Source organism: Eschscholzia californica, unplaced genomic scaffold, assembly GCF_041429995.1.
Source record: "Eschscholzia californica isolate CP2 unplaced genomic scaffold, dmEscCali1.0.p SCAF_2, whole genome shotgun sequence".
NCBI lineage: Eukaryota > Viridiplantae > Streptophyta > Magnoliopsida > Ranunculales > Papaveraceae > Eschscholzia > Eschscholzia californica.
The window spans coordinates 26097411-26169499 of record NW_028238309.1 but is presented as its reverse complement, the minus strand read 5'-3'; the positions used below and the strand labels follow the sequence as shown (position 1 = coordinate 26169499).

At 37.2% G+C, this 72089-nt stretch overlaps 5 protein-coding genes and 1 long non-coding RNA gene across 8 annotated transcripts; 4 read left to right on the top strand and 2 right to left on the bottom strand.

The window, feature by feature from the left end:
• Positions 1 to 11577: 11577 nt before the first annotated feature.
• LOC147557152 (uncharacterized) lies at positions 11578 to 13007 on the bottom strand. Its single transcript, XR_015235217.1, has 3 exons — positions 12847 to 13007; positions 12134 to 12201; positions 11578 to 11904 (listed from the first exon to the last, which is right to left on the bottom strand). It is a non-coding gene; the product is annotated as an uncharacterized LOC147557152 (long non-coding RNA).
• A 5063-nt stretch (positions 13008 to 18070) lies between these two features.
• Positions 18071 to 26470, top strand: LOC147557151 (mediator of RNA polymerase II transcription subunit 15a-like). Its single transcript, XM_086658144.1, has 13 exons — positions 18071 to 18425; positions 19240 to 19351; positions 19740 to 19863; positions 20220 to 21058; positions 21640 to 22021; positions 22515 to 22585; positions 23091 to 23165; positions 23256 to 24024; positions 24391 to 24878; positions 24976 to 25260; positions 25350 to 25517; positions 25606 to 25694; positions 25934 to 26470. The coding sequence occupies exons 1-13, from the start codon at positions 18316 to 18318 to the stop codon at positions 26139 to 26141; spliced, it is 3720 nt and encodes a 1239-aa protein (XP_086514270.1). The 5' UTR covers positions 18071 to 18315; the 3' UTR covers positions 26142 to 26470.
• A 9698-nt stretch (positions 26471 to 36168) lies between these two features.
• On the top strand, positions 36169 to 42747 carry LOC147557150 (protein DJ-1 homolog B-like). Of its 3 annotated transcripts, none has more exons than XM_086658141.1 (8): positions 36169 to 36494; positions 36592 to 36792; positions 40430 to 40579; positions 40667 to 40849; positions 41634 to 41714; positions 41813 to 42013; positions 42115 to 42255; positions 42356 to 42747. In XM_086658141.1, the coding sequence occupies exons 1-8, from the start codon at positions 36357 to 36359 to the stop codon at positions 42560 to 42562; spliced, it is 1302 nt and encodes a 433-aa protein (XP_086514267.1). In that variant the 5' UTR covers positions 36169 to 36356; the 3' UTR covers positions 42563 to 42747. The 3 variants fall into 3 exon arrangements, with proteins under 3 accessions (XP_086514267.1, XP_086514269.1, XP_086514268.1); XM_086658142.1 differs by lacking the exons at positions 36169 to 36494; positions 36592 to 36792 and adding exons at positions 38991 to 39778; positions 39876 to 40076; XM_086658143.1 differs by lacking the exon at positions 36169 to 36494.
• A 7491-nt stretch (positions 42748 to 50238) lies between these two features.
• On the top strand, positions 50239 to 54568 carry LOC147557149 (uncharacterized). Its single transcript, XM_086658763.1, has 4 exons — positions 50239 to 51220; positions 51346 to 51648; positions 52623 to 53429; positions 53634 to 54568. Exons 1-4 carry the CDS (start codon positions 50239 to 50241, stop codon positions 54566 to 54568), a joined length of 3027 nt encoding a protein of 1008 aa, XP_086514889.1.
• A 6949-nt stretch (positions 54569 to 61517) lies between these two features.
• Positions 61518 to 64983, top strand: LOC147557148 (transcription factor bHLH30-like). Its single transcript, XM_086658140.1, has 2 exons — positions 61518 to 62400; positions 64285 to 64983. The coding sequence occupies exons 1-2, from the start codon at positions 62086 to 62088 to the stop codon at positions 64750 to 64752; spliced, it is 783 nt and encodes a 260-aa protein (XP_086514266.1). The 5' UTR covers positions 61518 to 62085; the 3' UTR covers positions 64753 to 64983.
• A 37-nt stretch (positions 64984 to 65020) lies between these two features.
• LOC147557147 (ABC transporter G family member 10-like) lies at positions 65021 to 67142 on the bottom strand. The gene has a single exon (XM_086658139.1). The coding sequence runs from the start codon at positions 67028 to 67030 to the stop codon at positions 65165 to 65167; it is 1866 nt and encodes a 621-aa protein (XP_086514265.1). The 5' UTR covers positions 67031 to 67142; the 3' UTR covers positions 65021 to 65164.
• Between the last annotated feature and the right edge of the window lie 4947 nt (positions 67143 to 72089).

The following is a 72089-nucleotide window of genomic DNA, read 5'->3' as shown; positions in this document are numbered from 1 at the left end:
CATTCTTTTACTGCAAAGAACACCTTGAATGTCTTGAGCGTTGGAGCGGTTTTCGAACCCTTTGCAGGTCCCCCCCCCCCCTTGGGAACCGACGAACAAGATCTTCGACATCAGGAGCTTGGAGACTAGGAGCAGGGAGCAGGAGCAAGGAGACGAAGCACCAGAGCTGGAAGCAGGAACAGGCGCAGGAATCTTGCCTCAAATAACAGAATATACCATCTCAAACTCCCTTTTTCATGCTGATATGATTGAAGGTCATTTTTTGACATCAGCATTTGGCGCTAGAAGGAGGGGGAACCCCAACAAAATCATCAATTCGGTAACCCGAATTCTCTTTAGTACCTTTTCAAAACTAATTGTTTCGTAAAGCTCTTCAGGCAGACATGTCCTCAGAGGAACACACGCCCCGGGGATCCCAAAACTTGATTCCTAATGTGGCCAAACTGGCTGAAATAGAACAGCTCAAGGCTGACCGCGTACAAAGAAAAAGGGAGGTGAAATAACTACAAGAAAGCCTCAGCAAAGCCGAAACAGTTAGAAAAAATGCAGCGTCGGAGGAGAGAAAAGAAGTAATCAGGATGCACGCCTGCAAACTCTTGTCACCAAGTAACATGTTTGCATCTAGAACTCTGGAATTACAACTGGGCGATCAGATGCACCTAGAAAACATCCTAGATGAATATGGGGCACTGGATGCGAACCGACCATACGTCCCTAAAGCCAAAGGAATCGGTGAAGGGTGCACGGACGATCCAACGGTATGCGAGGTGCTTATACATCAAGTAGGGGAGCTGACTCGAGAGAGAGGGAAAGGGATAAACTATGGGGAAAAGGAGTGATCCATCAGCCCCCTCTCAGTCGAGAGATATTGGAGTCAGAAAAATCCAAGAATTTCAAGTGTCCAGCACTTGACCACTACTACGGCTTGGAAGATCCAGTAGTGTTCATCAACAATTACACTGCAGTAATGAACCTCTACACCACCAACCAGAACGTATGGTGTGTGGTCTTCGCCACCCTACTAAAAGGACCGACCCAAGCCTGGTATCAAGCGTTGGCACCGGGCTTAATTAAGTCTTTCGAGCAGCTTGCCCAGGTCTTTTGCGACGCTTTCTGAGGCAGCACAACAATCAAAAGAAAGACCGACGAATTATTCAATGTGGTTCAAAGGAAGAAAGAGTCCCTCTCCATCTACTGGCAGAGGTTCCAAAACCTCGTGGTACAGATTCCCGACCTAGAGCCGAAGGTAGCGTTCGCTGCTCTGAAATGATGCCTCAGACAGGACGACATCATAAGGGATATCCCCAGCAAAGAGCCCGATACACTCGCGGAGCTGATAGAAAGGGTCCAATAATTCATAAGAAAGGAGGAGAACTATCGAAGGATGGAAGAGGTGGCCAACATCCCATACGAAGGAGAACCGGCAAGGAAGAAAGAGCGAAAGGAGACAAGACTTCTAAGGGAACGAGACCGAAGCAGGAGTTCAAGACCTGATTTCACCGCATACACCCCGTTGACAAAAGGCAGGGAGGAGATTTTGCAGATACTCAGATCAAAAGGAAGCTTAAAGCTGCCCAGGCCCGATGACGACAGAGAGGAGTTCGGCCCAAAAGACGTGACGACTTGGTGCCCTTTCCACCGAGGATACGGTCACGGGACCGACAACTTCCAACACCATAAGAACCTAATAGAAGAAATGGTAAGGAAGGGTAAGCTGGATAAATACATTCGGAAAGAACATCAACTCCCTGAGTATAAAAACAAGAGATGGGCAAACAGAGAAGGAATCAGATCAGGGATGGACACTAACGTGCACTCCACAACCGCCAGGAAGACAGCTAAAGGACCAGAAGAGCCTACCGGAGTAATGGGCAACATCCACACCATTGTTGGAGGACCAACTCTTAGCGGGAATACCAAGGGAGAACAACGCAGATACGTCAACGAGGAAAAAACCTCGCCAGCCTTGTTTGTTAAGCCTAGCGTGAAAACACCACCAATCATCTTCACTGACGATGACCTAGTGGGGATAATCACCCCACACACATACCCATTGGTAATAACAGCGGTGGTAGCCAACTGGAACGTCGGATGCATCTTAGTCGACATAGGGAGCTCAACCTAAGTCATGAGTCGCACGTGCTTCCAAAAGCTCAGGGTAAGTCCTCAATATGTCAAATCATACAAATCTTATTTGAGATGATTCAACGACAATCAGGTAGAGACCGATGGGATGGTGTCATTACCCATGCTGAAAGGAGACGGAGAAGCAAAAAAGGCTGTAATGCTAAACTTTGTCCTAATCGACAAGATACATGTTTACAACATCATATTAGGAAGGAACTTCCTAAGGGAGTCAGGAGCCATAATCTTTATGAACCACCTAATGATGAAATTCCTAGTCCCAAGAACGAACCTCATAGGGACAATCAGAGGAAATCAGAAGATAGCTCGGAAATGCTACCTAATTTCGCCCCTGGGTTGTTAAGAGGAAACAACCAACCCGGTCACCGTCTGAGAAAACAAGGTCCTCTACGGGGATCCCACATAGGACATGCAAGAAAAAGATAGGAGCCGCGCAGGTATGATAAACAACTCCAACAATATTTTGCTTCTTTCAAAGTCATTTTCTCTTAAATAAAGCCGTTAGGCAGAAGAGTAGCGCTACAAGCTACGGATTTTTATCAATAAAAATGACACGACGAAAGGAGGGGTCCCAGTTAAACTCATTCGGTTTTTGGATAGCCATGGAAGCAAACGCAACGATCGGGGTGAAGGGATTTATAACCTTATATTAGTGTTTATAGCGGATAACGACATCTAATTTCTAACACTATTATCCCCAAGATCATCATGCAAAACTAGTAATTAACTAATAAAAAGATAGTAGATTACCTTAATCGTTATTTCCTTCGAGCTAGTTGAATAGATTAAAGAAGACCAAGAGCTTCAAACGTAGCTCCTCTACTTGATACACCGAATAGTGTATTTAATCTCCCTCCTTGAAAGCCCGCTAGCACTCCGATGGTGGTTTGATAATAAGAAGACCTTCTTCTTGCTTGACTAGAAGATAGCTTGGGAATTAGCTCACTTTCTCCTCTCTACTTGATGCGGTAGAGTAAGAAAGCTTAGAGAGAAATTCCACACCTTATTCTCTACCCTAAGAGTGTTTATATAGAATCCTAATAAGAATTCACCTCCTTTTAGGTTTCCTAAAACACCCTTTAGAATAAGATTTAGGGAAATTGTCGATAATAGCATTGATATTTTCTCAATTCCCTAAGGAGGAGGTGTCCAAACACCACGAAAATTGGCAGATATAATGCTTATTATATCAGAAACTAACCCTCTAAAATTCAGCCCAATCTGAGCCCTAGAAGTACTTGATGCGGTAGGGTAAGAAAGCTTAGAGAGAAATTCCACACCTTATTCTCTACCCTAAGAGTGTTTATATAGAACCCTAATAAGAATCCATCTCCTTTTAGGTTTCCTAAAACACCCATTAGAATAAGATTTAGAGAAATTGTCGAAAATAACAACTATTGATATTTTCTCAATTCCCTAAGGAGGAGGTGTCCGAACACCACGAGAATTAGCATATATAATTCTTATTATATCAAAAACTAACCCCCCAAAATTCAGCCTAATCCGAGTCCTAGAAGTACCCGAATCGGTCTAGGCCCAAAACCCTTATTTCGGGTCTTTTTGCTATCTTTTGCCCAAATTCTATTTAGGCCTGTGAGATATGTTTATCGGACATTCCCAATGTTATATCACACTCTCACTAGTCATATCATCCGATTAAATATCCATTCTTATGTATAACCCGATGTAGGATCCGATCGAAGTTAGCAACGAATTACTTCGTAATTCGACGATCGTAGTTGGTTTCTAGCTAAATACTACGACCCCTAAATCAATCGGACTTGATGATCTTCTTCATCAATTGTCCTAGCCGAAATATTGCTCGCATTGCCATCTTGGTCGAAGGACATCTCCTTCAACTCCTTCACGGGGGTCCCAAGGAGCAGTCCTAGTTAACCTACAACCGCGGTAGCGAGAGCGATGACCAGGGGCCTAAGGAGAAATCCAAGCTAAACTAGTTGCGCTTAAGCCAACAAAAACATCCTTGGTAGCTAAGACAACGACTAGGGGTTCTAAAGATAGCCTTGGTAGCTAAGGCAACGACCAGGGGTTCTAAAGATAGCCCTGGTAGCCAAGGCAGTGACTAAGGGTTCTAAAGATAACTCTGATAGCAAACGCAACCAGGGGCGGCCTAGGCCCAAAGCGGCTTCTTTGGGCCCCAACCGGCCTGAGGGCCTCGACTCTAGAGATTTATAGGCACTATCTTGAATAAATAGCTCTACAACTAAAATTTAAACAAGGCTCCTATTATAGCTCAGTGGGCAGGCGCTTAGTTTGTAACGTGACGGTCAAAGGTTCAAACTCCATCTAAAGCAACATTAATTAGTTTCATTTTTTACATATACAAAAAGGGGCCCCATCTTTTACTTGGCTTTGGGCCTCACAAATGGTGGGGCCGACCCTGAATGCAGTTTTCCCAGCGAGAACCAAGGTATTCTCCACAAATATTTACTCATCAAAAAAGAATAATCAACTAAATAACATAAAATCCTTATTAGAACCAACTTCAAACTTAATAAAGAAAATTGAAATCCAAAGGCATCTCTATGAAGTACAAAAATTGTAACAACATTAATTAGTTTCATTTTTTACATATACAAAAAGGGCCCCCATCTTTTACTTGGCTTTGGGCCTCACAAATGGTTGGGCCGACCCTGAACGCAACGACCAGAGGCCCTAAAAAAAAAGCCCAGGTAGCCAAGGAAACGACCGGGGGTCCTAAGGAAAAGTCCTAGCTAAACTAGTTTCGCTCAAGCCAACGAAAACAACCCCGGTAGCTAAGGCAACGACCAAGGGTTCTACAGATAGCCCTGATAGCTAAGGCGGCGACCTGGGGCCCAATGAGAAGTCGTGACTAAACTAGTTGCGCTCAAGCCAACGAAAACACCCTTGGTAGTTAAGGCAACGACCAGGGGCTCCAAAGATAGCCTTGGTAGCGAAAGCCACGACCAGGGGCATAACCCAGACTCTGGAATTTTTCCAAAGCATTTATACAGGGCTAATTTGGGCTTTATTTTGCAGAGGGAATTAGTAAGACTAGGTCATGATAGAATAGGTCTAAATTGTTATTGTTCTTTCAGGGGTGATCATTCGGAGCATGCGTAGTAAGTAAAGAGAATAGCATTAGTAAGCATAGGGCTAACCATAACATATGTCTGTTTCGTAAGTTTTATATGTGCAGAAGAAAGCGGAAAAGAAGAACAAAAACAAAAAAAAATATTCTAACTACACTTCAGAAGAAGAAGGAGCAGCTGGAGGGTCATAGATGTCTACTGAAGCCTTGACGATCACAGCAAAAAGACAACCACCTTCATGATGACGAAGAAGAAAACCGACGGCTGAAAAGAGAGCAGGTTGAGAAGTGCTTGTAGTGCCGGTCAGCAAGTAAACCAGGGGGTGAAGTGGTCTACCCACGAGCAACGTAGAAAGGTTGTCTTCGTCAAGCAAGTTTCAGGGATGAAGGACATCGACAAAACCCTCGCCAACCACTTCCATGCATAGGTGCTTAATAGAAGAATCATCATCATGGAGAGACATGTAGAAAGCTACCCTTACATCACCACCGGATGTTGGGAATTGCATCTATCTAATACATATCTAACTAGTGTTGGTAGCGGAATCTCAAACATCTAATGTTTAACACTAAGTTATCCAGAATCTGTACATGAACTAACTATGAACTAGAAGGAAGAAGAATACCTTTAATCTCTTTCCCACGAACTAAATTCCGACCAATATTCAGAAGATAAAGAGCTTCAAGTGTAGCTCCTCTACTTGAGACACCGAATTGTATAACTCAAACTCCCTTCTTTCAGTCAGGTAGGACCTTCTTGAAGGTTGAGATGAAGAACTGCTTCTTCTAGAATTGATAGATAGAACGACAACTTTTTCTCTAAAATCCTCTCTCTCCAATAGTTGTCTGAAGAGAGTGATTTTCTTCTGAGAAATTTCCACACCTTCCCTGAACTCATAACTGATCCTTATATAGGCATTACCTTAGTAGAGTTCTACTAAAATAAGGAATCCTAAAAGTCCCTTCAGAAAATATAAGCATAAATTAGAGTTTAAAGCTAACTAGGATTCCCTAATTAGGACTAAATCCTAATTAGGGTTCCCTTAATGTGGCCGGCCACAACAGCCCTTAATGGGCTTGTTTTGGCCGGCCCACACCCCACACATGGCCGGCTAGGGCTCTCCCTTTAAGGGAGTCCCTTGTTGGCCCAAAAAGTGGGTTTTTGCCTTTTTCGGACTTCACTTTCGAGCCCGATTCTTTCTATCTCTTAGACTGGATCATATCCATCTATATACTAGTTCCCGTCAATTCTCACTGTTCAAGTTACCATTCTTATGTGTAACCTGTTGTAGGATCCAGTCTATGTTAGCCGCGGATAACTGAAGTGATCCGACAATCGTAAGCGGCTTCTAGCTAAGCATTACGACTCCTAATTTGACCGGATTGATTGATCTTCCAATAAAGTCATCATTATCCTATGAGCTAAATCGTACGCATCGCCATCTTGGTCGAAGGACATGCTTTCGGAAGGATATAGCTTCAGACTCCAATGACATATATCTTTCACGGGGAAGAGTCCCACTGACCACTAAGAGAGCCATAACAAAGTACAAATTGATCATGTTACGCTTTCAAGCGTATTTATAGAACAAAAAGGGCAATCATGAATGGACACAACTGCCGAAGAGTCGCAGTAAATAGAAACGAATGGAAAGTAGAAGGTCAACAAATATAAACATGGGAGAATAAGAAAATAACGTAAGATCAGGAATGCGAAAAGGTAACCTCTTATTAATTCGTAAAAGAGGTCCATTACAGAAGAAATTATAGATAAGGACACCGAGATGGCTGTGGTCCTTCGGGTCTATTACAGAAGAAGTTGCAAAAAAAAAGATGGATATAAGACCTACAAAAAGAAGAGACGAGGCAAGAAAAAACCAAAGAACGTGAAGGACTATAAGAACAGTCGCGTAATTCGGTTGAAGAGGAGTTGAGAGATCATCGAGAACCGCCTTCCAAAGGACTGCAAAAGCAAGAAGACAACCAAGGAATAAATAACCATCTTTCCACCAGGTACCGTCACCTTCTCTGCACCCAAGTTGGAGGCGGCACTGGTAACCACACACACCTATGTGGAACTTCCCAATATGGCACATAGAGTTACCATGGCCATTATGGAGAAGTCCACCTTTTACCACGGTCATTATGGAGAAACACCCATCAAACAGGTAACAAGCCTGAATTCAAACAGAGGCCTCATCTCGGGTCTCTAATGGAAACAGGATCTAAGAAGAAATATCGGAAAATATTAGTGAAGAAAAGGTTTCTGAGTATTGGGACAAAGAGCCAAAATAAGCTATTTATAGTGGAAGAAGAAAGTCAAAAGGCTCTCTCAACAGACGGAGGTCATTAAGGCAAGGAAGTGGAAGCACCTCGGGAACATCCGAAGTCATAATGGCTAGGAGGTACTCACGGCTCGAAACTGATCAAGTCGGAGAAGATATTAGCGGGATTCGAGAAAACAAGCTAGTCTTTCCACTCATCGAACACCATGTGTCCACGCATAGAGACAGAACTGCCCATGTTAAGATACCCATAGGATTAACGCCGGAAAACACGCGGTCAGAGGATCAAATCTGTGACGTCACAGAATCACGCATGGAAAGGAAATCAATTGCTCAGGCGGAAATCGAGACTTGTCACGGAAGAATAAACCACGTGTCCATCAGCTCAACAAATATCGCCTGAATCAGTTCTAGCGAAACCAGTTTTAAAGAAGAATTCCCCAATGCAGTTAGCACTCCAAATAGCTCGATACAAATCAGCTCAGGAATGCGTAACTCTAGAAAAAACCAAAAGACAGACCCAGCTTTACGCAACAGCTTTGCTCCAGGTAAACCCCCAAAAAACATGAGTTACTTCTACTCCTCAGTCACATTACTTTCGACTAAGGAGTGGCGGGACTCATGATGATACATAAAATGTCTAGACGTTCAGTAACGTCTGAAGAGTCAAGATCAGACCTGAAGTTCACTGGGTCAACCCGGCTTAACGTACAGGACAGCTGAACCCTCGGCGATCCACCACACATTCCCCTATCTGGGAGGTCGGCTAGAGGAAACCAGCCATGTGACGCCCTCGACATGTACTAATCAGCTCTGGGGTCTTACGCCAAGAACTGGGAAGGCGGAAGCGTACTAACAACCTACCGACTTAATCCCAAAATATCTACAGAGATTTCAGTCGGTTACGGATCTTGAAGTGTTTAAGAAAGTTTGGACTTCACGCGTCTAAGGTAGGAAACTTGTCCCAGAAGATCTATCGCATCGGCAGGATATCTATCAAAGACCCTTGAACTGAAGAACTTTTAGCTATCCTAGATCCGAGATAAACATAAAGGGAAAACTTCGGTCCACGGCAATCGTCGCCGCCTCTTAACCCTATAAAAAGGCCCATACATCATCCTTCATAGGACAAGAGCTTTAAACCCTAGAAGATCACAGTTAACTCCGAGTGTCTTGAGCATCGGAGCGGTTTTCGAACCCTTTTCGGGTTCCCCCCCCCCCCATCCTTTGGGAACCGACGAACAGGAGCTTGGAGGACGAGGATCAGGAGTTGGAGGACGAGAATCAGGAGTTGGAGCAAAGAGCAAGGAGACGAAGCACCAAAGCTGGAAGTAGGAACAGGCGCAGGAATCTTACCTCAAATAACAGAATATACCATCATAACGGAGGTTGTCATGCATCACCTCCCTTTTCCATGTTGATATAACGGAAGGCCATTTTTTGACATCAGCAGGTTCGAATGACGATACGGAACAAAGATAAAGAAAACGGACTTGAAAGGGGTGCCTAGAGGAAGGCTCAAAGGGCCGGCCATGTAAGGCCTGGAAAACGGTTCGAAAACCCGACCCCAACCGACCAATCCGAGACGACCCGACGCCCGAGTAGAACCTGGCTCGGGCGTACCCGGCCCAAAATATCGGGCATGCGTGGGCGGTACTCGGGTAAGGCCTCCTACCCGAGTCTCGACCCATCCCGCCCGCCCGTTAGACGCCCGATACCCGCTCACCCGTTTACTTAACCTACCCGCTCGCCCGAATATACAAGATACCTGCCCACCGGTTTACTTAATATAGCTGCCCGCCCGATAACAATCTGATTATCCCTAAACCCATCAGCCATATTTATATGATCCAACGACTGAGCATCACCAGTGGTTGGATCAAAATATCTTGCTTATAAATATAACCAAACCCTCATCTCACTCTTTAAACATAACCCTACTGCCTCCTCCACCATCTTCCACCATCTTCCACCATCCTCCACCTTCATCTCGGTCAGAGTATGGCTTAGAGCCTTAGACAACAACTCTACAGTCCTCCACCATTCCCTTCATGGTTAGTAATCTTCCATTCCCTCCATGATTCATTAGAAATTCCCCCCTTTGCTTTCTCTAGAAGAAGAGTATTAATGAAGTCAGATCTATGAAGAAAAAAAAAACTCTCAAGAGACAAAGTCAAAGAAGAAGTTCTTAGATGAAGAAAAAAAGTTCTCAAGAGACAAAGTCATGTTTAGAGATTTACAGATCTGTTCTAGATTTTTTCTTAATCTTTCTTTTAATCTTCATTTGTATGTATTTTTTTTTTTTTGTTTTCTTTCTGCCTCTTTCTATCCGATTTGTTCTATAAAACTCATATATAAAGATTTAAAGCGTAGATCTAGTCCGTGTGTGTCTCTTTATATTAGATCTGTTATCTTTCTCTCTTTGCTCTCTTTCATACCAGACCCTAAGGGAGTAACCGAGTATATGATAGATTTATGTTTATTAGGATTTATTTATGTTTGAGATCCTTCAAGCTTTTGATGGTTGATGGTTTTTGATATACGTTCCTGTTTTAATTAATTTAAGGTTTGGTGATTGATTTGGTTTGCTTGTTTTTATTTTTTCACTCAAGCATCAAGCTTTGATTTTGTATAGTATGGGTTGGACTTACGTTCGTGATCGATTTATCGTTTATCCAAATGCTCATATACATCAGAATCATGTTTATGTTCTATAACTAAGGGGGTTATTAATTAAAAAGAAAAGATATAGGAATTTCAACTTATCTATTTTTTTATTCAAATAGCCCGTGACCCGTCTGCCCGAGCCCGTTAGAACCCGATCGGGCTTCCGGGCAAAATCGAGCTGCGGGCACAAAGATACTCATATTTGTCCGGCCCGATAGCCCGATCGGACATTACACCTTCGAGCCCGATCCGCCCGTGCCCGCGAAAGAAAGAGCTTGAACCCGCTCGATTCCCACCCCTACGACCATGTGATGGGTAACCAAGGTGAATGGGTCGGCCAGGCCAAGCCCATAGTGGGCTATTATAGGCGACCACACTGAAGGGGAAACCCTAATTGTGACGGCCCGTTTCCCAAAATAGACACGACCACGCCCCGGCAGCTCACAGACGAGACCAAAAATCCGACAGAGTCTCCGCTGCAAATCGAATCGGTCGCACCTATAAACCTGTCATGCAAACCGCCCGATTCCACCCCTACGACCATGTGATGGCCGACCAAGGTGAATGGGTCGGCCAGGCCAAGCCCATAGTGGGCTATTATGGGCGACCACACTGAAGGGGAAACCCTAATTGTGACGCCCTGTGTCCTAAAATAGACACGATCACGCCCCGACAACTCACAGACGAGACCAAAAATCCGACAGAGTCTCCTCTGTAAATCGAACCGGTCGCACCTGTAAACCTGTCATGCAAACCATACATTCGCATACATCAAAAATAAACTATGGAGCGGAAGCTAAACAAACCCAACTCAGTTTTGGGTTGAAACCGGAACCACAAAAAGAACTACAAAAGCCTCTTACACATCGATACAACTTATAAACAACTCTAAGTGTTATATATATACATATTCGAGTTCAGTTCTGCAATAACTACATAACTTTAAAATAATGGAAAGCCAGTAAACGACAACCGAAGAAAACGACGTAACGCCACTAGCCTCGTTAGACAAGACCACCGACTGGAATACAACTCCGCCTCGAGGCCACGACAAAGCACCTGCATACTGATAACTGGTAGGGGGTAAGAATACTCACCGACACGAGTTATTCTGGTAGAAGACCAATTCAAAACCCATCACGTTTTCAAAAGTTCATTTAATAAGTTCTAAACATCATGACAAAACGAGTTATCAAACCAGTTACCATATATACTATATACAAAACCGTTTTCCTTAATCTAGCAAGCAATAGCAGTGATTTGCTGCCCAGCCATGGTGCGCTCCCAATAAGAGGAGAGTTCCCCAGGAGAGCCCAGAGTGCGTTAGATAGTACCAGCCCATTTAGGCACCATGGAAGGACCTGAACCACATTCTCCTCGGTACCGTGTCATGCATCTAATGAGATCTTTCAAAATCAGTTTCATTCATTTATCAGAACCAATATTCATATTTAATTCATTATCTTATCAAACACGGAAGTGGAACGACCAATAGCCATATCACACAGAAAGCAGAGGGATTCCCAATCAATGTCACCTCCCAGGTGAGCGGTCAGGTGTACCCCCCTGAGCCTCGAACTGGAGGCACGAGCACGAATAGCTAGCAAGTGAAGCACTCTAGTCCCACGGGTCTCATGACTAGTGTCGCCCACCTCACCGGTGTCACACGGGTCACACCCGTGTCCACATGTCATCCTAACCTCAATGGCTACGTGCCCGTAGGTTCACATAATCCTCAGTTGGGTACATACAAGAAAATCCCCAGTATTTCACAATCATCGTAAAATCAATTCGAAAATATTTCTCATATCGCATCAAAACGTTTCAAGCATATTTCAGTTCATCACATAAAGCGAGTTTCATGCTACCTAAACTCTAGTTATAATGACGCATATATAACTATAGAATCTAGCATATTCATTATCTATAAAATCATGCTGGATAAAGGATTCAGAACTCCTACCTCAGTTCTTGCATCACCAAAGACCTCCCGCCTACCAGACGACCTAAATTCCTCCTCATTCGCATACTCTGGGATAAGGAAGAATAACCAAAACCGAATAGAAACATTAGGTTCTTATGTTAAGAACCTTCGTCCAGTAAAGACAATAATCAAGAGAAAACGATGAAAACTTAAAACATAAAAACAATTCGTAACGCTAGAAGACTTCGAATAACCAAATTAATCTCTAACTTCATAGCCATGACCACTGAATACCCGAAACGCATCCAAACCAACCAACCAACTTCCCATAAACTCTACTTTTCGTTTTAGAGTCTTTATGAACTGACAAATCATATAGTGAACCCCACAATATAAATCTACAACTGAAATTGTCCATTCGTATAAAATATGACAAAATTCGGATAATTATTTCTATTCCAATTCATTTCCAAACTATTCCAAATATGAAATTCGAGCACTAAAATAATTCGGCAGCACCCCGTCTATATTTGGACACCCCGAAATAGTCTACAATCTCCTAAACATGTTTCAGAACACAAACCATTCGAAGAAATTGAATAATAATCGTCTAAATAGCTCCAAAGTTTGATCCCAAATGAAATTAGTATAACTATACAGTTATCGATATACCCATCAATAAAACCATCAAATTTGGATTAAATTGAAAATTCCGAACGAATAAATATGTAGAACAAGTCGAATAGAATTACCTGGAACAAATTTCGTTGAATTCCGACAATCAAACACGAAGAAATCGGAGAAAGAAAATCGAACAGTTAAAACCACTTATCTGCTCGATCGAACTCCGGTTGGAATGTTTCAAATCCGTTTTGGATAAGTGCTCTTTTGTCTAATTTTAGTTCACTTTCCTTTCCTAGTTTGGCCAAATTAATAGACTCAAATAGTGGGTTGGAATACCAAGTGTCACCATATAAAGTGGCATGTAACTAAATTGTGTTTGTCCCTAGATTTTTATATATCCCACTAACAACTCCCACCATCTTTCTACTCAACTAATTCAATCCCATTACTCACTTTATAACCATTTGTTTAATCATCTTCTTTCTCCTCCCACAACTAACCATGAAGAAGGTATACGGCTCTTATCAATCCGAGAACAAAGAATATTACTGAATACAAAACGATAGCCAAATCACGTCCCATCTTTTCGTCTGACCAATCAAAATTTATAATTTTTCGAAAACTATCCGATGACCTTTCCGAGTCAACCGAATTAAGTATCCGAAACCAAATCCAAAATAAACCACTAGATTTGTTCAACGCTTCAACTCATTTGATTCTCCGACTCGAAGGTCTGGGCGCTACAATACTATCCCCTTAATTTGTCCTTTTTGTTGTTTAGCCCTTATTTTGACTTGACCCAAATATCAAATAGTCCTTCAATTAACCTTAAAAACATGGGATGTTACACTAATTACCCTAAAAGGGTGTTTTGAGTAATATCTTTTATGTGGCCCGAATAGAAACCTAATTTGAGTGAGACTCTTATTATTAGGGTTTCTATATAAGGACCAGTTACAGAACAAAAAAGGTGTGGAATTTTTTCATAGAGAAAATCACTCTCACTCTCTCTCTCTCTCTGACAACTAGTGGAGAGAGAGGATTTTAGAGAAAAGCTACCACTCTATCTATCTACTCAAGAAGAAAGTTTCTTCTCAATCTTCCATTAAGTTCTAACAAACATTAAGGAAGGGAGATCAAGTTAACCTACTCGGTGTCTCAAGTAGAGGAGCTACAATTGGAGTTCTTGATCTTCACACGCGACTGGAAAGGTTCGAGGGAAAAATAGCGAATAAGGTATTCTTATTCCCGATTCTAGTTCATCTTTAGTTCTTGCATATGATCCTGCTTATCGAGTGTTACACATATAGATGTTTGAGATTCCGCTTACAACACCAGTTAGTAGTATTAGAGACGTACAAAACCTAACAGATAATGTAACTATAGGTTATTTTTTAGACAACCATATTACTGCTCCTGAACTTTGAAGAAACACATAACTAAATGTTCTTTTCTGATCACATGTGTCACCTTCATAATCACTATCAGTAAAGGAAATTAGTTATTTTTCTTTCCTTCCTTTCTTATACATAATCCCACAGTTCAAAGTGCCCTTTAAGTATCTTAAAATTCTCTTCACCGCTTATAAGTGCAATTCTGTGGGTTTAACCATATACCAATTGATTAAACTACAGAAAACATTATGTCTAGACGAGTTATTGTTAGGTACATCAAACTTCCCACCATTTGTTTGAAATAGTTACCATCAACCAAAACTCCATAATCAGCCCTACTCATTTTGAAACCTGGAACAATTGAGCTACCCATTGATTTTCTCTCGAACATTCCAAAATGTTTCAAAATTTCAGCCGCATACCTCCTTTGACATATAAAGATACCATCTGGTTGTTGCAGTACTTCAATCCAAGAAAAAAAATCTCTTTTTCCGTAAATCAGTCATGTGAAACACCACCATCATACCCTTTTTGAAACCATTCATCATATCTTTATCATCACTAGTATCCAACAAATCATCTACATAAATACTTACACTCACTTCTTTACCTTGACTATTCCTTTTGGTGAATAGAGTTTGTTCGTTCGTGTTTGATTGTGTCATAGCTCTATAATTCAATTCGGATTAGGTTTATTGTTGGATGAACGGCATTGCTGATATTGACCCCAAAAAAGAAACGGTAGGTACAGCTAGTCCATGAACAACCAACCATCGCACTGTAAAAATTATGTCAACGCCCTCACTAAGAAAATGAGCTTCAATGCGGCTAAACCAAGACTTTGAAAACATTTAAATGAGTTTAAAGCTTCAGATTTTTCAACTAAGAAGTAAACCCATGCTTTCCTGAAATCATCAATGAAACATAAAGCATACCTCTTCTTACTATTTGATTTAGGGACGGGTTCCCGACTTCCCGGAGTTTCTTTCTGTTTAAACAATCAGTACACACCACATTCTTGCTGGACAGATGAGGCAGTCCACGTACCATCTTCTTTGTTTGTAACACATTGAGTCCTTTATAGCCTAAATGCCCATATCTGTGATGCCATAGTTGAGTGAAATCTTGGGTACTTGTGTGAAAGCAGGCCTCCTTTTCTTGTGTATTGGCTAACAGTATGAACATTCGATTAATCGACATACGAGTTTGAATAATTAAACCTTTACTTGGATAATATATTTTGCACATTCCTCCATGAAAAAAAATAATTGGCCGATACTCAAGAGGTTATTCTTTAACTCCGGTGAATAGAATACTTCTATAACAATATGGTTCAGATCATTCAGTTGTAGTCTAAGGTGCTGTTTGTTTTTTATTTTGTGTTTGAATCTGAATTGGCTAAATCTGAATTAGCTTAACTGAATTGGCTGAATCTGAATTGGCTGAATAGTTTTACAAGTTAGTATGTTTGTTTTTCTATCTGAAAATGTTAAGTCTAAAATAAAATTTTGACATTTATACCCAATGTAAATAGGCTAAATAAAAAATTTTGGGCACCCCTCTTTTCTCAATCTCTCTCCTATATACCTATCCATTAAACCCAAAACAATCCCTAAAATCAGAAACGTCTTACCTCTTCAACCTCCCTCCAAACCAAACCCTAAAATCTGAGAAATCCATCTCTTCAACATCTCTGTAAGTTAAAACCCTAAAATTTTGAACCATCATTTATGGTTTGATCAATTAAAATAGGTGGTTCACTAATCCCTAACACACAATGATCTAAACGATAATAGTGAAAATACAGATCCAAGCTCTTGTGTCTATGAGAAGGACAGACTATTAATGGATGAAGATGAACAGGTTGAAGATGAAACAGAACAGCTGAAAGCAATAATTGATACATTGACTCCATTTCCTACCAGAAACTAGGGGCATCTACAACACCGGATCTAGGCGATATAATACCAGTAGGAGTTGGACTCAAGCTATGGGAGTAGTAGCAAAGATCTCAAATCTATCATTATGGTTGCATTTTAATGCCGATTTTTAGGGTTTTATTTTTATGATTTGTGATGGATGAGAAGAAAGGGATATAAAACAGGAGAGAGAGAGAATGTGATGGTCGGCGGTGGTCGGCGTTAGTCGGCGGTGATGGTGGTTAGAGGTGTGTTATGACGTAAACTGTGAAAATGAAGAAGAAGAAGATAGAGATGTGATTTCTTAGATACTACAAGGGTATCATTGTTATTTAGACTTTTTCAGATGTTGGACTATCAATTCAGACTTGTTTTGAAGTCTGAAATTTGTGGGTTTTTTTTTTCAGTTATTTCAGACATCTAAAAAGTTCAGCCAAATTTCAGATTTCAACAAACAAAAAAAAACATCCGACAACAAACACCTAATGGTTTCTTTATCTTTTACTGAGATTTCAAAGTTATTTCCAAGTTTCACATGCATGCTAAAACATTCATCTATTTTCGTGGCATCTCCACACATATGATTTGAGCATCCTGAATCTAAAAACCATACATCATCATACTTCACCTCATGTTCTTCTACAAAGGCCATCAGCAACAATTCTCCATTTTTATCTAACTCATAATTTCGTGGCATAATTTGCATTTTTCTCCTCGGTAGGGGACTCATACTAAAAATGGCCGAGTTGATGGCATAGCTAACATTCCATAATTGCTTTGTTGAATGTCTGACGCCTTTTGCCTCTCCCTCTTCCTCTGTAAGTATTTCTGCCACGCCTCCTTGTTCCGATTCTCTCATCAGTAGTAATCTTTAAAGCCTATTCCTCTTCATTTCTTCCGTGAATTTTTTGTTCATGTACAATCAATGAACTTTGTAATGGATCAATTGTGAGTGTTACAGTATTCTTAGATTCCTCAATAGAACAAACTACACAATTAAATCTTTATGTTGACCTAAGTACTTTCTCAACAATGGTGACATCTTGAAACCCTCATTTTGTTAATTACAGACATATCTCTAGAAAATACTCATTAACACATTCACCTGTCTTCATTTCAAGAGTTTCAAATTCTCTTCTCAAAGCTTGAAGGACTGATCGCTTCACTCTTTCATTCCCTTGATATTTCCTCTTCATCGAATCTCATATTTGTTTCTATGTATCCTTTTGCAGAATCGTCTCAAGAATTGTCCTATCTATTGCTTGAAATAGGTAATTCTTGACGCGGGAGTGCTACATGTATAAAGTCCTTGACAAAATTCATAACTTAATGACTGATTTTCACTAAAAGACAAAAGTCGTTGATGAAAGTTTTTCAAAGTTTGACTTTGATCGGGACCGTTCACTTAGTATTTTGTCAAGAATTTTGTCAAAGATTCTTTGTACATTTAGCATTTTCCTTCTTGACGTTCATATCTTTTAGCTTCATCTCTTCGAATCATAGTCTCTCCTGACAACAATTCTTCGTTACCTTTTTCGACCAAAAGACTTTCACTTGCACTTGACATTTCTTGAATTCCCTCTGTTTAGAAGTTACTTGAAAGGCTGCAGCTTTCAGCTCTGAGACCAGATTTCCTAGAACTAAAACACTAGCAAAGATATAACTCAACTTTATTAAGTTTCTGATTGGCATATATATATATATAGCCCATAACACCTCTCACTAACACTCACATGTTACAAAGGCATAGGTCAAATAACAGCTTCCTAAAGAATAGGATTCATTCAAAACTGAAAAGAAACTTAAGTAAACTAAAGAACTGACTAAGTAAACCAAGTAAATCTAAAACTAATGTTTACCCTTACAGCCTTTCAGGAATCACAATGTGAAAGGACAAAGGTGGGTGCTAATAGGTTATTGGGCGCCCAGAGATTTTCGAGTTTTTGCCTACCAGCGGGCCCGCCCCCTAATAACCCAAGTAATTAGAAGCGCCCTTAGCATTACCCAAGTAAAATTGGTGAAGTGCCAGGCCAGACCAAGTCTATAATTCAAACCGTTTCTAAACTACCATCCTGAAACTTCTCTCCAATTAATCCAACACTAAAATTTTCTCTGCTCCTATTTAACCTTCATATTCCTCCCCTGACCTACACTTTCTCTCCCTAATTTTTTTTTATCTCTGCATCTGAATCTAGTTTATGATATTTCTAAATTTTCATCTTTCCCAAACTCACCCAAATTTTGTTATTTTAATTAGTGAATCTTGATTTATTTTCAAGATTTAATGGATAATAATAACAATGAAAAACCTTCAAATGTGGAAGAAAATTCAGATGGAATCGATTGGAGAACCCATTTTTCAAATGAAAATCGACAATTGGTCATTTCAAAGATGTAAGTTTTCAGTTTGTTCTTGATTAATTAATATCATGTTTAATTTGTTCTTTCTTTTTATGTTTATTTTCCACGGTTTTATTTAAAAATATTAAAACATTCTTGAATTTAAATAGTTTGAGTTTGCTTAATTAAATATAAGTCCTTTTTGTTCTTTGTTATATAAACCAAAAAAACCTAATAAGAAAATCATGTTTTTTCTTTTCAATAAACCTAATAGTAGTTTTATCCCCTAGGAACAAACCTAGTAAATGAAAAAACTTGTTATTCAAAAATGCCACATCTGTCTTGCTAGTAAAACTTACAAAATAAGTGTTTCTCGAAAAATCTTACATATGTAATAGCGAAAACTTAACCAAAAGTGTTGATTTTTTTCATTTGGCAATGTTGGGATTTCTTTAACCTCATCTTAAACAAAAAAATTAGGAATAGGTCATAATATGACAAGCGATATCTTAATTGGACAAGCGATATCTTAATTGGTCAAATTCTTCGAAGTTTTCTAGACTTCGCTTAACATGTTTCTCACTTAAATATCTCTAAAAAGAAAAAGAGACAACTACTTTGTAGTGAAGTCATTACAGCTAAAGAGAAAAAAAAAGAATAATGTTGGTCATTTGATCGAAACAAAACGTTCAAAGAGATAGGAAACATGTTAGGTTAAATTAGCTTTAACTATGTTAAGTTAATTATAGTGTCTTCAAAGAAAACTAGGACAAATATAGATTTTACTTAATTTGTGATCCAAACTGCTAAAATTGTTAATGTGACCCTCTAATATATGCAATTCCCATTCGTTATGAATAACTTGTAGTGTGGAGAGCATAAAGAAACACGTCTCGGATCCTTTGGATGAGCGCTCACAGGAACTCAGGGAACTTGCTATAAGATTTGAGGAGAAGTTATTTTCTGCTTCCTCAAGCCAGGTAAATTGATATATTCACCAAAACTTTGATCGGTTAAATTATGGCCGTGATATTTCTGGAATGTTTTACGCAACTTTACTTCTATATAAATGAAAATCGGTAGTGTAAACTGATATCGAGTTTGATCCCTAGTTAAAACAACGTAGAACCGATAATGTGGTGCTTCTTCCTGAAAAAGATTATTTTATATCTTGCTCTTATAATGTTTCAAAATGACATTATCTTTTTTGGACGAAATTTTTTGCATTTTAGTTCAACCTATTAGATATAATGTGGATTAGTAAATTGTGCTATTTCTCCGTTAGCTGTGACGAAGTATGCTACTGTGTCCTTATTGTTAGATGTATTTGAAGGATATAATTTTCTGATCCTTTTTAACATATATCAGGCTGAATATGTCCGACGAATATCCATGAAGATGATAACTATGGATAAAAAGCCTCAGTCTAGTGAAGAAGTTAGTTCTTTACCATCAACCTCAACTTGCAGCAACCAAAACCCATCAGATTCAGGTAATATTTAAGTGAAAATTTGTTCTTATAAACTTTAATATGTGAGTATTGTGTTGCTTTCACACGAATTTTTGGAATGAACCTTTGAGGGAATTGTAGTTTTTTACCTTTCGACTCTCACGAATTTGACAATTTTGATCCATAATTTTACCAACTTTTCTCTTTAAATTTTTATCTTTTTAACCGATCTTTGTGATCGTGAATGTTGTGTGTTTGTTTCTATGATTTGCTTTCTTAACACCATCTAGTTCTGAATTCGGAGGTAGTTTTTTTTTCTTCATTTAGTTAGTCTAATATCATGTGGTTCATTGAGAGTACTTTTGTTATTTCTCTTGGTCGTAATGTATTTCAAATAGCCGCTTCTCAAAGTGAACAGTCTCAAGTGGGTAACCGTGGGTTGCCAGTATCAATTCCATCGGCAAATCAACCACAAACGAAGTTATTACCACAAGCTATTGATAACAACATGGCATCAACTGGAGCTCAAATTTCAGGCAATTTGAACCCTTCTATAACAGGTTTATCCGATAACGCTGTGACGTCTGGTGTTGGTCAAAGTTACAACATGCAAAACTTGATCGGTAATTCAGTCGGGCCATATGTCCCTTCCAATATTTTTGCCAATACACAACGACAAATTCAAGGAAAGTCGAATATGCAACAGGTTATGACCCAACAGCAACACCAACAACAGTCTCAAAACTCGAATCAGTTTGTACAGAACTATCAACATCCTTCTCTGAAAAAACGCCGAGGAAATGTTCAACAGTCGCTAATTCAGCAACAACAACAACAACAGAATTTAATCCAGCAAATTCAATTGCAATCTTCCAAGCAACCATCGGGTACCAACACTGAAGACTCAAATCAGACTACTCTGCAACAATCACAATCTGGGTTTATGCAAACTCAACAATCTACTTCCCAACAATTGATACCAACAATACTTCAACAAAATCCGCAATCGAGTTTACGTCAAAGACTGTCACAACATTCTCTAAACACCCACCAAAAACAACAACAAACACAAATGGCTCAACAGTCGATGATACCCTCACAGCACAATCATTTACTTGGGCAGGTAAATAATGCCATGGAGCAGCAGCAGCAGCAGCAGCATCAGCATCAGCAACAGAAATGGTTTGGACGACAAAATTCTCTATCAAGTATGCAACATCAGCAGCAGCAACAACAGGTAAGCTTCCCCCTCCAAACTGTTTTCCAACTCCTTAAGGGTCTAAGATTTATCGATTTAATCATTATTTGAAAGATTGACCCCTTGTACGAAATAGCAGATAACTTAACGTAAAATTCCGTAACTCAAGAATAATGTGGTCTTAATGTCATTTTGGACCTTTTGAGTCAGACAAAATAAATCCAAAGTAAGGGCTCATTGTCTGAAATAACATGAAACGACTATTATGCTCCTAACGAACCTAAAAAACAACTCAGACTCAAACGACTCAGTTTTAAACAAGACAAACTCATGTGAGTCAGATTCAGACAATGAAAAACCAACACCTCCTTAGTTATTAAGTTCTTCAACTTTATTTACACGATTTATTTTTGGCTCAACTATTACTATATTACTTACACCACAATACGACATTGAATAATACTCCTAAATACACTTAAGTCACACGTAATTCCTATTGAAGTGACTGCAAGTATGTGAAAGGTCCAAGTATAAGATACAAGTAGCCATATCTAACAAGGGAAAAAATATCATAAAATGCCCTCTCTCTGTCACTAATGTTGTTACTGGAAAACCGACAGGTTTTGTGTCAAAATGATGTCTTGAGTTTTCATCAACAACAGTTGGGGTCTCAGAACAATGTACCTGAACTCAAGCAGCAGCAGCAGCAGCAGATGCTTGGGAACCAAACTGGTATTCCGAACATGCAGGCACATCAGCAGTCAATGCGTACTCTCCAAGCGAGAGGTGCAGCACAACAACAAACACCAGCAATGTTATTATCGACACAAGGGCAGCAGGCACAATCGTTGAGGCCACCACAACCAACACATTTACAACAACAAATAGGATTAGAAAAACAGACAAATTTTTTTCAGCAAGGATTTATTCAATCTCAAAACCCAATTGATCAACAAAAACAATTTCTTCAGCTGCAAAGAATGCGTCCTGAGACATCATCAAGTATGTAATTTCGTTTTTAACTCTCGTTTACCTTTATAAAATCGTATAAGGATTGTAAACAGAGTGTAAGAGTAATGAAGAAAATAATATTGTCCTATCTTTCTTCACAATGGTTACACCCTGTTTACATTTCTATTTTCTCGATATTCTTTTGCCGTGTTCATATCGCTAAAACTACTTGATAAGTGCTAAAACATACTTAAATGTTGAAGGAATTCTCATGTTAAATGTCTCATAGCTGTTTTAATTTACCTTTTTAGCCTTGCTTGGTAGATGAGTTTTATATGAAAATATGTATTTTTTGTACTCATGCATCGAATGTGAGGAAGATAACTGTAGAGACCGGAAAAGCTCAAAAGAGTGTGAGGTCTCAGTATGCTTTTAAGGGTCTAAACTCGTTCGGTCATTTAAAGACCGAAAACAAAAACCTTTGCTACTTCCATTACTTGGCTGACTAAAATATTTTTAATTTCAACTTATTTTGGTGGGATAGCATTAGTAGATTCAATGCCTTCAAGAGGACAAACAAGTGGAGGTGATGAGCAAGAAGAAGTCTTTCAGAAGGTGAGGTTGCTTATAGTTAACCACCACTTTTTTATTGTTCACTTCTTCATTAGTTTTTCTGTTTTGTTCGTTTCAACTAATATTTAGTACATCATTATGAATTGAACCAACACATACAACTCTACCACCAATTAACGTTTCGGAGTTCCACTGTCTCCCAAATGACTGTTATGCTCTCAAATCTATATTACTAGATCTCCTTGATATTCATCCGGGTTATACGCCCTAGGTTAACCCAAGTTTGTATAGTTAACCAGCACCCGATCCCGGGAATAGTATAGTCGAAGAATCTTGGCATGGAAAGCTAAATAGGGGGCAATGTTTTTTAGAACGGAAAAGAGTTCTATATACATGAATTTCTTTGTCTTTTTGTATCACATTCTTTTTATTGGTCGATAGCATCACATCATTTCCAACTTGTTTTCCAGTTCTGTTCATGGAAAACGCGTATTAATTTTCGTGTTTTGAAATTGGCATGTTATATTGTCACCGTTTTTTCTTGCAGATGAAATCCTTGAAGGAAATGTACTTATCTGATTTGACTGAGATTTACAAAAGGACCACCGGAAAACTCCAGCAGGTACTATTTATTTTATCTCCCTCGCTTAATCCGAATATTATAATCCATTTGTTGGTTACTTTGTAAATCAATATTGTTTGATTTGTACAGGCGACAAAACCCGAAGAAGTGGAGTTACTGAAAAGGAATAAGTTAGTACTAGAACGACTTATTAGTTACTTACATGCACCGAAACATAATACTCCAGTAAATTCCAAGGAGAAGCTACTTCATTGTGAGAAACAAATTCTCCATATTATGAAACTGTATTCTCTCAAGAGATCTCTTTCGTCCCAACAACAACAATTTCAGCTACCCCGTGATCACATATCAGAATCTGAAGTATCTCCTTTGAAGCATCAAGAAAACCAGATAAAGCCCCAGACACAAATAAAAAACTTACGAAGTTCACAACAGATAATGCATCAAAATATCGTGTCAAATATGCAATATGGTTCAATGTCTTGTTTGCCGAACCATATGGGGATTCCACCTGTTCATCCAAGTACGATGAATACACTAAGACCTAATATGACGAGTTCATGTCAACAAACAAACGTTAATACTTCGTCGGCGAATATTACGAGTATGTTACCACCTAACATGATTCATCATCAACATATGAAGCAACGACAAGAACATCAATTCATGCAAACACCACAACTGAAGCAACATTTTCAGCGTAAGTTAATGATGCAGCAGCAGCAACATGAGCAGCAGATACTAAGGCAGCAAAGCCAAGAACTTCCTATACTTCAGCAACAACAACATAACTCAAACGGGCATCAGAAGTTACCGCAACCGACTCATTCACTGGTTGAACAAATTCCCCAAGTTCATCAGTCGGGTGAAGTTTGTGAGTCGACGACAGTTATCTCAGGTATGGGTATTAAATTTGTCGACATCATACTCAAAACCAATTGGCAATGAATGAAGAGGCCAAGGATGTTATATTTTTGGCCTAAATACTACCCTTTGTACGTGTGAGACTAGTCTCACTGCCCCTTCATGTTTGGCTTTTTTTAGAGCCTAACACGTGTTTTAATTGACGACCTGGAGAATACGTGACCATGCGGCCTACAACATGTGGGGCTAGATCTGGTACCAAATTAGGTTTGTGGATATTCAACTCAAAACCAATTGGCAATGACTTGAAGAGACCCTAGATATTAGATTTTTGGTTGTGAGAATACCCTTTGTATATGTGGTAAATTGACCATGACTAATATATGTGGAACACTTCCAGAACATCTCTCATCAGTTCAAGACCCGGGAAATAACCATCAAGAACTGAAAACTTGTGCTACTTTTCCTATTTCTTCACCTCAGCTACTTCAAGCCTTGTCCCCACAACTGTCTCAGAATTCTTCTCCACAGATAGACCAACAAGTAACATTTGTATCTAAAGAAGGAACACCATTTCAATCTACCCATTCCCCATCTATTAAACTTTCTCCATCCTCGCCATTGGCTTCATACCCTTCATCAAACAAGCCTGAAAAACAAAACTCCGGTCTTTCTCCACTCTCTGATGGTGCAAATAATGGACAATCACAAACACCCAATTCACAAATTCCTCATGTAAAACCTCTCGTTATTACCACACCCGAGGTTTCCGCTTCACCATTTTTGGAGGATTTTATTAGTTCAGACAACAACCGAGGTAGAGCGTCCACAATCGTATCTGATAAGCCAATCGCATTAACTAATCCTACACAACACCTATATGAAGTGGTTAGTCTACTTAATTTCTATTCGTATATTTATATTTGGGTACTTAAATTTTTGCTGAGTTTCTTCTCTGATATAGTAAAACCATTTTCAACGTCAGGTTAAATCGTTATCACTTAAAGCAACTTATAGTGCTGCAATGAAGGACATCGGTGCAGCAACCAATATGGTTGATATGATGACAGGATCTGTACTTGGTAATGGATCTAGAGCTTCTATTGGTGAGGACTTAGCAGGTATAACAAAGTCCAATTTGCAAGATACGTACTTTATCTCATTCGATGGAATCGACAAAAAAAAGAAATCTTCGGTTATTGTAAATGGACCCGAGACATCTGAACTAGAATCAACTGCAACATCTAGAATCAAGAGATGCAGATTTGAGGTACACTATATTTCTTCATAATTAATCGCTATCCAATTTAATCAACATTCGGTCTTTTGAAATAAAAGTATGGGTACTTTATGTTGCAGATGAATCCTGCACTTCTGCAAGAAATCAATGAGATAAACCAGAAGCTAATTAACACTGTGGTTGATATAAGTGATGAGGATATCAATCTTAATGCATCTCCTGGAGAAGGTATTGAGGGCATAATCATCAAGTGTTCATTTAGCCCGATAACTCTCAGTTCCGAACAGGTACATTTCAGCTATAACAATAAGGAATATGAAGTTTCTTGTTTCGGCTAAATAACGTTTTTTTTTCTCTTCTATTACGGTTGTGCAGATGCCCGTCTTACCAATACACTTGCTCATCTCCGATAAATATCCCGATTGTTCCCCCATACTCTTAGACAAGTCTCCTGTCAAACTAAGGTAAGTGAAAGTAAATCATTGATTTTCATTCGAGAATCGGGTTTCTTCTTGAGAATGTCCCTCGTGTCCATATAATCAGATACAAGTCCTGAAAATTTTGTATTTTTCAACTTTTATATTATTAACTCAGAAATGCTTTTCTACTTAATATACCCGCATATCCCCATAAACGGGACCAACGTTTCTCTAACAATGAGCATGTTCTCTTCTTTGTTAACTTGCATGTATTTTGACTACAGGAACGAGTATGAAAATCTAGTGATAAAGGCAACATCAAAGTTTAATACATCCCTTCGTTGTCTGTCGGAGCCCATATCACTTGAAGAGATGGCTCGATATTGGGATGCCTGTGCATACGAAGTAGTGAATGAATATGCTCGAGAAAATGGAGGAGGGAACTTCAGCTCGAGGTATGGTAGATGGGAAAAATACGTCAGTGCTGCTTGATCTTCGTCATAGTCATCATATCTTCTGATCAGAACAAGTTGATTTCGAACAGCATAATAGTCAATGCTATTGCTACCTACCTTAGTGTTATCATGGAATGATAAATGGTTTCGTGTTGGCGACAACATTTATCGATCAGGGTTTTGAATAAAACACGAGATTGACGAAAACTAGAGCTATTTAGGGGAAAGCCCAAAATGGATGTTTTTTGTTCTCACAATTTGATTTTTCATTTGTAAATAAAATTACCTTCTGGAGGCCAATGACTGTCAAATTATATCAGCATTTCCCAATCGATTAATATTGAAAAATTCCTCAGGATTGTCGAAGTCATGTCTTATTCAAATCTGTTAAATTATCTAAAAATTAAAACTTTCGAGAAGTTACTACTGTTTATCATTTTGACCGTGAAGTTCAACATTTCCATTTATATAAGACGCATTCCTCTTGCGAGGAATGCGCTTACAGTCTATCAGAGAGGGTTTATAAAGATTTAAATTTGGGAAATGTTATATACGCTTATCATTTCTACCTATCACTCACATCTCCTTTGACTTCAACAAAACATGTCTTGGATGTGAGTGTATATAACAAAAAATATGAGTGCATTATAAATTTCCCTTTAAATTTTTGTTACAATTCTTTTCCATAGGAGCCCACATATTTTGCCGTAGGCCCATCCCTCTCTTAGCACCCCTGTGGGCCTCGGACAGGGAAATCCGAGGGCACTCAGACTGGCCCAAGTCTGGGATGTTCTAACCCCATAAGGAATAGACCCAGTCCAAATGCCCTGGGACTCCTGTCTGAGCAGCACTGGCAGAGGTCGTGCCTATGGCAAATTTAGGGCGCGCCTATAGACCCTCCTTATATAGTTTTGCCTTTATAAATGATTGTATAGATGTTTTCGTAACAATGGCTTCTTTTTACACACTAGTTAGTACAATATCATCCAGCGGGCCATGTATATTTTACAAAGATTGGCATCTTCAATTTCTTGAGAAGCAATATATTGGTGATTTATGTCAAGTGTTGTGGCATATTTTGACCTAATAAAATGATTTTGCAAGAAAATTATGAAAGGGGTAATGGCTGAGAAAGAATGGTCGTTCAGGGCCAAAAGAATCTGGTACAAACCCAAAAATAAAAACAAGTGGAATATCAAGGTTCTTTGGGTCAAAAAAATAGTCTGATTGCAGTTTAGGCCATCACATACCAAATGCAGTGTTTTGCTATTCCTAAAGGCATTTGCACTAGCATTGAGTCCATTCAAAGGACCTTTTGGTGGGGAAAAACCAAAACTAACCACACTCTCAACTGAGGTGCCATATGCAAACCAAAAAAACTAGGAGGGTTGGGGTTTCGTCTCCCACTCCTCGATAACCAAGCTTTTCTTAACAAGATCAATTGGCGTCTCCTCAACAATCCTCAGGCTATATGGGTTCAAGTTCTCAAAGGGAAGTACTTCCCTAAGTCGAGAAATCCTTCTCCTCCTAAGGCTACCCACTCGTGGCCCTGGAAATCTATCAGCAAGCAATTCCCTCAAATGGAGAAGTTAGTTTTCTGGGATGTTAATAACGGTAATTAATATCTGGCATGACTACTGGATTCCCAATCACCCCCTCCCATCACGAACCATAGTGGGTCAACGCTGGAATGGGTTTCGCAACTAATTACTAATAACCAGTCGGATATGAATATTATTACTAATTGTTTTGACAATGAGATTTGCAGATCTATAGCCAGCATTAATCTACAGGAAGACCAAGAGGATAAACCAATCTGGACCTTAACTAAAACAGATAACTTCTCAATTAAATCTATGTACAACTTTCTTAAAACAGGTAGCACTGAACCACATCAAGATCAAAATGATTGGTTATTCATTTGGAACATAAATACCATTCCACGTATAAAACTATTTTTATGGAAATGTTGTACCAACAGCTTACCAGTTAGAGATAAGATTGGGAAATTTGTTGGAAATTATTTCACCTGCATTAATTGTAATGAAATGGAAACTATTGATCATGTGATGTTACATTGTACTTTCGCGAAAGCTATATGGTTTCATTTTCAGATCGGATCAATTGTCCACTGTTACACAGTGGATTAAACAATGGAAAACTCTAGATGAGGAAACAATCAATCTATATGCTAAAATACTATGGTTTATTTGGAAGGCCAGATGTGAGAATTGTTTTTCCACTAATAAACAAGATCCCATACAAATGATCTCACGGATCAATAATGCTTCTACCAGACCTCTCAAAATTGAGACCATTATAAAAAAAACCAATGCAGGAAACAAACTACTACAACACAATGGAGACCTCCATCGACACCCTTCTCAAAGTTCAATGTTGACACATCCTTTGCTGCTATATCTGAACCTGCAGGAGTAGGTTGTATTATTCATGATGTAGAGGCAAAATTTATTCTAGCGGTTGCTGACGTAGTCCGAGGTCAAAACGCTGAAGAATGTGAAGGATTAGCTATTTATAATAGCATGCTATTGGCACAACAGTTGGGATTCAACCATGTTCATATAGAAAGCGATAACCTAGCAGTCATTCAGTGCATCAATGGTCAGAGTATGGGACTTCAATGGCAAACACAGAAGATAGTGAAACAAGTGGTCGCCCTCAAGGACAAATTCGCAGCGATAATATTTACTTTCACTCTGAGGGAAGGCAACATCCAGGCAGATGCGCTTGCAAAATGGGGCAGAAAATATAGGAAAAAAGAAATTTGGAATGTTTTACCTTCTTTTGTTCCTAATTTACTATAAACTCTATGTATACTTTTAGTTCTTTATTGCTATTATCTTTCATCAAAAAAAAAATACCAATATCGACCAGAAATTTTATTTATCCACGTGAGTAACATTCATAATTTTCTAATAATGACAAAACTACCATGCAGTACAAACAGTTGTCTGTTTTCTACAAAATCATATATGTTCTGAGTTATGACGGTGTCTTTTGATCTATTCTAAATTTTGATACAACTTTAGCTATTTGTTTAGAGTTATGTTTGATGATTTTTCGTTTTACCTGATGTTTTTTGTAAATGTTTATGATGTTTCTTTCGTAAATTAGATTTGCTTCCCAACCATCTGTTTTTCGATACCAACGGTCGTTTGTTCAACACAAAAAAATTGTTTGTTCGATATAAAACAGTTGTTTGCTCAATACAAATAATTTTTGGCTTTATACAACTGTTGTTTGCTCGATACAAGAAGTTCGTCCGATGGGACAAACATATTATCTACAATAGAATGAAAAATGAAAACATTTTGTATGGTACAAGCAAATCGATATTTTATGATTCATCTGATGTTTTTTATATATGTTTGTGATGTTTTGTAAATCAGATATGTTTTCTAACTATTTGTTTGCTTGGTACAAATAGTTAGTTGATCGATACGAAACAGTTGTTTGCACAATACAAAACAGTTGTTTGCACGATACTTCATACAAATTGTTGTTTGCTCGATACAAACTGTTGGGCCAACGGGACAAACGTGTTATCTGGAAAAGTGTTGTGACAAAATCAAGTAACCAAGAAAAATATAATCAAAAGTAAATAATGATACTGAACACAAGAGATTTATTTGGTTCAGTTTGTTAAACCTACTCCACGAAGGACAATGACACGGTGATTTTCACTATAATAAGAATGACAAGTTAGACAAATAATTTGTGAGAGTGAATGAGATATCTCTAGGGTTTCTGTTTATATAGCCGCAGAAAATCCTAATCTCACCGCCTCTCTCTTTCTAAAACCGAAATATACATGGATACCCTTAATATTGATAACCGCATTAACCGAAGCTTTGCCTCGTAAATAAGGAGGTTAGCCCTACTAGACGGGTCCAAAGTTTCATGTCGAGGCTTGTGGGTATTTAAACATTACTCTGAAAGCGAGTTAGCGGGTCACAAACTGGGATAGATATCAACCCATAGTCAAGACTCGTTCAACAATACTCCACATTGACTTAAATACGCCACCTTGACATGTATATGCACCATCATATGATCAACGCCTTCCACCATTGTCGCACTAGCCCTGAAAAGGTTGGCCCTCAAAAATGCCCTCAACATCTGTAAATCTCAATTAAGTCTAAGCAATGCTTAAACTTGAAAGTTCGCACTGCTTTGGTCAAAATATCAGCTGCATTTTCTCCCATTGATACCTTCTTCATTGTGGTCTTTTATTCCTTAATCACATCTTGGATACATTTGATTTTTAGTCAAATGAATCGCACTCTAGTTATCACATTAGACTTTTGTCAACTCCTACTTCAAACCTGACTCACCAACTAAACCCCTCAACCATATTACTTCCTTCTCTGCCTTTGTTTTTGCCATGTATTCAGCCTCAGTCGTAGACATAGGAAGTACTTACTGTAGTATTCCTCTCCAACTTATGGCACTTCCACAAAGAGTGAAAATATAGCATGTTAGTGATCTCTACTTATTTTTCATTTTTTTTGAATTGGTCAGCGTGTCTCGAACCCTTGACCTCTAGGATGGTAGACTATACCTCTAACCACTCTCAAACCAAGGGTTGTTGACTGATCTCTTCTTATTATGATCTACTAAGAAATATAAATCCACATATCCAACTACTGACCCTGAAGTATCTCAACTTCTGTCATAAACCAGACCAGTATCCGTCGTACCACCCAGATATGGTAGTACAATTTAACATCTTGCCAATGACCCCTCCCAGTTCTGTCCATGTATCTGCTGACTACACTAACGACATGCGAAATATCCAACTTCGTGCAAACGACAACATATATAATGCTACCCACTGCACTTGCACAAGGCACCCGCATAAGACATATCCTCTATCTCCTCATCAGTTTCTGGAGATAACTTCCCTGAAAGCTTGAAATGTGTTGCCAATGAAGTACTCACAAGATTTTCCTCTTGCAGTCAGAGATATTCCAACACCTTCCCGATGTCTACTGAGACAAAAATAATTCTTCAGCAGATTAATACCTACACATATCCAAAATCTTCTTGGATGCACCCAAGTCTTTCTTGTCAAACTCAACCCTTAACTGCCTCTTTAACTTGTAGATTTCAGGCATGTCCTTGTAAGCTATCAGAATGTCATCCACCTATAGGAGCAAATATATATAAGAACCATTTGATAGTTTTCTGTGATAAACACAACTATTATATTTGCTTCTACCATACACAGATTTCTGCACAAACACACATGGTCTTCCTTGTGTTAGATTTCAAACCCCTTTTACAAATTTCTTCTTCCAACACACCATATAAGAATGAAGTATAAACATCAAGTTGTTCAAATTCTAAATCATTCAGAGTAGCCAAAGCAAGTAATACTCTAATTCAAACTCATCGCAATGGCCTCAATACATATTCTGCATTTTCATGTCAAAATGTCAAACTTATCACCTGGAATTTTACTTCACCTATTGGTTTGAATTTCTTTATGTCTAAATTTCAAACTAATTAGGCATTTTAGGTGGCCAGTAAATGTCAAATCAAACTTGTCTAAAACTTACGTCTAAGATCCTTAGTATTGGGCCCATTGCAATGAGTTATTTTTTGACGATAACGGAATCTAACGATTTTATATCTAGATAAGAATAACTTTAGGAAAGGAAAAGAAAAATAGAAAGATGAAAACGAAAAGTGAAATTGAGTGCTACAGTTGAATAATTGTTAGATTCTTCTCTTTAACAAATATTATAGCTTATAGGAATCTTATCACAATTTTAGTGGCACTTTTTTTTCCTCTTGTGAAGCTTTATCTGGATAGCCATGACAAACTACACTTTGAAAATCACATTAGTTCAAAATTTATATAGATGATTGTAACGTGAAATTACATTTTACAAATACTTTGCTCTTTGTACTAGACAAACATACACATTATTCTACATCTTTAATTAAGTTGTTTTTCTATTAATAAAGGGTTAATTCCGTTTTGGCCCCCGATTTGTGACCAACTGGCCGTTTTGGCCCCCAATTGTGTCCGGCAGTTCGTTTTGGCCCCATTTTCCTGTTTGGCCCCAACATATTTTTGTAAGCTTCTCCATTCTACCCTTATGGCAATTTTGTAAATTAAATGTATTTTCTTTCTCTTTGTCCACCTCACTAAGCAATTGCCACGTCATATTCGTCCACATAAGGTCGCCGGAAAATGTCGTCGGAAAATGTCGCCGACGACATCATTTCCGGTGACCACCATTTTTTTTTTTTTTAACTTCTTCTTCTCCAACCATCTCCTTCTTCTTCTCCAACCATCTTCTTCCTTCTTCTTCTCTCTCTCTCCTTCCTCTTCTCTCTCTCTCTCTCTCCCTCCTTCTTCTTCTCTCTCTCCTTCTTCTTCTCTCTCTCCTTCTTCTTCTCTCTCTCTTCCCCTCTTCTCTCTCTCTCCCACTCTTCTCTCTCTGTTAGGTTTCCGGAAACCTAACAGAGAGAGAAGAGGGGGAGAGAAAGAGAAGAGGGGAAGAGAGAGAGAAGAAGAAGGAGAGAGAGAAGAAGAAGGAGAGAGAGAAGAAGAAGGAGAGAGAGAAGAAGAAGGAGAGAGAGAGAGAGAAGAGGAAGGAGAGAGAGAGAAGAAGAAGGAAGAAGATGGTTGGAGAAGAAGAAGGAGATGGTTGGAGAAGAAGAAGTTAAAAAAAAATGGTGGTCGCCGGAAATGATGTCGCCGACGACATTTTCCGGCGACCTTATGTGGACTAATATGACGTGGCAATTTCTTAGTGAGGTGGACAAAGTGAAAGAAAGTACATTTAATTTACAAAATTGCCATAAGGGTAGAATGGAGAAGCTTACAAAAATATGTTGGGGCCAAACAGGAAATTGGGGCCAAAACGAACTGCCGGACACAATTGGGGGGCCAAAACGGCCAGTTGGTCACAAATCGGGGGCCAAAACGGAATTAACCCATTAATAAAAGATGACAAAAAACATACAACTACGATAGAATTGACAACACAAGTAGTGCGCCACAATTTAACACACCTTTTAGTACATTCTTCTCAAGGATTAGCTATATGATTACATTATTATGTCGTGTTACGTGTAGCCAAGATACACTGAACTTCCACAATGTGAAATGTCAATAATTAACTTAAATGTCATACAAATCTGACTACATCCAAACCTATTTTTGTAAACAAAAGAATTACACAAGTAAAATAGACAATCTTATAACATACATCACACAACTATCCTACAGGTTATTATTTATATCCTTAATAACACAATTTCAACAAGTCATAGATTTCTATATTGAATGAATCAAGGGTTTTTTAGAGAATGACCCCCATTTATTTAGCTATATTAGGGGGACACCCCTAAAAACATTCTCGTTTAGGCGTTAACCCCCAAAGCTCATATTCCGTTCAATAGCCATGAAGTAGTGGTCGTGTGAATCACATGCTCGATTTCTGACTAAAATATCCCCGTCCTAATTTTTAGTATATGACTCCCATTTATTTAGCTATATTAAGACTACACTCGCAACCAAAATACTTTGTCCATTCGAATAGTTTATCCCGAGCCAATACCTTTCCATCTCACGATCGGTCGAATCACCCTAGTTACATGTCGAACCACTAACTCCGATGTTCGCCCATAGACTGGGTCATGCTCCCCTCTAGCCAGAGGCCAAAGCTAGATCTAATCCATGAATGACTCTGGTTGGTTCACCCTTGTTACGTTCTCTGTCTCATAAGTCTCAGGTTCGGATATAGATCAGGTCATACTTTCCCCGAGCTAGAGCCAATCAGCGAGTGACTCTGGCCGAGGTGTCACTTGTACTTCGATTATAGGGTGCATCGTGTTTTTACCAGTCCGAGGTAGTTGTACCCAAAAATTACTTGTATAGGTCAAGTTCAAGTTATAAATCCACCAAACAGAACCCAAAAAAGAATGAAAGAACAACTAGTAGTAGTTGTACCCAAAAATGGTGTAATTGGTTTCAAAGTCTCTGTTTTATAATTGTTTCTCACAAAAAATCTGATCTTGAATCTTTTAATCATGTTTTAAGGAGTTGGTATCCATTTCTTAGACATGGGTTTCGAAGAAAAGATGAAATCTTAGAAATTTTTTATAGAGAAGAACTGAAATCTAGAATAGAAGTAGAAGAAATTGAAGAAGAAGGAGAAGCAATCAAAGAAAAAGAAACCGATTCAGAAATTCATCCATGTTAAATCGGTTTTCGGATTGTCCTTCAACAACTAACCAAGATCCAGAGCAGAGCAAAATAACAGAACTCAAGTTGACAATGAAGAAGAACAAAAACAAAAAATTGTGAACTCCATATTGAAACCAGAACCCATTTGCTTAGGTTCAGCAGATCCACAATCTGAAGAAAAATCTGAATTTTATAGTGAAATTTTTAATATTGAAAGCATCACTTATTCCAAAAGAAGAAGAAGATATTACAGGTTGTGAAGTTGATGGTTGAGAGGAAGAAGATACTTGAGAAATAGGTGGTTGTGAAGCTCCAAGTGGTATTTTGGTTGGGGGTGTAGTCCTAATATAGCTAAATAAACGAGGGTCATATACTAAAAATTAAGACGGGGGTATTTTGGTAAGAGATCGAGCATGTGATTCGCACGACCACTACTTCACATCTGTATTTCCACACAAACCAAATAGCTATAGATATAGTTTCAATAGTGTTTAGGGAAGTAGACTTGTCTCTGTTTGTATCAGTGCTAAGAGATAATTGAAACCAATCTTCAAAGTTACTAATGCTCTGTGTAATTCTGTAGATATCACTGAATTCTCCTACAATTGTTTTAACAAATGGACATTGAAAGATGAAGTGCATTTGAGTTTCCTCTTCTTGTGTGTATGGAGGACATAAGGAGGAGAATTCCTTGTTATATTTGTTGAGAATGTGATTAAGTGGTAGAATGTTACGAGCTATCTTCCACATAAACATGAAGATTCTTGGGTGTAGTCTAAGTGCCCACAATTGTTTCCATATGGGTTGATTTCTGGTGGTTTGGTTTCCGGTAGTGTGAATTAGATGTTTGTAAAGGGAGGAAACAGAGTACTCACCAGAATTTGCTAGAGTCCATCTTTGTTTGTCTCTGCTATGATTCAAAGGGATGGTTAAGATTCTTTGTTTTACTTCTATAAGAAAAAGAGTGGATAACAGAGGTTGGTTCCATGTGTTGTCAGAATTTATCAATTGGGAAACCATGGTGTATCTTGGATCCTGCTCAGGCAAATCTCTGTGGGATAAGCCAGGTATCCAATTGAGAGTCCATATATTAACTTCAGTCCCATCACCAATGTCCCATAATATATTTTGATCATTTGGTTCTGATTTCTTTGGACAGTCTTCCAGAGCAAGGAGGAATTGGATTGGTTTGGTGGGGCTGGGTTCCTTCATTTAAATGCCTGAGTAGATTTTTTGAGAAATTGTTTTGTCCAACTAATGGGATTTTGGGGGGGGGGGGGGGGGGGGGGTGAATGATGGTGGGGTTGTGGATATAGTGGTATTTGATCGATTTATTGTTAGTAATGGTAATGGAGGCACTAGTGAGAATCTTAGTGGTGTTTGGGGTGGTGGTTTGAGGGTTTTGCGCAGGGTTTGATGACAAGAGGGATTCCAGAGTGGGGGGGGGGGGGGGGGGGGGGGGGTGAGTGTTGTGATTTGCAATTTTCCGGTTGTAGTTGTGTGTTGATCTTCCAGAACTTGACATGGGTACGGTGGGTGATCAATAACTCTGCAAAATAGACATGTTGATATGGAGAAAGGAAAAAAAACTGTATTCACCTTTATTATTTTATTTAAAGTGTATGTACATAGTTTTGACATTTATGTAGTGCTATATTTTAACTTATCCATGTTATCTCTATTTCTTTAGTGTATTTTTTTGTGTAAGCATTAACGGCTCTGATATAAAATGTTAAAAATCAAAGTCTACTCAGATACTTTCCCCAATCAATTAGTTCGATTTTCGTGTCTGATTCCCTCTTCCTCTAAATAGACTTTCTTCACTCTCTTAAATCTTAATTAAAGTTTGATTCTTATTAGATCCGAATTATTTATAACTTCGCCCTAATCGAGCAAAGCTCTCCTCTCAAGAAAGTAGATACAGTATTTTTTAAAATTAAACTGTTTTAATGAATAGTCGTAACGGAACGGTCCAAAATTATATCGGAAGGATCAGTTCCTATAATCCTCAACCTCAACTCAAAAATGGCTTCCCGTTTTCTGAATCTCTCTCTTCACTTTAACCCTCTTATAAAACCACCATCCCAATCCAAACTCTTCTTCTCAGTTTCATCTTCTCGAACCTTCTCTGTTTCATCAAAAATGACTTCCACTACTAAAAAGGTAAATCATCTCTCCCCATCTCCCTCTTAATTTTCTTTCTCATCGTCCATCCGTTGGAAATTTCATATTTTCTCTCTCGCTCTTATTATTTGATTAGGTCTTGTTTCCGATTGCCCATGGCAATGAACCGATGGAAGCAATAATGACTATTGACATCCTTCGAAGAGCTGGAGCTGATGTTGTTGTTGCATCTGTTGAAAAAGATCTTGTGATTAAAATGACCTGGGGGATGAAGCTTGTTGCTGATGCTTTCATTACTGATTGTGCTGATACTACTTTCGATCTTATCACTCTTCCGGTTCGTTTATCTCCTATTCTTGGATAATTTTGATACTAACTAGTTTATGCTTTAGGTAAGCTAGGGTTTACAGAATATGCGTATTTTGTTTTGATAATTAATTAGATCATTCTTTTGTGTTGCTTTTAGTGTTAGATGAGGTCAGAAAGGATTTGTATAGTAGAATAAAGAAAAACTTTTGGATTTAATGAAGATGTAGTAATATTTGAAAACATGCCCTAATTTCTGATCATGAAATATTTGAAAACATGTTCTGATCATGAACCAAACATGCCCTAGTTTTGTTTTGTTATACAAACCAAAAAAACCTAATTAGAAAATCATGGTTTTTCTTTTCAATAAACCTAATAGTAGTAGTTTTATCCCCCTTGGAAGAAACCTAGTAAATGAAAAAACTTGTTATTCAAAAAATGTCACATCTGTCTTGCTAGTAAAACTTAAAAAATAAGTGTTTCTCGAAAGCGTTGATTTTTTCATTTGACAATGGTGGGACTTCTTTAACCTCATCTTAAACAAAAAAATTACGAATAGGTCATAATATGACAAGCGATATCTTAATTGGTCAAATTCTTCGAAGTTTTCTAGACTTCGCTTAACATGTTTCTCACTTGTCAACAACCCTTGGTTGGAGTGGTAAGAGGTATAGTCTACCATCCTAGAGGTCAAGGGTTCCAATTCAATAAAAAACATGTTTCTCACTTAAATATTGCTAAAAAGAAAAAGAGACAACTTCTTTGTAGTGAAGTCATTACAGCTAAAGAGAAAAAAAGAATAATGTTGGTCATTTGATCGAAAGAAAACGTTCAAAGAGATAGGAAACAATTTAGGTTAACTTTGGCTAGGTTAAATTAGCTTTAACGATGTTAAGTTAATTATAATGTCTTCGAAAAACTAGGACAAATGAAGATTTTACTTAATTTGTGATCCAAACTGCTAAAATTGTTGATGTGACCCTCTGATATATGCAATTCTCATTGATTATGAGTAACTTGTAGTGTGGAGAGCATAAAGAAACACGTCTCGGATCCTTTGGATGAGCGCTCACAGGAACTCAGGGAACTTGCTGTAAGATTTGAGGAGAAGTTATTTTCTGCTTCCTCAAGCCAGGTAAATTGATATATTCACCGAAACTTTGATCGTTTAAATTATGGCCGTGATATTTCTGGAATGTTTTACGCAACTTTACTTCTATATAAATGAAAATCGGCAGTGTAAACTGATATCGAGTTTGATCCCTAGTTAAAACAGCGTAGAACCGATAATGTGGTGCTTCTTTCTGAAAAAGATAATTTTATACCTTGCTCTTATAATGTTTCAAAATGACATTATCTTTTTTGGACGAAATTTTTTGCATTTTAGTTCAACCTATTAGATATAATGTGGATTAGTAAATTGTGCTCTTTCTCCGTTAGCTGTGACGAAATATGCTACTGTGTCCTTATTGTTAGATGTATTTGAAGGATATAATTTTCTGATCCTTTTTAACATATATCAGGCTGAATATGTCCGACGAATATCCATGAAGATGATAACTATGGATAAAAAGCCTCAGTCTAGTGAAGAAGTTAGTTCTTTACCATCAACCTCAACTTGCAGCAACCAAAACCCATCAGATTCAGGTAATATTACGAAACATAGAGAAGCTTTTGTTCATGACCATTGACATATAGACTTAGATCCTTGTCGTTCTTCGAGTTTTGTTGATATTTAAGTGAAAATTTGTTCTTATAAACTTTAATATGCGAGTATTGTGTTGATTTCACACGAATTTTTGGAATGAACAAGTGAGGAAATTGTAGTCTTTTACCTTTTGACTCTCGTGCTACCAATGTGGTTGGGCTACTTTATTTGATAAACAAGACACGAGTTTGACAATTTCGATCCATAATTTTACCAACTTTTCTCTTTAAATTTTTATCTTTTTAACCGATCTTTGTGATCGTGAATGTTGTGTGTTTGTTTTTATGATTTGCTTTCTTAACACCATCTAGTTCTGAATTCGTAGGTAGTTTTTTTTCTTCATTTAGTTAGTCTAAAATCATGTGGTTCATTGAGAGTACTTTTGTTATTTCTCTTGGTCGTAATGTATTTCAAATAGCCGCTTCTCAAAGTGAACAGTCTCAAGTGGGTAACCAGAACCCATTTGCTTAGGTTCAGCAGATCCACAATCTGAAGAAAAATCTGAATTTTATAGTGAAATTTTTAATATTGAAAGCATCACTTATTCCAAAAGAAGAAGAAGATACTACAGGTTGTGATTTGCAATTTTCCGGTTGTAGTTGTGTGTTGATCTTCCAGAACTTGACATGGGTATGGTGGGTGATCAATAACTCTGCAAAATAGACATGTTTTTTTTTTTTTTTTTTGTTGAAAAAATAGACATGTTGATATGGAGAAAGGAAAAAAAACTGTATTCACCTTTATTATTTTATTTAAAGTGTATGTACATAGTTTTGACATTTATGTAGTGCCATATTTTAACTTATCCATGTTATCTCTATTTCTTTAGTGTATTTTTTTTGTGTAAGCATTAACGGGTCTGATATAAAATGTTAAAAATCAAAGTCTACTCAGATACTTTCCCCAATCAATTAGTTCGATTTTCGTGTCTGATTCCCTCTTCCTCTAAATAGACTTTCTTCACTCTCTTAAATCTTAATTAAAGTTTGATTCTTATTAGATCCGAATTATTTATAACTTCGCCCTAATCGAGCAAAGCTCTCCTCTCAAGAAAGTAGATACAGTATTTTTTAAAATTAAACTGTTTTAATGAATAGTCGTAACGGAACGGTCCAAAATTATATCGGAAGGATCAGTTCCTATAATCCTCAACCTCAACTCGAAAATGGCTTCCCGTTTTCTGAATCTCTCTCTTCACTTTAACCCTCTTATAAAACCACCATCCCAATCCAAACTCTTCTTCTCAGTTTCATCTTCTTCTCGAACCTTCTCTGTTTCATCAAAAATGGCTTCCACTACTAAAAAGGTAAATCATCTCTCCCCATCTCTCTCTTCATTTTCTCTCTCATCGTCCATCCGTTGGAAATTTCATATTTTCTCTCTCGCTCTTATTATTTGATTAGGTCTTGTTTCCGATTGCCCATGGCAATGAACCGATGGAAGCAATAATGACTATTGACATCCTTCGAAGAGCTGGAGCTGATGTTGTTGTGGCATCTGTTGAAAAAGATCTTGTGATTAAAATGACCTGGGGGATGAAGCTTGTTGCTGATGCTTTCATTACTGATTGTGCTGATACTACTTTCGATCTTATCACTCTTCCGGTTCGTTTATCTCCTATTCTTGGATAATTTTCATACTAACTAGTTTATGCTTTAGGTAAGCTAGGGTTTACAGAATATGCGTATTTTGTTTTGATAATTAATTAGATCATTCTTTTGTGTTGCTTTTAGTGTTAGATGAGGTCAGAAAGGATTTGTATAGTAGAATAAAGAAAAACTTTTGGATTTAATGAAGATGTAGTAATATTTGAAAACATGCCCTAATTTCTGATCATGAAATATTTGAAAACATGTTCTGATCATGAACCAAACATGCCCTAATTTCTGTAGTAGATCATATGGTTGTCTTTTGTCTTTCTTGATTCCTGGTTTTGTTTTTTTTCTGTTGAATTTAGGGAGGACTACCAGGTTCTGAAACTCTTCGAGATTGTAAGATTTTAGAGAACTTGGTGAAAAAACAAGCGGAAGATGGGCGGCATTATGCCGCAATTTGTGCAGCTCCTGCAGTTGCTCTTCTGCCATGGGGAGTGTTGAAGGGAAAGGAAGTATGGTTTTAATGAAGTAATTCTTTTTACGCCTTTATCTTTTTCCTCATGGTGTTCTTATTTTTTGTGTTTTTTTTTACTGAATAGGCCACTTGCTTTCCCCGATTTTCGGAGCAACTATCTTCTCAAGCAACAGTTTTTGAATCGAGAGTACACCATCATGGGCAACTTGTGACCAGTCGTTCACCTGGTACAGGAATGGAGTTCTCTGTAGCTCTTGTGGAGAAATTATATGGAAAAGAAAAATATGATGAAGTTGCCAACCCATTGGTGAGATGATACTCTTCTATACTGTCTCCATTAACTAAATGTTAGGTATCCTATGAATTTATTGGTATGTGAGTATGTCTAGATAAGTTTTTCGCAAACTGAAGGAACGAGTATGATTGAAGTCATCAGTCATCACTTCGTTTCAACCATATTTGAGGGATTGATTAGCATATTACTTGGGAAGTAGAAAATTGTTGTTGTGAGAGTTTCTATTGGTATGATAATGAGTTTGTGATATATGTTATTTGAGGCCAGTTCGACAATTGTAGCTAGTGCAATCAATTTGACCAATTATCGGTTTGGGGAGTTTTCAACCTTTACTATTTTCTCTTGATTTTTTCTACGTTGTTTAGATGATACCATCTTCTCTCTCAAGTCTCAATTCTTAGTATGATTTTGGGTTGACAGCAACAAAGTTTTTATGTTGTCTGCTGTATTATGGACTGCGGTTGTTATACATGAAAAAGAACTACAAAATCTAATTGTTTGCCTTAATAAATGTTTTTCTTGATTTACTAAAGAGATCCCCCCTCGTACCATGATTCCATTAATTTATGTTTGATTGACGAAAGAAGTGTGTTAGAGGTAGATGGACATGAGCATGGAGGTTCATCTGACCAAGATCTAAACTTGTAACTTTAATGTTAAATTATCCGAAGTATGTACTAATTCTTTGTTAGTCATATATCAATAATCAATCATATATCCTTTCGTTCGAATTTTCCTTTATGAATTTTGAATATCATCTTCTGCTTCAAATGCACTACAATTTGTTTATTTCCAGATACTGCGTCACAATGATGGAGAAGAGTATACAGTGACTGAGTTGAACCCAGTGAAGTGGACATTCGAGAATGCTCCTCAGGTACTATGAATGTTCAAAGACTCAAATATTACATTTGTGTGTGATATACGTACATATTTGGTTGGTGAGTATCTCATTTTTCATTTGCCAAAAATCAGGTTCTTGTACCGGTTGCCAATGGCACAGAGGAGATCGAAGCTTCAGCGATTATTGACATTCTTCGACGCGGAAAGGCGAATGTAATAGTGGCATCGCTTGAAGACAAGTTAGAAATAGTGGCTTCTCGAAACGTGAAAATAATAGCTGATATGCTCCTTGACGAGGCAGCTGAACTATCCTATGACCTTATTGTGTTACCGGTAATTTATCTGTCACATCTTGAGGAGGCTAACTAATGAATGAGCCTTCCGTTTAACCTTATTAAGATTTTCCTCTTAGAGCTTTTCTTGGGTTTCTCTAGGGTGGGCTTCCTGGTGCCCAAGCTTTCGCAAACTCGAAGAAGTTGGTAGATTTGCTTAAAAAGCAAGCGGAGTCAAACAAACCTTACGGAGCAATATGTGCATCCCCAGCTTTAGTTCTAGAGCCCCACGGCTTACTCAAGGTATGCCCATAACTGTGCTTTTGTCGACATCATTCAACTACCTAAAATTTTAACCCCATTCCTGATCTAATGTTTCTGACTGTACAATGTGGAATAACAGGGAAAGAAAGCCACTGCATATCCAGCCATGTGTGATAAGCTTTCTGATAAGAGCGAAATAGAGCACAGAGTATTGATTGATGGAAACCTTATAACCAGCAGAGGCCCAGGGACTTCAATGGAATTTGCTTTTGCAATTGTGGAGAAGTTCTTTGGACACGACAAAGCAATGGAAATTGCAAAGGGCATACTTTTCGTCAACCCGTAAAACATTCACTTTTCCTCGGTAAATGGAAGTAAGTTGAGTGTATTTCTACAACCGGAATAAGTTCCCTTTTTGGGACAGTTAACGTTTGCTTGCATTTTAATATACCCGAATTACATGCAAGTTAGTGGTTTCAGATAAATGTGGATTTCATGTTGAAGATAATAAACTTAGACAAGCTTTAGCTATGTTATTCTATGTATGTGGCATTTATAAAGATTCTATGTGGTACTTCAAACATGTATTGAGAATCCACTATGTGGTTTGGTACCAAAATACACCATACGACATAGTTCTCCAAAAGGCCCAACTATTGGATCATCTCTACTCAAGTCCACTGGCAAGTGTGAGTGTAAGATTATCGTCTGGCGATTTATTAGTTGGGTTTGTTTCTTTGGTCCTAGTTGTTGGTTTGAACTAGGAAATACCTCAACAAACTACATATTAATGTTTGAGTGTCAGTGCATTTTTCATGAGAAAGATAATTTGGTGCTTTTTGAGTTATCTTTTTAGTAATAACTTCCTAATATTGAAAGTGTAATAGATGTCAGCTTATACATAGCTTAATAGAAATAGTTAATTAGAATATAAACACAGCGAAGAGTAAAATAATTCGACTCTGAATGTTGTGTTCTTTTGTACATAATTCGTGTTAGACAAAATTTATATATATTAGGTATAATCATGGAATGGAATGAATCAGTTTAATCATTTTCTGATTATTAACTCAGCTATAAGCCAGAAAGGAAGAGATGGTGTAATTGTAAGAAGTTGCTGGTTTAGACAAATACGAAGTGGTGCCTTTAAAGAAAGTGGTGCCTTTAGAATTAGTTAAGTCTCTCCTTAACGAACTCCGTAACATATTTTCAGATATTTTCTCTATCGCTGGCAAACTCCATATGCTAAAGGTGGGTGATTTGGGGAAATAAGAGAATTATCTAAAGGTGCAAAGACTTTCCAAAAAATTAGTCAAATGTTAAAGGGAAATCATTTTGAGTGAAATATTTCTATTTTCTTTTCTATTCTCCACAACTTTACCATCATTTTTTATCCACTCCGACAATGATTGCCGGCAAACGACCATTGTCGGTGACCTTCAATATTTTTTTATAATCTTTTTAGGTTAATTTGATATTGACCCCCAATCATTTAGTGATATTAGGACTCCACCCCAAAAATCAAAAGTATTCTGGCGTTAACCCCCAATTGCCTTTTTTCCGTCAAAAACCCGTCAAATGGTCAGTGTGCGAAGCACACGCGCGAATTGTGACAAAACTGCCCTCCATCTAATCCTACGGTGAAAATTCTTTCTCATAATCAACGGGTTTGTATTGATTCTTTTTTTATGGTTTTATTTAGTGGCTTTTCATCAGCTTTAGCTACTCCTGCATGTAAGATTTTTTTTTCTTCATACTTTTGATTTGATGGTAAATTTTGTTTATGAAAACCCTAAAATTTTGACCTTTTTTGCAGTAATTGTTAGTAAGTTTGTTTAAAATGCACTTACTCCATTTGATGGTAAATTTTGTTTATGAAAACCCTAAAATTAGTAAGTTTTTTTCAAACCCTAATTATAGGTTGATTGTTGAAAGAATTATGCAAATACCCATGATTGACTTTTATGTCTTTTCCCCAAATGGATGGGTTTAGATCAGTTTTTCATAAGATATTAGGAAATTACTGTGAAAACCTAGATCCTTGTTTTACTTTCTATTTGCTTTTGATAAGAAGCAGATCTAATCTACTTTTGAAGATTAAGATTCTGCAATTTCTCTTCTTTATTAACGAACAATAATAAAGAAGCTTCCTGTAAACGAAAACAACTCATAACTTTTGAGATAACACCCCACTGTAAATTTATTAATTAGAGAAGGACCCCCAATCGAAATTTGAAGAGAACAAAGTGTACCTCAGTTGATGAACTAGACTTAGCTCATCCTCCCATCGTTTTATCAGCAATGAACTAATTTCCTTGTCTCAACCCTCCCAAAACCTCATCATCAATTGATTGAAGCTCTTGCTTTTTATAGAGCCTTAGGGTCCCAACAGTTTGAACTTCAAGGGTTTTGGGGATGAATATTTCAACAGTTGTTTTGAAGGGCTATTTCTGGACCGTTGATCACGAGAGGTAATGTTCACTGTTGGATTAGATGGGGGATTAGATGAGGGTAGTTTCGTTACGAATCACGCGTGTGTTTCACACGCCAATCATTTAACGACAAAATGACGGAAAAAAGGCAATTAGGGATTAACGCCAGAACACTTTTGATTTTAGGGGTGAAGTCCTAATATCACTAAATAAATAAGGGTCTATGTCAAATTAACCTCTCATTCTTTCATCTTCTCCTCTCTCTTTCTCTTCCCTTTCTCTTTCTCTTCCCTTCGCGGCGAAAATATTGCCGGAAAACGGCACTGGTTTGGAGTTTTATTTGTCAGTTGGAACACTTCTCTTTGCTATTTACTTCCTGGATCTTGTTTGATATTTCAATGGAGTTTCTCATTCTCTCTTTATTAGGATTTTATTTGTCAGCTTGATGGCTCTGTAAGGATCCGATCTATTACAATGTAAGTTTTTACTTCTTTATTTGATGATTTCTACTATAAGCTAACGTGCCTATTTATAATCTCCTAATGAGTACGTCTTATGCTTAGGTTTTGCTATCTATTTCGGGTCTAAATTAATATCACTGCAAATATGAGGAGGGGGAAATAGAGAGAGGAGGGAGAAGTAGAGAGAAAAGGGAGGAGTAAGGAGAGAAAAGGAGAGGGAGGAGTAGAGAAGAAAAATAAATAGAGGTTGCAGTTTATTGGAAGAGAGAAGAAAAAGAAAAAGAAAAGAAAAAAATGATGGTGTCCGGAGTTAGAAGTGGTGACCAGAGTTAGCGGTGGTAGCCGGAGTTGGTGGTAAGAGATGAGGAGGAAGAAGATGATTTGTTTCCCTTAAAAAAATTTCACCCCGAAAAATTCTTCAAAATTCATATCTTCCCTTTAAAATTTTCTACTCCGGATAATTTTCTTACTTTCCCAAATCACCCACCTATCTTTAAATAGGATCGTTCCTCATTGTAATAGTTAGTTCTTCTCTTTCAATAATAGGATAGTTCCTCATTGTAGTAGTTACTACTCGGTGAATCATCCCGTTCCTCACTGTCGACATGGTTTTTTTTCTTTTTCGAATGGGTTCCCCTTGATTACGATTAGAATTTATGTGGGCATAAATTTCATTATTGTTGTCGTTTGGTAATGCGAAACCAAAATTACTTTTTCTTGTAGTTCTCTCGCTTCCAGAAATTACAGAACTGTGAAAAACAAAATGATACGTAAAAGAACTTTCTTATTCTTAAATATAACAAATAGGGTCGAAAGTTCAATTCCAATTTTTCACTTAAAAATACAATATTATGTTTAGTTAAAAATCCATACATTTGTATATGTTTGGTTAAAAACTCAAAATATTTGTATTTTATTTTGGTTTCTATATCATAGATGCTTACCCTTTCCTTCTAGGAAGAGAACCAACGAAGATGTCCAATTTCGCTCTAGTATCAAAGTATCAAACTTGTTTTTGATATTAACTAGGGTATATCCCGTGCCCTAGGGCACGGTCACTTGTTTCAATCGAATGTTACGAAATTTATTGTTATATTTTGTTGAGAGAGAGATTTTTATTAGTTATTATTTTATGGCATTATTTTTTTTGTTTTTTTTTTCTCTTAAATTGGTTATTATTTTATTGAGAGAGCAAAAGATTTTAATTTCTTTTTAACCCTTGAAATTTATTTTGTTTCTTTTTTTCTTGAATTAGAATTTTTATTTCTAAGAAGGAAAGAACTATTGTTCTTTAAAGGCAGGGCTTCTAGGGTATACCCCGTGCCCTAAGGCACGAACAGTCGTATCAATTAAATTTGACGGGTTTCAATATTGATTATTGCTATATAGTGGATACCATGATTTTTTTGGTATTATACTTATTATTTATTTTCTTTTATTTCATTTTTTCTTAAATTAGTTATTTTATGAGAGAGATTTCAATTTCTTTTTTTAATCCTTGTAATACTTTTTGTTTCATTTTTTTTCTCAAATGAGATATTTTATTTATAAGAAAGATTTTTTAAATAGGTTATTTTATTTCTACGAAGGACTATATCTTAAATTTTGGGAAGGGCTTCTAGACAATATCTCTTATTAAATAAGGATGTTTGTCCCAGTCATCGTTTTCCCTTCTGTTTTATATAATACACTAGGTATAACCCGTGCCTTCGGCACGATGACAATTTACATTCAAACTCATAATTCAATCATCATAGCTTGAGAAACACAAGAGCCTCCCACCTATCCGAGTTCTAACCATATCCCCCACAATTCGACAAACACAAGAACCTCTCACCTATGGGAGTTCTACTCCTATTTGACATCCCCTACAATTTGAAAAAATTAAAAAAAACGGTAAACATGTGACAAAATATAAATAACCTTCAAACATGAAAATGAAAAAAAATCTTCTGAACAAAGTAAAAGTAAAATGATGAAAGAGAGAAAACACAAATGATGTTTCACACTCACAATAATAAAAGTAAAAAATCAACAACAAAGAACTTGGAATTCTACAAATTAGTTGTAAAATGTTTATACAAGGTAATCAGACATGAAGGAGCGTTAAGCGGGGCAGAAAAAATGAATGGTTTATAATTACAGGATGTGCACATTAAAATGAGGGGAGATGTAACTTGTAAGGGCTGTGAGTTTGTTGTTGTGCTACTTCAGTTGTGTCAAGGGTCTAATAATGGTCAGAACAACTTCAACATTCTAGCTGCATTCTCCCCTGTCAACCACTATAGCTACAAACATGAACAATGTAAATTGTATGTCTTGTGATGAATGAGTTACTATGAATGTATACCAACATAATTAGTTTTTACATGAACTATTTGTAAGATTTAAACTTAATACTTTTACAAGTTCAAATAAGTGTTACGTTTTGTCAGAATTTTTTCTTGGTGCTTCCACTTCCACCCTTGGTGCAACAGATGTACAAACTCATTTTTCATGTATGCAAACTTCTTTAATTTAACCTTTGAAGTTTACAGTCGTAGCATGACTTTCATCTTAACGCTCAATGGAAAACAAACAATACTCTGAAGTGACAAATTAGTTTTGCATTTTGTCTCCTAGGTTATCGAGCTCAAAAATATAGTACTGATTGAAATTATCTAACCTGCTTCCTTGACGGGATGAGAAGACAACCAATATGAACCTTCACTCCCATTTTCCACCCATATTCGACAACATGTTTAGTCCGGAAAATCTGCTTCTGCCATTAATGGTTAAGAAGTTTAGGTCATAATGGTACCCAACAAGCACAATAGCCACATTGCAATAGCTTTGAAGATCACTTCCTGTCTGAGTAAAGCTGATGAGGTCCCTATGATTTAGTAAATAGAAGTCTTTTAACAAAAGTTAGACAAGTTAGCATATAGAATAATAAAAGTCACAATGCTCTATAAGGTATTACAATATTATCTTAACATGAAAAAAATGTATACTCGACGACATTGCCCATGCCCGTAGCGTGTCAGCTACGCCTATAATAACAAAACAAAAATAGAGAAAAGTTAGAGGAATGTAACTATCAGAACTATCAAAGACTATCTCCACGAAAGCAGAAAACACTTGATGCCCCGCATCTTCCTGTTCAAGTTAATGGACTTATATGGGAGTACGGTCATAACAAAAAAAATGTAAGATAAAACAAATAACAAGAACATACATGGATAAGTGTATGTCGATCTTCATTCTACAGGTCTTAGAAGAGTTACTCAACACAAATAGATTGTTAAAGAAATAATATCAAGTGCAAGTAGTTCGGTATATAACAATATGTTAGTATCTATTATTGTCATCAAATCAAAACAAGCTTTAGTTCTTGACTTCTTTCACTTACCACGAAAGAAGTTTGTTTTGCCAGCTCTGTAGTCACCAACTACAAAATCAGAAAAAGCACAAATACCATTGAAGAAAATGAGAAAGAGAAATAACCCAAAAAAACATTAACCCTTGCAACTTTCACATCAAAGTTAACTCTAGATTTTCATCTTGAAAGTGTTTCATACAAAATTATTATTAAAACAAAGAAATTACCAACCTTACTATTCTTCAAACTGAACGCTCCGACAACAACTTATCCTCGACAAATCTTAAACCCTTCAATAATAACCCAATTCACATAAAACGAAAATATTTAAGTAAACTACGAACTAACATACAAGCCAATAATTTCATATAAAGATTATTCCTACATGCTTTAATACATCCAATCAACCCCAACAAAAAAATTTCGATTGACCACACTATAAATATATACTTTTGGTTGCAAAGAAAACTTAATTGATTTCTATTTCCACGTTGACATTAATTCAAACACTTCCCAACCAACACTTAGAGAAACCATGAAGAAACTTAAAACATAAGACTGGTAATCAAACACTTTTTAAGAATTTTTTTAACAAACACAATTGGACCCAAAAAATAAATCAAACTCTTTAACATAACAGGCATAAAAATTTGATAAAAAAAGTTTAAATAATAAAATTAGATCAAAGATAATTGGAAATGGTTTACCTTCGAGAAACCAATTGAATTGTTGGGACAAAGAAATAGCCAAAAAAATGCCGAGAAATGAAGAAGACGAATGGTGCAGATCTTCAAGCTTCCTCTTATGATTAGACCGAACAAAAGAGCTCACGTCTTCTGCTTTAAGAACACCAGGTTCAGGTAAAATATCAACAATTTCTTGAACCATATTTTCTTTGTGCTTAGTACCATCAAGCTTGATCAATTGAAACCCTGTTTCAGCTTCTGCGACTATTACTGGTGCCGATTATCGTTCTTCTTCTGCCATTGTTTTCCGTTAAGGAACTCACAAACCCTAGTTCAAGAGTTGAAGAGGTTTAAGAAACCACTGGAATTCCAAATACTTACTAAGGTGGGTTGAAGAGGTTTAAGCAAACTAATTAAACACTTCTATCCAAGTACTAAATATTGCAATGCAATCACAAAAATTGAATTAAAAAAAATTATCTCGGAAACTTGAATGATATATATATATATAGTATATCAAAATCCTAACCAATTACTACACATTTAAATTGAATGAAAAGAAATCAGAACTATACCTGTCCTCACCTCGATTCCTCTGAACCCTGAAAACAGAAACATGGAGAGAGATGATTAGTGTAAATCAAAACCCTAATCAAAGTCAAATGAAAACTTTAATCAAAACCCTAATCAAAGTGAAATGAAAGCTTTCTTCTTAACGGTCAAATGCCAACCTTGAAAATCCCAATCTTGTAATGGAAGTGAATAATCCAAAGAAGCCAGAGAAGTTTTATGCAAGAACAAAAATAGAAAACCCAAGAAAAAAAGTAGGTCTTACCAGTTTTCTCGAATAGTTGTGTTCAAACTATTAGTGTATAATTGTGTTTTTCATAATTCTATGTAATTGATGATTGTACTAGGGGTATTTTGGCCCTTTCACTCTTATGTATTCCTCTCTATTTAATGGAATCGTTTGGCCTTGTTTAGGGTATCTTGACCCATACATTCTCATGGTATCAAGAGCCGCCTAAGAGAATTTCTTCTCCTAGTTTTCAGTGCTTCATCTTCTTTTTTTTCCTTCTTCAATGGCTGACTCTACTCAGCACACTCCTTCTCCTACTATTCTTTCAACTGAAAACCCACCCTCTTCCTTCTCTTTTCCCTCCCTCACTAACATTTCTAATCTCATTTCCATCAAACTTGATCGAACAAACTATCTTCTCTGGCGTAGTCAAATGCTACCTATCTTACACAGTCAAGATTTATACAAATATGTTAATGGTTCTTGCTCTGCTCCTCTTGAGTTTCTCCCAAATTCTTCTTCCTCTGCTCCTATTCCCAATCCAGATTTTTGCTTCTGGTATCGCATTGATCAAATGCTACTTTCTTGGATCAATGCTACCCTCACTGAGCCAGTATTATCTCAAGTCCTTGGTTTAACAACCTCTCAAGCTGTTTGGGAGGCTCTTGAAAGAAATTTCTCCTCTGTCAACTCAGCAAGATTAATGAATCTTAAACTTCTGCTTCAAACCTGCAAAAAGGGTTCACAAAGTATTTCTGATTATCTCCTTCGCATCAAAAACTTGTCTGACTCTCTTGCTTCTGTTGGTCACTCTGTTTCAGATCAAGAACTTGTTCTTATTGTTCTATCTGGTCTAGGGTCTGAGTTCGAGTCTTTTGTAACCTCTATTACAACTCGGTTAACTCCTCCTACATATGATGAGCTTTACTTTCTTCTTCTCACACAGGAATTTCGCATTGAGTTGCTTCACACTCAAACTCCTACTCCTACTGCTCTTATCACTCAATCTTCTCCTCCTCCCAGGCCTTCCTTCTCTCAATATCGACCCAACAGAGGTCGTTCTTACAATAGAGGTGGAGGAAGAGGTTCTTACCGAAATGGAGGCAGGGGATCTTCTTCTTCTCGCAATTTTTCCTCTGTTCTTGGTCCTCCTCCAGAGAAACATCCAGTTATCTATCAGGACTGTGGTCGACCTGGTCACACAGCTCGTCAATGTTTTCAAATCACTCGTTCTTCTGAAATGGCTCAAAGCTTTGCTGCACTTGGTCTTGATAATATCACTCATGACCCTCATTGGTATATGGATTCAGGGGCTAGCAATCATATTCTTCTGATTCTGCCTCTGTTATTTCTCGACCTGATTCTGTTGTTCCTGATCATGTTATGGTAGGAAATCGTCAGACTTCTACTGTTGCAGGCACAGGTAATGTTCATCTTCCTTTTCATAATTTTCTTCTTACGAAAGTTCTTCATGTTCCTGATTTTAAGAAAAACCTTATCTCAATATCTCAACTCCTTCGTGATATTGATTGCTTCATTCTTTTCCATCGCTCTGGTTTCTTTGTAAAGGAACTTCCCACAGGGAAGACCCTGCTCGCAGGAACGATCTCTGATGGTCTTTTCCGTGTCTTTGATGTCTCTGCTTCTGCAACTTCTTCAGCTTTCTTCTCCAAAGTGGCGTCAAAAGGATCTCGTACCAGCCCTGCAATCTGGCACAAGAGACTTGCTCATCCACATTTTCGAAATTTTAAGTTTATTCTGTCTAAGTTTAATTTACCAGTAACTACCTCTGAATCAAACACAACTTATATGGAAATTGTGTCTCGGCTAAGCACCATTCTCTTCCTTTTTCTCCTGTTACTCATCATTCTACTACTTCTTTGCATATGATTCATGCTGATTTATGGGGTCCAGCCCCTGTTCTTTCCTCTTCAGGTTTCAGATATGTCCTTTTGTTGGTTGATGATTGTACTCGATACACTTGGATTCGTTTCCTACATAAAAAATCTGAAGTTACAAACATCATTAAAACAATTCAAAACTTTAGTTGAAAATCAATTTCAAAACAAAATAAAAATTTTCCAATCAAATGGAGGAGGCGAATTCGTTAACAATCAACTTTCCCAATTTTTTATTGATTCTGGCATAGTTCACCGCCGTTCCTGTCCTCATACACCACAACAGAACGGTGTAGCTGAACGGAAAATACGACACCTTGTCGAAACCTCTCTGACTCTTCTTTCTCAGTCTTCTGCTCCCACTAATCTGTGGCCAAAAGCCTTTAGCACAGCTGTCTTTACTTTAAATCGATTACCGACTCCTATTCTTCAAGGTTCTTCCCCTTTTTCAAAAATTATTTTTAAAAAGCCCAAATTACTCCGATTTATGCACTTTTGGCTGCAGATGCTACCCACTTTTGGTCCCTTATAATACCTCTAAACTTCAATCCAAAACCAAACCCTGCATCTTCATCGGTTATAGCTCGGATCATAAAGGATACCGCTGTCTTGATGAAGCTTCATCTCGAGTCTATATATCTCGTAATGTTATTTTTGATGAGAATGATTTCCCCTTTCAAAATCGTCTCTCCTTCTCCACTGAATCACCATTAACGAACAGTCCCTGTTTCTCTCTCCTGAACTGTTTGTCTTTCTCTCTCTTCAACAGAGAGACGACGTCCTTTTGTTCTGCCTGTCTCTCCCTCTTTTGGTTCTCGCTCTCCACCTGTCCAACCTTTTAGAAATTCAAATACATCTGTGATCCCTCAATCTCCAGCTGTCCCTCATCCTACCTCTCCAACAACAACTGTCAACTCTCCTGCCACTTCTCAACGCGTTGTTGATGCTGTTACAACAGTTAATCCCACCATCGTCCCTCAGTCTGGGTCTGGTTTACCCACCTTTTCTGTCCCTTCCGTACCCACGTCTACTGTTCCCTCTACTGAGATAACGGGTCAGTCACGACATCCAATGGTTACTAGGAGGTGTGACGGGACACGTAAGCCAAGAGTTTTGTTCACCTCCTCTCACACTTTACCTTCATCTCTTCTCTCTTCCTTCGAAAACCCTAAGTTTACTGAACCCTCTAATTATCGAGAAGCCTCTAAACATCCTCATTGGAATCAAGCTATGCAAGCAGAAATCTCTGCTTTACATGATAACAACACTTGGGATTTGGTTGCTCCTCATCCATCCATGAACATTATTGATAATAAATGGATCTATAAAGTGAAGCAGCGTTCGGATGGACAAATAGAACGATTTAAAGCAAGATTGGTGGCTCGAGGGTTTCATCAACAACAGGGGATTGATTATAGTGAAACGTTTAGTCCAGTGGTTAGACCGGCCACCATTCGTAGTGTTCTCTCTCTTGCTATGACTAATAACTGGCCAGTGAGACAACTGGATGTCAAGAACGCGTTTCTTAATGGAGATTTGAAGGAAGAAGTGTTCATGACTCAACCACAAGGATTTTGTAATCCAGACTATCCTTCTCATGTATGTCGTTTGAAGAAAGCAATCTATGGCCTGAAACAGGCTCCACGAGCTTGGCATCATAAATTTACTTCATCCTTGCTGAAACAGGGGTTTCGACAGTCCATATCTGATCCCTCAATGTATTTTTGACGACATTAAAATTCTTTTATAGTTCTCCTGTTATATGTTGACGATATTTTAGTTACAGGGTTTTCTGATTCAGATGTCAATGCTCTCATCTCTCATCTTCATCAACAGTTAAAAATCACTGACTTGGGTCTTCTCACTTATTTTTTGGGGATGGAGGTCCATCGATCTTCTGATTCGATGATCATTACTCAGAAAAAGTATATACATGATCTTCTTCGACGTTATGGTCTTCTTGATTCAAAACCAACGCCAACACCAGCTCTATCAGGGGCAAAGCTATCTTCCACTGATGGGAAATCACTTTCAGATCCTCAATCATATCGGAGTTTAGTTGGAGCATTACAATATCTGAATCTAACTCGACCAGATATTACTTACGCTGTCAATCAGGTGTCCAAGTTCATGAAAGCTCCGACATCGACTCATCTAACGGCGGCAAAGAGAATTCATCGATATTTGAAAGGTACGATCTGCGATGGTCTTACTCTTCGTCGTTCTTCTTCACTCTGTTTGACGGCTTACTCCGATGCTGACTGGGCTGGGTCTCCTGATGATAGGAGATCCATGTCAGGTCTATGTGTTATGATGGGTCCCAATATGCTTAGCTGGACATCTAAAACTCAGCCAACTGTCTCTCGGTCTTCCACAGAGGCTGAGTTTAGGGACGTGGCCCATACATCTGCTGAGGTTACATGGATCAAGAATCTTTTCATTGAACTTGGTATTCCTCTGAAGGCACCTCCGGTCATCTTCTGTGATAATGTGAGTGCGACCTACATTGTTGTCAACCCTGTTCTTCACTCTCGCACCAAACACGCAGAAATTGATTTTCATTTTGTGCGAGAACAAGTTCTTAATGGGAAGTTAAAGGTTCATTACATTAATGGTGAAGACAATATGACTGATATCTTAACAAAGGGACTCTCTACAACCAGATTTTTGATGCTCAAACACAAGCTTTCTCTTGGTCATCGGCGTTCAGCTTGAGGGGGGATATTAGTGTATAATTGTGTTTTTCATAATTCTATGTAATTGATGATTGTACTAAGGGTATTTTGGCCCTTTCACACTCTTATGTATTCCTCTCTATTTAATGGAATCGTTTGGCCCTGTTTAGGGTATCTTGACCCATACATTCTCACAAGCAACGAAGATTTTTGGAATTTGGAATCCTGTAATAAAAAAGGTATGGAAAAGAAGAAGATTCAGTGAAAAGTAATTATGTTAGGGTTAAATTTTGTAACGGAAAGAGGATAGGTTATGAAAATTCTATACCTTTAATTTTGTAACTGATGAGGATGAAGGGAGAAAAAAAGATTGATAAGAAATGAAATTGTAACGCGCCAAGGGAGTTCAACCGTGCACACTATGATTTTTGACGGTCTAGGTTAAGGAGTCTATTTACTTCCTTTTATTTAGTGGGTCAAAAAAATTTCAATTTTAGGTGGGTAATAGATCAGAGGATGGGGATGCTATCAAAATAGCAACGGACGGCCGGATTTATCTCCGAGTTTGTCCCAGTCAGCAAAAAAGATTGCGTTTTATATAATAGATTTTTAGCGAAACAGAGACATCCAAAAATGCAGAGTTGTAATAGTTTAGTGGTGTCTCGTATAAGACTTAGGTGTCGTTTGGCAACATCAAAACTAAGTTACTTTTGTACTTATTAAGTAGAAAATAAAAAAGTTAGTTTGGTAACAGCCAAATTTCCGACTTCACTTAAGCTAAAATTTGAGTTTAAAGTATGTAACTTATGTGCAACATATGCTCCACCACCACGATTAAACTTCCACCACCCCTTAACCACCACATTCGTACCTCCACTAGCATCACCATCTTCGTACCTCCATCACATCCACCATAGCTTCATTACTACCACCTCCATACCTCTGCCACGACCATGCCTCATAGCTCCATCACTACCACAACCTTTCTTACCTCCATCATATCTCAACCACAACCACTATTGTATCTCAACCACCACCACCACCACCACCATCGTACCTCCACCACCCCCACCTCCACCATACCTCTATCATCAGCACCAGCTCCGTACCACCACTACCTCCCCTCCATCACTATCACCACCTTTGTACCTCTACCACCACCACCACCACCATACCTCCACCACCACCACCAGCATCATACCCTCCACCACCATACCTCCACCACCACACCTCAATTACATCTCAACCACCACCAGACCTGCATCACCATACTTTGAAGGCTTCATCACCACAACTACGCTTCGATCTACACCTCCAAGGATCCACCACTAATATCATTACCCCTCTTCCACAAGAATAATCGTGAAAATTGTAAATGAAGTCAACTAAAATCAAGTATCTCCGTGAGGAAAAGAAATAAAAAAGTAAATTACTTTACCAAACTAACTTTTTGATTTATTTACTTATAAGCAATATTTTTGCCAAATATTTAATATTCTTTTACTTTTTTGAAGTACTTTTGCTTCTACAACAAGCAAGAGTACTTATACTTTTGGTTGCCAAACGACACCTTATTAATCAAGTAAGTCATCTTGGAACAGCTTCAATGCGCCACTCTTTGTTTCTCTCTCTTAATTTCGGACAATTGTCTAACCGAAAAGTTATAGGAGCTATTTCTTAAACTGGTCATATTTAAGGGGCTAATTTGGCGAGTTGGTCATACTTAAGGGGCTATACCAATTTTCTTTCCCCAACGATTTTATTAGTATTACTACCTCCTAAATATTCTATTTCCCAATAATATCTTAGTGAATTGGTCAGACTTAGAGCATCTCCAAAGCAAAACTTAAAAAAATCTCCATTCATCATATGTGTCAAGTTCCTATTGAGATTCTCACTCCTATGTGGCGTTAATAGAGATCTTCAATTTCTTGTTGTCTCCAATGCAAAACTCTAAACTTATCTTATTTACTTATGTGGCATAGTTATTTTTGCAAATAAATAATTAGTTATTTTAGAAAATATAGAAGACCTAATTTCTATTAGTTGGAAATCAAATATTGATGAGTTGGACAATTAGAGATATCTCAAGAGGACACTCTAGAAATAGATGTCCTCTTGACATATCTCTATCCACTCTCGATACGTCATCTTAGAGATCCAAATAGAGTGTTGCATTGGAGATGTTTTTTAAGGAAAAACTTTTAAAATCCTACATGACACTCGGAGTTTCTAAGATTGAGTGTTGCATTGGAGATGCTCTTAAGAAATCAATATTCACAACGACCTAAAAGGTCAAGCCCACCATCCCTAGTCCGTTTAAGACTCCTTAATGTCCAACCAGATATAAGGTCTTCTTAACCCCTTTAGACAAAGTTCACAAATATGTACCATTATTGCTTTGTTTTTTTTTTTTTTTTGGAATCCCCATTATTGCTTTGTTAATTCTTTTTGGGTGGTCGTATGAGGTGGTGTGGCTCATACGAACTCCCTCAAATATAATAGTCGACTTGACCTAATTTTAATATTAAAAAGAAAAACTAACCGTGAGATGTCATTTTAAAAGTGATTCACTCATAGAAAATCCACAAACAACTTAATATTTTATAGTCCCTCATTTCTCTTTGGTTGACACTAGCTAGTTTTTATATTTCAAATGATTGAGGCTTCCAAACTTAATCAACTTGGAAAAAGTATTTTTTTTTTTTATCTTTGAATTGATCTCCTCGAAATTCAAATATAAATTAATTATACTCTTTAGTCCAATCTAAAAATGTAATACTTCAATTGTCAGCCAAGGATTGATGAGAACAAATACATAGCTTCGAAATTTGTCTATTAAATTATTTGTATAAATTAACTAATCAATTATTGTTGAGGAAGTTATTTTTAAATTTTTATACAGAAATTTTATTGATCCCTCCATTTTGGTCGTTCCTTCAGTCCTCTCTGCTGATGTGGCGACATATAACAGGAATATATTTTCTCACCATTCTCTTTCCTATTGTTCCACACTAAAGTAATATGTTGCCACATCAACGGAGGGTTTTGGGATGGACCAAAATAGAAGGAAGAATCGAATTTCTCATTGTTATAAGTGTTAGACTTGCAGATTAAAGAAGTATATATACCTCAAATTAGCCAATAACTATTTTTTATTTATTTTAGCCAAATAAACATCAAGCGGGTTCTTAAAATATGAATCACATCAAGAATATCCAAGTGAAGTTTCAGTTGAGCATAGATAGTAGACTGAGTGTCTGCTTCCGAAACAATTCCCTCCTTACTGATATATTATCAAGCGGGAGAGTAATTTTTGTTGCTTTATGGTGTCAGAGAGTAATTTTTGTTGCTTTATGGTGTCACCTAATGTTTTAAGATGAAACTCAGATGTCTAAACATGTAACATTAGGTTGCCGGAATCTCATGCCAAAACTGAAAATAAAGTAGAAGTTAGAGAATTACCTTAATTCGCTTTTCACTCGAACTAATCTGATTGCTTTATCTGAAGATCTAGAGATTCACTTGTGCATATCCTCTACGTGAGACACCCGAAGAATTGACTTGATCTTCTGCCTTTCGAATTGGCTACAACCTTCTTGAGCAGCGAAGATGAAAACTCCTTTTCTTTAGACTAGACAGTAGATTGAGAATTTTATCTTTTCAATCTTCTGCTTGATGTAGTCAGAGAGACAGAAAACCGATGATAGTTTTACACCCTTATTTCTGTTATAATAAGGTTATAGAGACTTCTAAAGTCAAAGTCTTATTCGAAATAATATTCCTAAAAGAACCACAAAATAAAAAGACTCGGAATTCCATTGGGTTTCTTTAATTGTAGCCGACCAGGAGTCCCATTCCCCTGTGACTAGTCCGACCGACACATGCTTTTTGTCGGGCCTTGAAAGGTCGACCTTAGCATGGACCGGGTCATGTGCCCAACCACTTTTGGCCCGAGCACTAGGCCCAGTCTTTTGCTACATTTGCCTGACTCTTAGTCAGACCCTTTTAGATACTTTTAGACGAATGTAATCAGTGTATTTGTATCTCATTCCCTCTAATCAGAACTTTTGATCGAGCCGATATTCTTTTGTCTAACCCATTTTAGGACCCAGTCGTTGTTAGTCGCGATCTGAGTGACCCTGCAGATTGTAGTTGATTTCTAACTAAACGTTATGATCGCTAAAACATTCAGACTTTATAATCTTCGTCATTTGACATGTTTGACAAATTGAGCGCATTGTCATCTTGATCAATAGACATTTTTAATTTTAATGGAGTGACAAACTTACAACATATTCTGGTTGTATGATTATAAAATTGAAGGACAATTTTAGGGGAATATGTAAATCAAGGTGTGCTAAAATAAAATAGTCAGAGTGCTGCTTATTACTTATTTACTGTTTTGAAACTCAAAACTATGATAAACTAAAAGTTCTCCCTAATTAATATCTTATGTATATGAGTATTATAACAAAATATTATCATAGGATATTATAAACGGACATTATTTAACTTAACATAGAATTATAAAATAAATAAAGGTCAGACGTGAGGGGGTCACTCTTTCTTTAAGACAACAGTCGCACTGTATTTCGAACCATTAGGAATGGGATTTGCCTCCCACAATATATTTGTCTTACCTTTTTTTTATCTGGAGTTTCTTTCTGATCGGAAATTTGGTGAACTCTTGGAAGGAATATGATGTTTATCTTGATTGTTTCTCTCTGAACATTTGTACTTCAAAGGGTGTAAAAGAGCCTAAGTTGTGGGTTCATTTACAGATTGAGATCTACCAAGAGTTGGACCTGTGACCTTTAAGGGTTCTGATGACGGTTGGATCAACATTCACAATGACTATTGGGTCCAACGAGCTTTGACCAGTCAACTGGACCATTCTAGTCCGTTAGATAGTGATCTGTGTGATCATTACGAGAATGTAGTTTTACTGGCAGATCAAAACAAATCTAGTTTTCCACGCTCTTAGCGACATTTTTCAAAACATTTGAAGACATTAAAGGCATTTAAAAATATATCAAAATATTAAAAGGCATCTAAGACATTAGAAGACCTTTTTTACTTATATTTATGTATACATTGGATTCCAAGAGTCAAGACATTTATACCAAATTGATACATCATGAACATAATATGGAATATATCTTGCGCACTAAAATATAAAGACCATTAAGGTCATCCTAGGAGGCCTAAAAGTCCATTTATTCCTTTATCTAGTTTATTTATCTTCTCAATTACATGAGATAAAACAACGATGATAAACAACTTCTAACGAGATTCGGTTCTAGTACCTTACGGGCTTAAGAGGGGGTGTCCAACTACTATACCAAAGGGTGGGGGACATTAAAAATCTTTTACGATATTGAGTGTGTAGACATTGAAGAATACTTTAAAATATTACGAGACATTTCAGAATATTCCAAGACATTGATAAAATTTGTACTAGGCATTTATTATTATTTTTTTATATTTTTTTGGTAATTATTATTATTATTATTATTATTATTATTATTATTATTATTATTATTATTATTATTATTACTGTTACCAATTCTTTACATTCTTATGCACATTCTCTCCCCAAAGGCTCTTTTTTTTAGAATTCGACTACGATCTACGTTAGTCATTACAAGGCATTGATACGTCATCAAGATGTGATAAGTATAATAATTGCCTAAGTTAAACCATTAATTAAAGGGGCCTGAAGTCCAACAACATAGAGCCTAAAGTCTGACAAAATTATTACTATTATTTATATCTTTAATAATCCAAATTCAATAACCATGGATTCACCCCATCTGGGTATCGAACCCGGAACCTCTTGAATGTTGGATTTTATGTCAACACTATCAACCACTTAGGCAACCAAGTGTAGACTCTCCAAAGTCTAATATTTCTTTATTTTGCCAGATTATTGTTCTCTAAGTTTACTCTACATATAAATTAAGGAAGTTTTATAGAGGCTCCCGTTCTTGTTAAAAGGGCCCCTCCTTATGAATTCGGTACGAGTCCATTGAATTCACAAGAGAACATTCGGTACGAGCTCACCAAATTTACAAGAGAACATTCAGTACGACTCCACTGAAATTCACTCCAGTAGCACATCTTTGTGAATTCGGCGGACTAGTACCGAATTCACGAAGAGGCCCTTTTAACAAAAATGGGGATTGTAAAACTTCCCTATAGATTATTAGTTATTTTAGGATGGTGCGGACCAGCCTTTTGGGCTGCTAGTGATATTGTCCGCTTTGGCACAACTAGGCCCCACGGTTTTAAAAAGCCTCACTAGGGATGGGTACTTATAACCACTTAAGAGGAGCACTGCACTCCGTCTCACCACGGATGTGGGATTGCTTTACAATACAACCCCCCCACCCCCCAAGAACATATCACAGTAAAACAAATCGTGCTGAAAATGTGTTATAGGATGGTGCGGGCCAGCTTTCTAGAGAAAAATCTATGTCATTTTCAAGACTTATCAAAATGAACTACACATATAACAATGAAAAGTAAAAGAAATTTTTTTCCAAACAATTCGCCGTTGCACCAAACATTCAGTTTTGACATGTAAAAATGAAAAATACTTAGAAATTAGATTAGAAAAGCTGACCTTACTATTCAAAAAAACTTTTGAACTATTGATCTGAACTGGTCATAAAACCAGACATAACACTGAACATAAAAACTGAAATAAAACTTTTAATATTAATAGTTGAAATTGATTGTTTAAGAAATTAGAGATTGTCACATTGGTGGGTGAGACGGAGTGTGGTGCTCCTCTAAAGAGGTTAAATAGTGAGACCTTTTAAAATCGTGAGACTCAAGTAGCAGACAGTATCACTAGCCGCTTTGAAGGCTGGTCCGCATCTTCCTGTAACATTAGTCTTGCAATTCGTAAAGTTACATTCTTATGTCTCATATGTCCATAAACAATGCTACACACGTTGGTTGGTGGATGTCTTGATCCACTCACCCACGTTAGTTGAGAGAGGGTAACCAATCCCCTTAACAAAGATGTTTTTGTTTTTCTCACCATGGCCAAATGACCCAAAGAAATATATCTCGACCCCTGTTCCTAGGGATCAATATATTAGGAGAAATCCTCCTTTGTCTGCCATTAGTCTCCTTCATCCCAACAAGTGAAAACCTTCTGTCCTATATATATATATATATTGAGACATCTTTCCCAATTCACATCTTTGTCTCTTCACTAGATTCGTGGGTTGCAAATATTTATTAAAATTATTCTGTGGGTATAACAGATTCAATCATTTTATCACTGGGTTTTCATTTTTTTCTTCAAATTTTGCTTCCAAATGCTAGAACTTAAGTGGATTAAGAAAAAATTGTGGATTTTTTCTCACTAATCTCAGTCAAAACTGTATTTTTTTCATTACATAATGGGAGATTTGAGGAGTAAAACAATTTGGTTATCATTTTGGGCAGCTCCTACTCATCGTCCACCTGGTCTTGATCCTCGTTTGAGCTTCTTCCTTTCCGATTCATAGAAATTTTAGGTTTATACTTGATTGAGAATATATGGATTCTTTTTCTTTAGATTCTAGGGTTTATTTTGGAACCAATTCTCCTAAATTCAATGATGGGGTTTTTTTAAATCCTGGGTTAAAATCAATGGGTAAAAGTGGGGTTTCTTCTTCTTCATCTTCTTCTTTGATCTTAGATAGTTTGAAAGGAGAACTTGTTAGGGTTCCTCCAAATTTGAAGCAGAAAGGGGTACCTGAAGAAAAATCTTTAGCTGCTTTGAAGAGTCATAGTGAAGCAGAGAGAAGGCGTAGAGAGAGAATTAATTCTCATCTTGATACCCTTAGAACTCTTGTTCCTTGCACAGATAAGGTCAGATAATTTGAATTCTTCTTCCTTTTCTTGTTAGTTTTTTTCCTCTATACTAAGAGGGTGTTTGATTTTTGCACTTATTAAGTGATTTTCACTTAATAAGTGTGGGCCGGCAATTTTAGGCCGTTTGTTTTTTCACTTAATAAGTGAATATCACTTGTAAGTGGGGTCAAAGTAAGTGCAAAAAAATAAGCTCCAACTTGGAGCTTATTTTTTTGCACTTACTTTCTAAGTGCTAAAAAAGACATTTTTATCCCTCTCCGAATATAATAATTACCAATATGATTATAATCCAAAAGAAAATCTTAAACAATTGATAAGTAAAAAAATCTTTTTATGACTTTAGCGATGACACTTTTCCTTCTCACTCATCCTTCACCTAAGCTTTTCTCTTAAATTTTTTTCACATCTTTCCTTCATTAGTCACGGAACCACCCAAACTCCATGATGCAACGTAAGTTCTTTCTCCTTCATACTTTTTAATTATTTGAGGTTAATATTTTCAACACAAAGTACTCATAAACCGTAATTCTCTTGTATCTAAACTCGCGAGCACAATGAATTAGTATGAAATAGTAATATGTAAATACTTTAAGGTCAAAATAGACAATTTCTCATTTTTATGACATTTAGAATTAATATAAAAACAAAAATCAAGCACTTAGAAGTAATGGAAAACAAACGCCACAACACTTACAAGTGATATCACTTACTAAGTGATAATCACTTAGTAAGTGGTAGCACTTACAAGTGCTAAAAAATCAAACACCCTCTAACTTGGGTTAAACTTTTACTTAAGAGTTTTAAGCTTTCAAATGGAGTTAGTAATTTCAATAGTTTTTTCTTATCATATTTGTGAGGTGAAAAATAATACTCCAATCTTAGAGCATCTCCGATGCAAAACTCAAAAACAAAAACTTAAAACTTATGTGTTAAGTTTTAATTGAAATTCTCTTTTTTAGATGACAGTGACACTATCGAAATCTCAACGGGACGGTGAAGCCAATAGGTTTACCTTATCAAATAAGATACCGGGTAAAATGGTAATTTTGCATTTGTGAATTACCGTTTTACCCCTTGTCTTATTTGATAGGTCAACTGGATGGTACCTTTTGACGGTACTTTTATAATTGTCCATTGGAAAACCATCTCCAGTGCAACACTATAAAAACTTAAATACGTGTCATTTCGTAGATGGGTAGTTTTTCTTTTAATTTTGAGTGGACAATTGAGATCCTCAAAAAGAAATATCAAATAATGAGTTTATACTTGAGACATCTTAGAATTAAATACTGCCACTTCATCTTGACCGAAATTGAGTCTCTGCGTTGGAGAAAGTTTTTTGTAAAAGAAATTCAACAATTTCTAGGTGAGACTTTGAGTTTTCCAATTTGAGACTTGCGTTGGAAATGCTCTTAAATGTGGTTGAGCCTAACCCGAAGGTGGACGTGGTTAACTAGTCGGTTAAGAAGGGCCAAGTATCATTAAGAGAGAGTTTGGTCCTAGGTCGACCAAATATGTTATAGAGAGAAAGAAGAGGTCGTATATTTTGAGAGATGACACTTTTATCGATTTTACAGAATATTGATGGTGCCAATAACGGGGAGGCACCAATAACACTACTGGGAGGTGTCTTTAAACATCCATTGTCTTCCTCTCTCCCTTCTGATCCTTATGTTAAGTTGATACGACTTAAAAAGGATTCCACAATTTCCACCTAATTTTTTTCTCAACATATTTAATTCTTTATACCTTCAATTATCTTATAGGAATGTATAAAGAATGGCCTTCCTATTTGTTCATATTGTTGTTTAGTTTCTGCACAAGAAATAAATCTATATGCTGTAGTTTTCGTTATCTTGATTTTTTGCTCTTTGAACATAGATGGACAAAGCTTCATTACTTGCTGAAGTGATAAATCAAGTAAAGGAGCTAAAGAGAGCGGCAGCGGAAGCTATTAAAGGTTTTGTGATCCCAATGGACTTCGATGAAGTGAGAGTGGAGCCCAACGAGGATGGGCCTTTTTCTATCAAAGTATCTGTTTGCTGCGAGGATAGGCCCGATATGTTACCCAATATAAGAGCAGCACTTGAGGCTTGCAAGCTAGAGATAATGAGGGTGGATATCTCAACTTTTGATGGCAGGATGAAGAATGTATTTATCATGAAAAGTTTCAAAGAAGAGAATTGTGACGATACTGAGGTATGTCGCCTTCTTATATCTTCTGTTCATAAGGCCCTAAGATCTGTTCTAGATAAATTTCCTACCACGTCGGATGTTTCACCAATTATGTTGCTTCCGAACAAGAAAAGAAGGATTTTGCTTTTTGATACTTCAAGTTCATCTTCATAAGAGAACCCAAGGCCCCAATGCTAGCTCGTTCAACGATGTAATGACAAAAGTTACACCCTCTATGCTTTTTGATTATCTTTTGTTTGTGTGCATGTTTGCATTTACCTATTCTTTCGACTAATACGTGCAGAATTAGTAAAACGTAAACAAAAATTGTGTGTTGCTTGTAAAAATCAGAATATATATTGTAATTGCTTTTCCATAGTTAATGGACGTATGTTTTGTTAGAAATTTCTTCTTCATTCTATTGTTGAAATGAGAATAGTGAAGGATGTATCTATATATCATATATATGTACATATATTACCAATTCTTTAATATTACATTATTAAAATCAAGTATAAATAAATAAAATTGAACAAACCCCTAGAACAGTATATATGTTCATTTAATGTTTAATAAAGAAACCCTATTAGCTTCTTGTCTTGTAACATCTATACCATAGAATAAGAAAACAAAGAATTCTATACCCAAATATGAAACTCAACATCACTCCTAGATTACTCCATTTTTGATATTCTTCCAAACCTTGTTGTTTCAAGAATTCATCCCCATAAAGAAGACATGCTTCTTCAACACTCTCCAAACATCTAGTGCTTCCTCTCTCTCCTCCATACTCATTTATCATAAAACACTCGAACGGGTACTTAAATAAACTCAAGTAGTGCATGAAAATCCAATACTTGGGTATGTTTTCCTTCGATATGAAATACCCGGAAAAGAGAAAAAATGATCCCATTATTCCAGCTATTAGCGAAGTCCCCATGATAAAATTAGGTACTAGAGCACTGAAACAAGCAACAAGAGAATTCGACATTAAAACAACTAACCAAACCACCAACGAGAAATAGAGAAACCCATCGAGATCCTTCCTCAGACCGATTAGCCAATAAACAGGGGTAGTGTATAGAAGAGCAACTGTTAGAAGGAAAGGAATAAAAACAAGGGTATTCGCCATAACATATGAAAAAATTCTATAGGCTCCCCGTGATGTTTCTCTTATTAAAATTCGCCTTTCTTGTAAGAAAATCGGTAGACCTTCTGTTGTAGTAGATAGTAGGAACGTAAGGGTGAAGGCGAAGAATCCAACTCGAGTTTGTAAAGTTACTTGTTGTTTGCTGTCATTGTTAGCATTCATGAAAATGGTTCCAAGAACAATACCAGCCAGTACTGCTTGGAGCATTCTTGCCGCAAAAAGTTGTTTTGTCCTAAAAATGTTTTTGCAGAATCTCTCTCCTAGTATTAAGATTTCTTCGATTCGAGAATTTGGGTATCCTATTTTTCTATTCTCTTCGAGATAATGCGAATTTGGAGTTCTCATCATTATCGAACTCTCCAGTCCCGGTTCCTTATCGTTTTCTTGATCACTGCTTTTTACGAGAAATAATTGATCATTTGTTATTGCAGAATTCTGTAAAACCAAGCTTTCAGTGGCATCAATGGCAAACTCAAGAACATTAACATGCCTAGGAATGTAATGACCTGCTATTTTAAGCCTTTCTTCAAGAACATCAAGTGATCCATGGTGAAGAATAGTTCCACTTGATAATAACACAACTGTATCAAATAATTCAAGAATTCGAAAACCAGGTTGATGAATAGTTAACACAATAGTTTTTCCTTGATTCACTACCATCGATTTAAGCAACGAGATTATGTGAAGAGCAGAAGCTGAATCTAGTCCAGAAGTTGGTTCATCGATTAAAAGTATAGCTGGGTCATGAACTAAATCAACTCCAATCGAAACTCTCCGTCTTTCACCACCAGAAACCATACCAATTCTAGAACCTGCAACTTGATCCAACCCAAGCTCCTTCAACAACTGTTTAACCCTAACTATTGCTTCATTATAGCCACCACACAGACGAAGACGAGCACTATATAAAAGTGTTTCTTCGACTGTAAGTAATGGAAAAAGAGCATCAGTTTGAGTGATATAAGCTGAAATCCTTCGAAAATGATTAACATTCATGGGCTGATCATTGATGAATACCCAACCCGAAACTCGATTAGGAGAAATCATCCCAGCAAGAATTTCCAACAATGTGGTTTTTCCAGCACCACTAGGCCCAGCAATGGCGGCGATCTCTCCGGGTTTAGCTTCAAACTTAACATCCTTTAAAATGTACCTAGAAGTAGTAGTATTAGTTCTAGTCCCACAACAAACCCAATTGAAATCATCCATAGCTTGACATAATTTGTAAGATAGTTTCTTGGTTTCTATTCTATATGGAGTTTTTCGGCTATCGGAAACCGGAGACTTTACTGGTAATTCCATGGCAATAGAGGGGACCCTGAGATCACAGAAGCAGAAAGTGGGTTAGAAACACAAAGTTAGAAGAAGTGTAAACAAGATGAAAATGAAAATGAAGAGAGAAAGAGGGAGAGAGAGAGAGAGAGAGAGAGAGAGAGAGAGGATGAACTAACATTACCAAACTAGGATATCTTTTGAGACGAGGCAAAAGAACAGACTGATTAATAAAATGAGATGATGTTGAGGTTGAAAGGTTTTAGGAAGAGTAAAATGAGATGCAAAATTCAGGTGAACTATATCTTGACTGTGGGTTAGAGAGAGAGAGAATGAAATTGGTGGGTGGGTTGTTATAGTTGGCCAGGCTTCACCATTTTTCTTTCCCAACCTCAACTGACAAAATTAGTAATAAATATTCAGTTTTCTTCTTCTTTCTGTCATCAGTCGTTATGGACAATTTCAAGAAACTGTTACCAAGAATCTGCTTTCTGTGCCAGAATTGTATTTCGTCCCGTGAGGAGCCCATATTTACTTTCGGCACGACAAGTGCTTGGATCGGACTTGTTTAGTGGATAATCCGCTTAGTTCGTTTGACATTGGCCCGATCTCCAATCTAACTATGCACTTCTTAGAGTACTGCCGTTTGAAAGAGCCAATTTTTCTTGTATTATTGTCAGGCAATGAGATAAATTCATTTTTTTATACATATTTACACAATTTCAGGACCATTCAAACAAATATTTATCAAAACAAAGAAACCTTGAGCAATCTTAGAAAATTCATCCTTGAGACCTTTCTAGATGCAGAAAAAACTAATCCAATGACTGATTTACTGAATCTTTACAAGTTTTTGTGTTCACTATTGGTTGGTAATGTAGCTAATTAAACTTATGATCCTTCTAGAGGAACAAATACTTTTTTTTTTTTTGGAAGTCGACTACGATCTACGTATGTCGTTACATTTGACACTTGATACATCATAGATGTGATAAGCTCGATAACCGCCCACTCAAACACTAACAGGACCGGGCCTATAACCCAACTAGAACATGCCCTAAAGGCCAACAACATTATTTACACCCTAATAATCCCAATTCAAATAACCAAAGATTCCACCTTCTCTGGGATTCGAACCTGGGACCTCCAGGGCTTTCTAGAGTTTATGTCAACACCTTGGAACCACTTGGGCTACCAACTGTTGACTAGAGGAACAAATACTTGTGTTTATGTGTTGATTCCCTTTCTTAAATCTCATCGCCTCTAGGAAGACCTGGCATGTCCGAATTTGAAAACGAGCATGTTACGTTAGCTCACTACAAGTTACTACCGACAGCATAAGGTCATTGGTCGCAAAAAAAACGCTGGTAAAAGGAATGGCCAACGACTTAAACGTCGGTTGTATAAATAGTCGGCGGTAACACAGCTGACGGATTGAAGCGTCATAGTTCTCAGCCAACAGTAAGGCTTACCTAAAGCCGTCAGCAATTATCCACTATTTTATGGGAAACCACTCTTCCTAGCCAACAACTTTCTGTTGCCGACGGTAATATGTCACAACTACAGTCCGCAATACGTTGGCACTAATTTCTTTGACAGATCTCGACAACATATATGGGTATTTCGCGAGAACAATTTCTGTACCGACAGAAATTGAAATTCTTTTTATTGGAAGAGGAATTTCGTGAAATTCTTCCCAGTGTTGCAGAAGCTTCAGCCAAAATATTTTTTCGCCAATTCATCGCCGACGGCAACGTCAATTGAAGAATCATCGCCACGTTTTTACTCTCGACTGTTTACTTGGCCGTCGGCCAACTCATCAGTGAAGTGTGACCAGTGGTTTACTATGGTAAAATATGTAGACAGTTGTAACGGTGTTGGCAATGGTCATCTTATACCGAGGATATGTACTACATCTGTCAGATACAAAACCATCGTTGTTGGGTTTCATAGAGTCGTTAGAAATGACCCCTATTTTTGTATTGCCTTTTAGGTCATAGTCCCGTGTAGGGGTGGGAAGTATGCCCATGGGCCCGAACCCGCCCACGGACACCCGAGCACTACGAAGATAATGGATGCCTGCACTCGTCTCGGGCACGACCCGCCCAGCCCGCCAAGTTTTGGTGGACGGGCATGGGTTAAAACCTCTACACGCACACCCGCCCATACCCATACCCACTTAGAGTCACCCAAAGATACCCAACCAAATTACATCAACTTTTTAGGTTAATGAAACACAACAATTTATGTTGCTAGGCCTCGTTGAGATAGTAAACAATATGTTTAAGGGCATTACACCGATCCGATGCGTTGCTTTGCAATGACCCAAGAGAATTCCTAATGGATTAGTGAAGTAGTGTTTGCTTTGAGGAGGCAAGGAGTGGGATAAGGTTATACATCACAATCCCAAAAGAATTTTTCCTTATTTTTCACTTGGAGTGGAACAACACAAATAACTTCTAATTTTAGTCTCACATTGCCTCTTTAAAATTAGGAAAGGTGTTTGGAAACATTATGAATGGAGAGGAAGAAGTTAATTTTTTCAAGTCATGGGCTTACCCGCTTACCTGACAGCCCATACCCGAATTACTCGAGCTTCTTAATGGGCTTGGGCGGGCAACGGGCAAGGCAAATTTCAAAATTGTCCACCCGATTAACCCGCTTACCCTAATCCTAATAGCCGTTGAAATTTGGAGCCCGACCAGGTCGGTCCGATGCTTCAAGTGCCCGTGGACGTCCATACCCGCCCGATTCCCACCTCTAAGCCTGTGAAAAACTGGAGTAAATTACCATTGATGTTAACCTTGTCATTACTCAACATAATTGAATTACATGTGTTATATAATAAGACGACAGTATTTCCAAACGATATGCGAGAATGTCCATTTTTCTCTTTTAGTTGACATTGCTAATTGACAGCTTATTCAGTGGAGTTTCGTACGATATCTTATATAATCTATTATAGTCAGATAAGTTTCCTTCTTATACATAGAATATGTCATCAAGCATTAAGTTTGGAAACCATCCCGACATAACAACAAAACCATGACCTGCAAATTATTCATTATGTTCAACAAAGTTATATGTCTCTATGTTTATTAACCTGGAAATAGATATAAGATCTTCTCTTATTTGCTGCTCTTCATTATTTTGTTATAGACAATCAAGTATTCATCACCTATACAACCCTATACTGATTGCTTCTGATTATCAAACTTAGTTACGAAAATTGTTTAGTCTTTTCAACATCAATGAAATAGCAACTCTAATAAAACAACTAAAAGGAAAGATCTAACAAAATACAAAGTTCGGATGAAATAATCCAATCTAAACTGTATCAAATAGAATATTTATGAATGAGTAACTTCAACCAATTAACCCCCACAGTAAAGCCATCACAAAACAAACATTATTGAATCAATTAAACCATTAAAAAAGCCTTTAAAGGTACCAAGCCATTTTTATTGTTGATACTTGAGGTGCAACATATTTGTAAACAAATAAAAATGACCTAAAATTGATGGATTCGACCAAACAAATATAAATAAGCGAAGAACAACAAAAATAAGATTTTCTTTCAGTCATGATATGCACAATAAGTGATATGAGAAGATCTAGGTTCATGCAACATTGTAGTTGGACCTCAAAATGATCAAGATAGTTGAGTAGTTCAAGTATCATCAATTAGTAGAAGTTACAAAACCATAAATAACCTGCCGAGACTAACTCGATTAATAGAATAAATGTTAGATATAAGAGCAATTCTAAATCTTCAACTACTATTGATCATAGATACACACAATTAATACACATCTACTACCATCAAAGCAGATTAAAACGGTCATACTCTTTGAGGAAAAACCAATTGTAAAAGAAAATAAAAGAAAGATGAGAGAGAGAGATTACCAAATGGGCTCTTGACGTGAACAACTCTTAAAGGTTAGGGTTTGCACTGAACTCGTCTTCTCTATTATCATGATCAAATGAAAATGAAGATCGAAAATTACTAAAAATTACCGAAAGAAGATGATATGAAGATTATAGATACACACAATTAAGATTCTGTTTGTACAAAAAAAATTTAGACAAACTTAATAAAAAACTTAAATCTATGCTCTAAAACAGAAGAGTCGGATTGAAAGTAAATCAAAGTCCTAAATCACCATTAGTCATCACCAAACATCAACCTAAATAACCTAATAAAAAACATAAAACCTAAATAAGGTATGAAACCTGCGATGAGATGAGAGAGAGAGAGAGGGGGATACCTACGTGAGATCGAGAGAGACTGTGCGTGAGATATCGAGACAGGGAAAAAAATAACCCTTTTCTACTCACCCTGGATAGAGTTTCAAGATTGTTTTTCACCAAGGAGTGTTCATGAGTTATGTTGTGAATACACTTCAAACACCGAAACCGCAGTTCTCTGGCTCAGTCTAAGAACACGATCCTCATGTTTAACCTAAAACTTTTGTACAGATCTAATAGAACTTAAGCAATTTTTAAAGCTAATAAAAATATTCATAACTCTATTTGCACCTATATATATTGTAAACCCAAATAAAATCAATCACAATTATCAAAATTTACATTTTACAAACTGAAAAATATAAAATATTTAGCCAAAACTTTCTGAAAACAGTTTTTTAGCCAGACCTTTATGAAATTGTTTCAGATAAAAACTTTTGTACAAATCAAACGTTCATATTTAACCTAAATAACATATCAAATTGTCTTGGCTTGGTCTAAGAACAGATCATACTTTCATATTTAGCCTAAATAATGTTGGGGTCCCTCCTTATATAAAAAGGATTCTTAGTTGAAATAGGATTTCCTTTATTTCCTTATTTGAGGAGAAATAGAAGTTTCTATTTCAAGCCTAAAAAGGAATCCTACTTCTAGTAGAATACCTCCCTAATTATCATTATAAAAGGAAATGAAGGGGAAAATATTATTCATACTTTCAAGTCAGAGAGTATCATACTTTCAAGTCAGAGAGTATCATACTTTCAAGTCAGAAAGTATCCTCCCAGTTGGGAGAGTTACCAGAAAATCCTCTCAGATTAGAGAGAGATAGAGATCAAAAAAA

Coding starts and splice junctions, on each gene's coding strand:
- LOC147557149 (XM_086658763.1), top strand. CDS start 50,239: ATGGCTGACTCTACTCAGCACACTCCTTCTCCTACTATTCTTTCAACT. Junction 51,649..52,622: donor AGTGGCGTCAAAAGGATCTC/GTACCAGCCCTG, acceptor TCTCTTCAACAG/AGAGACGACGTCCTTTTGTT. Junction 53,430..53,633: donor GACTCAACCACAAGGATTTT/GTAATCCAGACT, acceptor ACGATATTTTAG/TTACAGGGTTTTCTGATTCA.
- LOC147557150 (XM_086658142.1), top strand. CDS start 39,638: ATGGCTTCCCGTTTTCTGAATCTCTCTCTTCACTTTAACCCTCTTATA. Junction 39,779..39,875: donor TGGCTTCCACTACTAAAAAG/GTAAATCATCTC, acceptor TTATTTGATTAG/GTCTTGTTTCCGATTGCCCA. Junction 40,077..40,429: donor TCGATCTTATCACTCTTCCG/GTTCGTTTATCT, acceptor TGTTGAATTTAG/GGAGGACTACCAGGTTCTGA.
- LOC147557147 (XM_086658139.1), bottom strand. CDS start 67,030: ATGGAATTACCAGTAAAGTCTCCGGTTTCCGATAGCCGAAAAACTCCA.
- LOC147557148 (XM_086658140.1), top strand. CDS start 62,086: ATGGATTCTTTTTCTTTAGATTCTAGGGTTTATTTTGGAACCAATTCT. Junction 62,401..64,284: donor TTGTTCCTTGCACAGATAAG/GTCAGATAATTT, acceptor CTTTGAACATAG/ATGGACAAAGCTTCATTACT.
- LOC147557151 (XM_086658144.1), top strand. CDS start 18,316: ATGGATAATAATAACAATGAAAAACCTTCAAATGTGGAAGAAAATTCA. Junction 21,059..21,639: donor ATCAGCAGCAGCAACAACAG/GTAAGCTTCCCC, acceptor GAAAACCGACAG/GTTTTGTGTCAAAATGATGT. Junction 24,025..24,390: donor GTCGACGACAGTTATCTCAG/GTATGGGTATTA, acceptor GAACACTTCCAG/AACATCTCTCATCAGTTCAA.